Source organism: Saccopteryx leptura, chromosome X, assembly GCF_036850995.1.
Source record: "Saccopteryx leptura isolate mSacLep1 chromosome X, mSacLep1_pri_phased_curated, whole genome shotgun sequence".
In the NCBI taxonomy this organism is placed as follows: domain Eukaryota; kingdom Metazoa; phylum Chordata; class Mammalia; order Chiroptera; family Emballonuridae; genus Saccopteryx; species Saccopteryx leptura.
Genome location: NC_089516.1, coordinates 122,792,663 through 122,864,751, shown reverse-complemented (window position 1 = coordinate 122,864,751; position 72,089 = coordinate 122,792,663).

Sequence of the window (72,089 nt, the reverse complement as noted above, 5' to 3'; positions counted from 1 at the left end):
GAGTGGGAGGGGGTTGGGGGAGGAGAGGGGCACAAAGAAAACCAGTTAGAAGGTGATGAAAGACAATTAAACTTTGGGTGATGCAACATAAGCAAATGGCAAAATAACCTAGAGCTGTTTTCTCTGAACATATGTACCCTGATTTATCAATGTCACCCCATTAAAATTAATAAAAAAGAACCAAACAAAAAATAATATAGTCCTTGATACTTAACTACTCATTCAGTGATAAACAATCATGCTACGACTAAGTTTCTTTTCTTTTGATTGTCATATAAAATATATTAAGATCCTACAACCAAACAAACGTTTACGTATTAGTTATTAAATGTGGTCCTACCTAGCAACAGAGGGAAAAAGGGGATGGAGGGGGGGAGGGATAAAAAGAGGGAATGATGTGTGGAAAGAGACTGTATGAAAAGAAGAAATGCACCCCCATGTTTATGGCAGCATTGTTCACAATAGCGAAGATCTGGAAACAGCCCTAGTTTCCGTCAGAGGACGAGTGGATAAAAAATCTTTGGTACATATATACTATGGAATACTACTCAGCCATAAGAAATGATGACATTGGATCATTTACAATAACATAGATGGACCTTGATAACATTATACGGAGTGAAATAAGTAAATCAGAAAAAATCTAAGAACTATATGAATCCATACATAGATGGGACATAAAAATGAGACTAAGAGACATGAACAAGAATGTGATGGCAACGGGGGTGGGGAGGTGGGGGGAGGGGGGATGGGGGGAGGAAGGAAAGAGGGGTTGGGGGAGGGGAGGGGCACAAAGAAAACCAGATAGAAGGTGACAGAAGACAATTTGACTTTGGGGGAGGGGTATACAGCACAATCAAATGTCAAAATAATCTGGAGATGTTTTCTCTCAACATATGTACCCTGTTTTATCAATGTCACTGCATTAAATTTAATAAATAAATTAAAAAAAGATAATATGCAAAAATCAGTTACATCTATATACTAAAAATAAATAATCTAAAAAAATAGCAGTACATTTAAACAATAGAATGCTACTCAACCTTTTAATAAAAAGGAATCTTTTATATTTCAGCAGTGTGGATGGACCTGGAGAGTATGATGCTAAGTGAAATAAGCTAGTCAGAAAAAGACAAATGCAACATAATTTTACTTATCTGTGAAATCTAATGAACAAAATTAACAAACAAAATATAGAAAAAGTAGTCATAGATACAAAGAACAGAATAACAGCTCTCAGGGGCAGGGGATTATGAAGCTGGATGAAAAACATGAAAGGTTTAAGCAGAAAAAAAATTAATAAAAATAAACAAACACACAATGGCATGGTGATTGCCAGAAGGAAAGGGGATGTGAGTGGAAGACGAGGGTAAAGGGAGAATAAATGAAAATAAAATTAGGCTTGACTTTGGGTGGTGCATGAATGATGCAGTAAACAGATGATGTATTGTATTTCAGAATAAATAAATAAATAAATAAATAAATAAATAAATAAATAAAATAAACAAACATATGTTGTATTTTCCTTTGGGTAAGAAATCTTTCCTGACTTGGAACTTTTTTTTATTAATAATTTTTTATTAATTTTAATGGGTTGACATTAATAAATCAGGGTACATTTGTTCAAAGTAAACATCTCCAGGTTATCTTGTCATTCAATTATGTTTCATACCCGTCACCCAAAGTCGAATTGTCCTCTGTCACCTTCTATTTGGTTTTCTTTGTGCCCCTTCTCTTCCCCTCTCCCTCTCCCTCTCCCTCCTTCGCTTCCCTGCTCTGTAACCACCTCACTCTTGTCCATGTCTCTTAGAACTTTTAAAACTGATGTTCTATACCAGGGGTCCCCAAACTTCTTACATAGGAGGCCAGTTCACTGTCTCTCAGACCGTTGGAGGGCTGGACTATAAAAAAATACTATGACAAATCCCTATGCACACTGCACATATCTTATTTTAAAGTAAAAAAAAAAAAAAAAAAAAAAAAAACGGGAACCAATACAATATTTAAAATAAAGAACAAGTAAATTTAAATCAACAAACTGATCAGTATTTCAATGAGAACTATGCTTCTCTCACTGACCACCAATGAATGAGGTGCTCTTTCTGGAAGTGTGGCAGGGGCCAGATAAATAGCCTCAGGGGGCTGCATGTGGCCCACGGGCCGTAGTTTGGGGACCCTTGCTCTATACCAGTGGTCCCCAACTTTTTTGGGCCACGTACCAGTTTAATGCCAGAAAATATTTTCACAGACTGGCCTTTAGTGTGGGACGGATAAATGTATCACGTGACCGAGACAAGTGTCAAGAGTGAGTCTTAGACAGATGTAACAGAGGGAATCTGGTCTTTTTTAAAAAAAAAAAACAAAAACATCATTCAGACTTAAATATAAATAAAACAAAAATAATGTAAGTTATTTATTCTTTCTCTGCGGACTGGTACCAAATGGCCCAAGGACCAGTACTGGTCTGTGGCCCGGGGGGTTGGAGACCACTGCTCTATACCATTGTTTTGTAGGAAGTTTGTTTTGTTTCACCTTTTACATATTGGTGTGGAAATCCATTTTGAATTTATTTTTGTCCGTGGTGTGTGGTAAGAGTTAAGTTTCACTTTTTACCTCTGGGAATTTAAGTGATTGAACACTTTATTTTCCTATTGCTTTCCAGTGCCACATTACTCATTAGTCATGCATACATATATATGTAGATCTGTATCTGGACTTCATGTTATGTTCCACTTATTTCTTTGCATGAATTCCACACTGTCTTAATTATTGTGGCTTCATGATAGGTACTGGTTATCTGATAGTGTAAATTCCCCAACACTGTTTTTCTTTTTCAAAATGCCTTACTCATTCTTAGCTCCTTGCATTTCCATTTAAGTAATGGAATTATGTTGCTAATTTTTACTAAAGCAGTAATATTTTAATTGAAATTGTAATAAATCTACAGGTAGATCAATTTAGAAACATCAGTAAATTTAAACCATTGAATTTAGCCTGAGCAGGCAGTGGCACAGTAGATAACGCATTAGACTGGAACACAGAGGACCCAGGTTCAAAATCCCGAGGTTTCTGGCTTGAGCACGGGCTCATCCAGCTTGAGTATGGGATCATTGACATGACTCCATGATCACTGGCTTGAGCCCAGAGTTCGCTGGCTTGAAGCCCGAGGTCACTGGCTTGAGCCCCAGGTTGTTGGCTTGAGCAAAGGGTCAGTCAGTCTGCTGTAACCCCACCACCACCAAGGCACATATGAGAAAGCAATCACTGAACAACTAAGATTCTGCAATGAAGAATTGATGTTTCTCATCTCTCTCCCTTCCTGTCTGTCTGTCCTTCTCTCTTACTCTTTCTCGATCTCTGTCAGAACATTAAAAAAAATAAATATTGAATTTAATAGTCTATGAACTCAGTTTCTTTCCCTATTTCAATCTTCTTTAATTTATATTAAGAATTCTTGAGAATTTTTCTGTTTAGAATATATATTTTATTAGATTTATTTCTTGGTATTTGGGTTTTCTTTTTTTGTCATTGCTTTTGTAAATGGTCCCTTTTAAAAATATGTATTCTTATTATACATAGTTGGCACTATATAGAAATACAATTGATCTGTGCATGTGAATATTTTGTTTAGTCATGCTGCTAGTTATTAATTATCATAGTTTTAAAGTTCTTTATATTATCTACATATACAATTCTGTCATATAAAAATATTAAGAGGTTTATTTCTTCTTCTTCAGTCCTTAAAATATTAGTTTTATTCCCATTAATTCTTGTTTCATTGAGCATCTTGAATGCAATCCTGAATTCAAGCACCTCTTAAGGTATTATATTTGCTGTAATTTCTATATAAGTCCTTTGTTGAACTAAAGATGTTCCTTTTTATTACTAGAGGGCTAAGAGTTATTTTTCAAAATCATGAATGGATGCTGCACTTTTTCAAATGTTTCATTAACTTCGATTAAGATTATTTAATATTTTTCTTGATTTGGCTAAAGAATTGAATTTTAGATGGAACATAAAAATGAGACTCAGAGACATGGACAAGAATGTGATGGTAATGGGGGGGTAGGTGGGGGCAAAGAAGGAGAGAGAGGGGGTGGGGGGAGGGGAGGGGCACAAAGAAAACCAGATAGAAGGTGATGGAAGACAATTTGACTTTGGGTGAGGGGTATGCAACATAATCAAATGTCAAAATAATTTGGAGATGTTTTCTCTGAACTTATGTACCCTGATTTATCAATGTCACTGCATTAAAATTAATAAAAATAAGATTAAAAATGAAAAAAATAATTGAATTTTAATTATTTGATTTTGAAAGTTAAATCAACCTTACATTCTTAGAATGAATCAATTTTAGTTTTTATTTCTCTTTATAATTCTATTAATTTTTGTTTTACAAATATTATACTATATTTTAGCTATATACAAATTGAAATTTATTATATTTTTGATAGTATATCCATCAAAATATAGTGTCTTTATTATTAATTATGCATCATACATTGACATATCTTTTTATCATTTTATTTTCAATAATTCTGTCCTTTAACTTTCATTTTTTGTGTGTCCTTATATTTAAGGTACACCTCTGCACACAGCACAAATGGTTGTTAATCAGGTTTTATAATCTGTATATTTTATTGGGGTATATGTAACATATATATTTAGTGAAATTATTTGTCTATTTAGTTTTAAGTACACTTTCTAATGAGCACTTTATTCACATTGATTATCTCCAGCACTTTTTTTCTCCTTTACCTCTCCTTTATTACTTTATTTTAGAATAAATATACCTGTATTTTGAATATTTTCTTTCTCCAACTTGATTAGCATCTTGATTAAATTTTATTATTCTTTTTTTTTTTGCATTTTTCTGAAGCTGGAAACGGGGAGGCAGTCAGACAGACTCCCGCATGCGCCCGACCGTGATCCACCCGGCATGTCCACCAGGGGGCGATGCTCTGCCCATCTGGGGGGTCGCTCTGCCTCGACCAGAGCCACTCTAGCACCTGGGGCAGAGGCCATGGAGCCATCCCCAGCACCGGGGCCATCTTTTGCTCCAATGGAGCTTCAGCTGCGGGAGGGGAAGAGAGAGACAGAGAGAAAGGAGAGGGGGAGGGGTGGAGAAGCAGATGGGCGCCTCTCCTGTGTGCCCTGGACGGGAATCGAACCCGGGACTTCCGCACGCCAGGCCGACACTCTACCACTGAGCCAATCGGCCAGGGCCCTATTTTATTATTCTTTAAATGGTTAAATAAAAATATTAACAGGCATCTTTGATTGATTAAAGATTAAATTTATTATTATTATTCTGATTTATTGAACAAAACGATGCCTTGAAGATATTGTAATTGCATCTATCATTCTACCCTTTGGGTTATTATCATGGCATATTATTTTTTATTTATTTTAAAATTCTATTTAGAAAATTAAATTTAACAGGGTCACATTGATCAATACAAGAACCTAGGTTACAGGTAAACATTTCTATAGTATTTAGTTATTTTGTACACCCATCTCCCTAATTTAAGTCATTTTGGGTACAGTATATTTGTCCCTCTTAACTCTGTTCCCCTCACTCCCTCCACCACATTTCCCTTGTAATGATAACCACTTCACTTTTATCTATGTCCGTGAGTCTCAGTTTTATACCCCACCTAAGTGTGAAATTATATAGTGCTTAGCTCTTTCTGATTTACTTATTTCACTCAGTATAATGTTATCAAGGTCCATCCATGTTGTTGTAAATGATCCAATGTCATCATTTCTTATGGCTGAGTAGTATTCCATTGTGTATATGTGCCACATCTTCTTTATCCAGTCCTCTATCAAGAGACACTTTGCTTGTTTCCATGTCTTGAACACTGTGAATAATCATGCAATGAATATGGGGGTGCTTGTGTATTTATCAATACATACCAATGTTTTTGAGTTTTGGGGGCAGGTACCTAGTAGAGGTATTGCTAGCTCATATGGAAGTTCCCTTCTTGATTTTTTGAGGAACCATCATATTTTGTTCCATACTGATTATACTAATTTGCATTCCCACCAGCAGTGAATGAGGGTTCCTTTTTCTCCACAACCTCTCCAACACTTGTTGTTACTTGTCTTATTGATAATAGCCAAGTTAATACATGAGAAATGTTATCTAATTGTAATTTTCTTTTAAATTTCTTGAATAGTTAGCTACGATGAGCATCTTTTTATATATTTGATGGCCATTTTTATGTCTTATTGGGAGAAGTGTCTGTTCAGGTACTCTCCACATTTTTTAATTGAATTGTTTGTTTGTTTGTTTGTTGCTAAACTTTGTGATTTTTTAAATATATTTTGGATAATAACCCCTTATCAGAGATGTTGTTTGGAAATATTATCTACTATTTAGTTGGCAGTCTATTTGTTTCATTGTTAGTTTCTTTTGCTGTGTAGAAGCTTTTTAGTTTGATATAATCCCATTTACCTTTTTTTTGCCTTTACTTCCCTTGTGTTTGGTGACAAATTCATAAATTATTCTCTACAGCCAAGGTCCTTCAGTTTAGTACCTATGTTTCCTTATATGTAATTTATTGTTTCAGATTTTATTTTTAGGTGTTTTATTCATTATAAATTATTTTTTGTGCAGGAGGACAAATTGAAGTCAGGTTTTATTCTTTTTCATAGGGCTTTCCAATTTTCCCAGAACCGTTTATTAAAAAGGCTTTCTTTTCTCCATTGAGTGTTTTTGCCTCCATTGTCAAAGATTATATGACATCAAATTCAACAACCTAAAAGAAATGGATACATTCCTAGAACTATACAATCTTTCTAAACTGAATCAGGAAGCAGTGGAAAATCAAAATAAGCAGGGTGGAAATAGAAACAACTATCAAAAGCCTCCCCCCAAATAAAAGCCCAGGACCAGATGGCTACACTAAGGAATTCTATCAAACATTCAAAGAAGATTGGTTACAAAGCCTTTCCAAAGTCTTTCAAAAAATAGAAGAAGCAATACTTCTGAATATATTTTATAAGGCCAACATAACCCTGATACTAAAACCAGGCAAAGAGTATTCCCAATAATAGTAATAATAATAATAATAATAATAATAATAATAATAATAAACTACAGACCAATATATCCAATGAATACAGATGCAAAAATCCTAAACAAAGTATTAACAAATTGAATACAACAGCACATTAAAAAAATAATACATTATGATCAAGTGGAATTTATTTTAGGAGTACAAGGATAGTTCAACATATAGAAATCAATCAATGTAATATACCACATCGAGAAAACAAAAAAAATCATATAATCTTATCAACAGATGCAAAATTATCACACTACCTGATTTCAAATTATGCTATAGAGCCCTAATAATCAAAACAGCATGTTATTGACAGAAAAAACAGACATACAGACAAATGAAACAGAATCAATAGCCCAGAAATAAAATCATATATATATATGAACAAGCAATCATTGCATGTTTTAATTCCACATGTTTTAAGCCCCAGAACATATTATTGTTATTATTTTGCACAGTCAATATTCATTTTGATTTGCCAATATATTTTAAATTTCCTTTGCTTTTCACTCTTAATTAAATCTCCATTCTTCTTTTAATTAAGTTTTTTAAAAAATTAGACTTTTTGATTTACATTATAATTGTTATGATAGTATAGAAAATACCCATATACCTTACAAAAATTGTCCATTATTATTAATATCTTACAATAGTATGACACATCTGTTGCAATTAATGAACTAATATTAATATATTATCATTAAATCAATACATTACTCAATTTCCTTCATTTTCTTTTCAGTTTTCTTTTTGTTTTATTGTACCTGGATCTTTTTCTTTGTTTTTTGAGAATATCAACAGTTTTAGATAGTACTAACAAAAATTTTTGTAAATTGTTTTTCATTTGGGATCTGTACTGTATTTCCCCAATGATTAGATTAGTGTAATGGGTGTGGGGGGAAATACCACAGAGGTAAAATGACTTATCTCTGTTTCTATTAACCCTCACCATTTGGCTGAAGTCAAGTTTTTCAGTTGTCTCCAGTATAAAGTTATTCTTTTCTCCCCTTTTCATATTGTTCTTTCTGTCATTGTTTTTGAAGGATATTTTCAATGAGTAAAGAATTTTAATATAGCATTTATTTCCTTTCTACTTTTGAAAATATATTATATATATAAGCTGTAATGTTGTGTTTTTGAACTCTTATGAATTTCTCTTTGTTTATGCTTTTAACATTACCATTATGATATATTTTTAAATATGTTTTTTTCTGTTTATCATACTTGAGTAGCTTAACTCTGTGCTTCTTAAATCTGTGCCTTGATGTGTCTCACCAGTTTTAAAAATATCAACTGTTATTTTTTCAGATATTGCTGTATTTCTCTATGTATAAGATGCACCATTATTTGAAAAATTTGGAGTCTAAAAACTGTGTGTGTCTTATACAGTGGTTGTGGTATTTGAAATGCCATAGATGGAATTGAGAACAAGACAATATATGAAGACAGTGATTCATCATCACACACACATGAAGACAAGCTAATGGATGGGAATTTTGACAGTGATGAAGAGTTGTATGAATTTTATGATGAATAAACTTGAGTTTAATAATTTATATAATATATATTTTTTCACATTTCAGCCCCCAAAATTAAGGTGTGTCTTATACATGGGAGTGTTTTGTACATGTGTCAATATGGTACTTCAGTTTCATTGTACCTATCTCCGTCTGGGACAACTGCCATTTATTTGTTAGATGATTTTACTAGTTAACAATATATTTATTGAAGTCCATTTTGTATTGGTCAACCTTTTGTTTATTTATGATCTGGTCAGATCCACATATTACCCATCTTCCAGTTTATGAATTATTTTCTGTGTTTATGTGTGTGTTGTATAATTTGCTTTTAAACCCATGAATTGAGTTCTTAATTTTTCTAATTGTGTTTTTCAATTTTATAATTTCCATTTTATTTTATAACTTCCAGTTTCCTGCTACAAATTTTCATCTTGTAGTTTAAATCCATAAACCACTTAATTATAATTATTTTTATTTTCTGTTTATCATAATATATTGATATTTTATGAATCTATTTCAATTGTATTATATTAGCTTTTGGATAATTCTTGTCATTTAGTATACATATTTTTAATTAATTAATTTATTTATTGTGTTTACATAGATTCTAGTGTCTTCCAAAAAGCATCCCCTCTCCCCCATATTCCCCTCAACATCTCCCTTACCCCCCTCCCAAAAGCTCCCTCTCCCCTTCCCTTCAGGTTTAATTCCATTCCTCAGTTCACATTGTTCCTTGAATTCCTCAGAAGAGTGAGGTTATGTGATATTTTTCTTTCTCTGCCTGAAAAAAATCAGTATATATTTTTTAATATAACAGTTCACATATGAATAATTCTATTCAAAACTCTTAATGGTGTTACCTTTCTCCAGAGGTAATTTTTTGTGTTTGTTTCTGGCCTGCAGTTAGGCTAGAGGTCTTAAAGTGATTCAAAGGTGGGCTTTAGCCATTTGAGGCATCTTTTGCTTCTGCTCCAACTTTACTATTAAGGCATAAATATTTGAAGATACAAATATAAAACCTGTAACATTCAATATCAGCTATTGGAAAGACCTAATTCCAATTTTTGTTTTTTTAACCTTGTGTGATTACAGAACGTTCTTAGCTTCTCAACCTCAATATAAATTTTCTTTAATAATTGTTCATTGCATTGAGAGGAAGAGCAACTTCAAAGTCCAGTCTTGTCTCTCTAGACTTCTCCTTTCAGATTTTTGCCTTACATATTATCTCTTGATATATCTTTAATGTCTTGAAATAGATTTTTGTTTAATTTTATTCCCCTTTTCTAATGGTTTGAAAGAATAGCATAGTAAAACAACATAGTCAACCATTAATGAAAGTGGTCTGAATTCTTCAACCACATTCTGAGATAATCTAATTCAATGTTTGGCATTGGGATAAACAACCTATGTTTAAAGAAGAGCCACAAACAAGGATAAACTAGTAGGTCCACAGATTGTGATTACACAGAACCTTTGAACAACACTGTTTTAGATATACATATAACATGAAGTACCATGGAAAATAGCGTATGCCCTTTACATTTCTCTTTAGAACAGAGTCTTTGGAAATTTATAAGCAAGCTTCAAAAGTATAGGATTTCATAGTCATCAAAAAGTACTGTGTAAGGTCAAACTTTAGATCAGAAATTTTCTTTTAGCTCTGTGGCAGTTGTCTCTTCACATTGAACCTATTAGACCCTTGAAAATTAGTATTGACATTGTCCCATCTCCTGTTTGGTAATCATAACAATATGAGAGATCACTTTTGTTTGAATTAGAGAAGGTAGCCTAGGAAAATTTTTCTAGGTGAGGTTACATTAGAACTAAGCCATGAAGAATGGAGTTTCTACAGAGATACAGAGAAATAGCATTCCAGAAAGAAGCAACAATATGAACAAAAGGTTTAAAAGTGTAGGATATTTCCTGCTGTGTGGCTCAGCTGTAAAGTGTTGGAATGGTATGTGGAAGTCCTGGGTTGATTCCCAGCTAGGGCATACAGGAGAAGCACCCATCTGCTTCTCCACCCATCCCTTTCTACTTTCTCTCTCTCTCTCTCTCTCTCTCTCTCTCTCTTCCCCTCTTGCTGCCAAGGCTCCATGGGAGCAAAGTTGGCCCGGGTGATAAGGATGGCTTCATGGCCTACACCTCAGGTGCTAGAATATCTCCAACTGCAATGAAACAACACCCCAGATGGGCAGAGCACCGCCCCTTGGTGGGCATGTTGGGTGGATCCTGGTCGGGCACATGCAGGAGTCTGTCTGACTGCCTCCCTACTTCTCACTTCTCTCAATTTTTCACCATTTAATATGATGTTAGCTGTTGGTTTGTCATAAGTGCCCTTTATTATATTGAGATATTTTTCTTCTATACCCATTTTTTTTTTTGAGATCGCAGTCACTGGGAACATGCATAGGTGATGGGCTCCACCTGAAATTGCTGGCACTGAGAGCCCATGTGGGCCAGTGTGAGCATCTTAGTGCATTCCTGGCTCTACAATCACCAGTGTTGGGCATGTGTTGGGGCCAGAGTCTTTAGCTTGAGATTGCTGGTGCTGGGTGCCCACATGGGCCCAAGTGCTTAGTCCGAGATTGCTGGTGCTGGGCACCTACATAGGCTGGTGCAAGGGTTTTTGTGCACTCCCAGCTCTACGATCACCAATGCTGGATGCACATACAGGCCAAACTTCTTAACCTGAGATTGCCAGCATCCACACGGGCCACTGTGAGTGGCTCCACCTAGCATCCCCCGCGCTGGGCATGCTTATAGGCCAGAGTGCTTAGCACGATATTGCTGGCCCTGAGCACCTCCATGGGCTTGTGTGAGCATCCATGTGCATACCCCGCTCTGCCTGAGATTGCAGGTACTGGCCACCCCTGCTGGCTAGTGCAAGCATCTGTGTGCATTGCTGGAGTCTGGGAGCTGAACACACACATGGTTTACCACAAGTTCCCAAACAGCAAGCAGGAAGCCCATGGAGATCAGACCATTGGCTGCCTGTGTCTAGCAGAAAGATGTGATCTGCGATCTGTGCTCTGCCTTGCCTGCTCCCGTTGGTGGCTGTCACTGTCATTGCCTTGCCCAGAACTCTGCTTTGAGTGCTACTGGAGGAAAGACCTGGCTGTAAATAGCTCCTCTTGTTGTGCAAAGAGTGGCTAGGCAGACCCCACAGTCAGTTCTCCAGGCTGCTATCTCTGGTGGGATGGACATGGGAAGAGGCACCTGGAAAACTGAGACTGCCATTGCTAGAGCCATAAAATTGAAAAGCCTTAACAAGCCCTGTCTGTCAATGAGACTGAGGCCCAGCCTACATCATTACCACAGCTGCACCTCAGCAGAACTCTGCCTAAGCACCCCACAGAGGCAAAACTTGTAGTACAACACTCACCGAAAAAGAGAAGGAAATTACCTATCAAAACCAGGAAAACATTACATTTATTAATGTCTGTCAGTTTTTCTTCTTTCCTTTTTCTTTTTTCTCATTTTTCCCTCTTTTTTCTTTTGAACTTCATTATTTATAGTTGTTACATTTTTCATTCTTGTTTTTTTTCTGAGGGTTTCATTTCTGAAACCTTTACTTTTGATTTTGTTTTGGTTTTTCTTTTTTTCTCTTTTTTCTTTTTTTTTCCTTTTTCTCATTTTTCTTGCTTCCTTTTTTTCTCCTTTGTCTTTTTTTCTTTCTATTTTTTTTTGCTCTCATCTGAAAGTCATTTTTCAACAATTTATTAAGTTTTGGGCTCATATATGGCTTTGTGGTATTTTGCTTGTTTTTTTTTTTAAAGGAAAATTTATTTCAAAAGCCTATTTTGCTTGTTTTTTACTTCATGTTTTCTCTTTTTTTATTTTTCCTCAGTTCCTGCTCCTTGTTCTATGTAGTTTTTGTTAAACTTATCATTACAGAATTTTTATTTTTTCACAGTATTTTTAAATATTTTATTTTATTTTTAATTATCATTATCTCTTGTTAGTGTTATTAACAATACCACTCTTAAATACCATTAAGGAAAGAAATAAAATATTATGGGTAAAAATGACAGAGCCATAGCTCAGATAGATGATGAAAAATTTCTTAAAAATCTCAATTACTTGGAAAATATGGAGTTAAATGACAGAATTAAAAATTGAAGTTCTAAAAATAATGAGATACAAGAAAGATCTGAAAGGCAATTTAGTGAGTTCAAAAAACAAGTTAATGAGCAAAAAGAGTACTTCACCAACAAAATTGAAACTATAAGAAGGAAGCAAACAGAGATGAAAAACTCAAGACATGAACTGACATGAGGTAACAAGATTAGCTAACAGAATAGGCCAGATAGAGGACAGAATTAATGACATAGAATAAAGGCAATTAGAGACACTACAGAGAAAAGAACAGAGAGACTCAGAAATTTAAAAAAATGAGAAAGCCCTACAAGAATTGTCCGATTCCATCAGAAAGAGCAATATAAGAATAATGGGTATATCAGAAGAATATGAAAGAGAAAAAGGAATGAAGAAAATATTGAAACAAATAATTGATGAGAACTTCAAAAGACAGTGGAAAGAATTAGAACCTCGAATCCAAAAAGCAAATAGAACACCAAATTACCTTAACCTAACAGATCTATTCCAAGGCATAGGATAATGCAATTATCACAAATCAGTAACAAAGAAAAAAATCTTCAAGCCAGCTAGGGAAAAGAAGAATTCAACATATTTTAAAAAGTCCGCTAGGCTATCATCCGGTTGCTCAGCAGAAATTCTACAAGTTAGAGGAAAGTGGACCCCCATATTTAAAGTACTGAAAAAAAATAACATTCAGACAAGAATACTATAGCCATCAAAGATATCCTTCAAATATGAAGGGCAAATAAAAACAGTCACAGATATAGAGAGACTGAAGGAATTTATCACAAGAAAAACCACACTTCAGGAAATACTAAAAGGTGTTATCTGAACAGATAAAAAGAACAAAACAAAATCACAAGTAAAAGCTCAACAAGATCACAATAAAAACAAGGATAATCTGTGATAACAAAAATAAAAAATGGAAGACAACAAAGATTGGCAGTAGCAAAGGAGGATGCAGTGCAGAACCACTCATTAAATAATGGACTATAATCAATATGATATATATCCTTTTTTATTACCTAATGGTAATCTTCCCTGAAAATACCACTATTGAAACACATAGCTTAAAAAAAAAAGGAAAGAGGAAAGAAGTATGGAATACAACTGAACAAAAACAAATGACAGAAAAATAAAAGAGAGGAACCAAAGAAGAAATAGAGCTTTCAGAAAGTAATATATAATGTGGCCATAGAAAACCCTCAAGCGTCAATAATTACATTAAATGTAAATGGATTGAATTCACTAATAAAAAGGCACAGAGTAGCAGAGTGAATAAAAAAAGAAATTCCAACATATGCTGCCTTCAAGAAGCCCATATAAGCTACAAGGATAAAAACAGATTCAAAGTGAAAGGTTGGAAAATGATTGTCCAAGCCAATAATATCTGAAGAAAAGCAGGTATAGCTGTACTCATATCTAACAATTCTGTATAAAAGACAACAAAGGTATCATAGACAAAGATGGTCATTTTATAATGATAAAGGGGACATTAAATCAGAAAGACATAACACTTCTTCATATATATGCACCAAACCAACGAGCACCAGCATATATAAGACATCTACTAACTACTCTAAAAACAAAAATTGACAAAAATACAATCATACTTGAAGACCTCAATACACCACTGATGGCTCTACATCATTTATCCAAACAGAAAATCAATAAAGAAATACTGGCTTTAAATAAAACAGTAGAAAAATTAAATATGATAAACATCTAAAGAACATTTCATCTTTAAACATCAGAGTATACATTTTTCTCCAGAGTACCTGGAATATTCTCAAAAATTGACCATATGTTGGGTCACAAAACTAACATCAACAAATTCAGAAAGATGTAAATTATGCCAAGCACATTCTCTGACCATAAAGCTTTGAAACTAGAATTCAACTTCAAAAAAGAAGTAAACAAACCCACAAAAATGAGAAAATTAAACAACATACTTCTAAAAAATGATCGGGTTAAAGAAGAAATAAAAGCAAAGATCAAAAGATATACACAGAGAAATAAAAATGACAACACAACATGTCAGAATCCCTGGGATGTAGTTAATGCAGTAAATAGAAGGAAGTTCATATCATTACAGGCTTATAAGAACAAACAAGAGAAAGCACAAATAAACAACTTAATATCACATGTTAAGGAACTAGAAAAAGAAGAAAAAAAGCAACCCAAAACCTGCAGAATAAAGGAAATAATAAAAATTAGAGCAGAAATAAATGAAATACAGAATAGAAAACCCATAGGAAAAATCAGTAAAACAAGGAGCTGGTTCTTTGAAAAGATCAACAAAATTAACAAACTCTTTGCAAGACTCACTAAGGAAAAAAAAAAAAAGAAAGTACTCATATTAACAAACCCTCCCCCCCAAAAATGAGGCAAAATTGTAGACAAGTCCTGCCAGGGGTGAGGACAACAGAGATGTAAAGACCCGACTCCAGGGACCATGTTCAGTGATGCAGATCCGCTTTATTCAGGAAGCAAGCTAGCTTATATACACAAGTTCAGCTTATAAGGTGTTACAGCTCAGGCCCAAGTATCTGGGTCCCAGAGGGGCGCGTCTTCAATCCAGGGATTGAGACCAGAGAGAATCTCCCAGTAAGTACAAAGATCCTTTTCACAAACTTCAACTCACCTACTCTGCAATAGGGCGTGCAGGGCTCTAGCCTGCGGGGCTCGAGAGTGGGGGAGAAGGTTTCCCATTGCAGAGGGTCATTCATCCATCCCTTGGTTGCCAGTTGTAGACAAGTCCTGCCAGGGGTGAGGACGATGGAGATGCAAAGACCTGACTCCGGGGATCAGGTTCAGTGACGCAGATCCGCTTTATTCAGGAAGCAAGCTAGCTTATGTACACAGGTTCAGCCTATAGAGTGTTACAGCTTGTCCTTCATAGCCAATGGCTGAAAAGATCAGGGAGCTGTGTGGTTGGTGCTGAGTCACTTCCTTATAGCAGGCGAGCTCCCTCCTGGGTGTGCCTAGGAGGGTTTCAGGTGCTGGAATGTTCTCACAGCATTGCATCAGCCACAGCTGTTAAGAATGCACTCTGTGCTCCACCCACATGAAATTACCATAGATATCACAGATATACAAATGATTATTGTAAAATACTATGAAAAACTATATGCCACCAAATTTAACAATCTAGAACCGTGATGGCGAACCTTTTTATAAAAACTGCCATCATGGATCTAGAAGAAATGGATAAATTACTGGAACAATACAATTTTCCTAGACTGACTTATGAAAAAGTAGAAAGCCTAAACAGACCCATAAACAAAAAATAAATTGAAGCAATTATCAAAAACTTTCCAAAAAATACAAGTCCAAGGCCAGATGACTATACTAGTGAATTCTATCAAACATTTATAGAATATTTGGTTCCTATCTTTCTCAAAGGCTTCCAAAAAATTGAAGACAAGGCAACACTTCCAAACACATTTTATGTGGCCAACATAACCCTCATACCAAAACCTCGCAAGGAAAATACAAAAATGAAAACTACAGACCAATATCTCTTATGTATACAAATAAAACATATTAAGCAAAACACTAGCAAATCAAATACAACAACACATTTTTAAAAAAATGATCAACTGGGATTCATCCCAGAATCACAAGGATGGTTTAACATACATAAAACAATTAACATAACACACCATATCAACAAAACAAAGAACAAAAACCATATGATTCTATCAATAAATGCAGAAAAGGCATTTGATAAAATACATTATTTTATGTTTAAAACACTAAAAAGATGGGTATAGAAGAAAAATATCTCAACATAATAAAGGCCACTTCTGACAAACCATCAGCTAACGTCATATTAAATGGCAGAAAACTGGAAACTTCTTCTCTAAAATCTAGAGTAACACAAGGATGCCCACTCTCTCCACTCCTATTCAACACGGTGTTGGAACTTCTAGCTGGAGAAATCAAACCAGAGAAAGAAATAAAAGGCATTCATATTGGGGAAAAAAGAAGTAAACATTTCACTTTTTGCATAAGATATCCTGTATATAGAAAACCCCAAAGAATCCACAGAAAGGCTATTAGAAACAATAAATCAGTAAAATAAGGTCACAGGATACAAAATTAATATACAGAAGTCTATTGCTTTCTTATATGCCAACAATAAAACTTCAGAAAATGAACTCAAAAAAATAATCCCTTTTTCAGTTGCAACAAAAAATTTAAAATACCTAAGAATAAACATAACAAAGGATGTAAAGGTCCTTTACAATGAAAATGACAAATCATTATTACAGGAAATCAAAATGTAAACAATGAAATAAAAAATCATTCCTTGTTCTTGAATAGGAGGAATAAATATAGTTAAAATGACCATATTACTTGAAGCAATATACAAATTTAATGCAATTCTCATCAAAATTCCAATGTCATTTTTTAAAGAAATGGAACAAAAAATCATCAGGTTTATATGGAACCATAAAAAACCCTAAATAGCCAAAGTAATCCTAAGAAAAGAAAACGAAGCTGAAAGTATTACAATACCTGATTTCAAATTGTAGTATAAAGCCACAAAAATCAAAACAGCATGGTATTGACAGAAAAATAGACACACAGACCAATTGAACAGAACAGAGAACCTGTAAATAAAACCACATATATATGATCAAATCATCTTTGATAAAGGAGCCAAAAACACACAATGAAGAATAGAAAGCCTCTTTAATAAACTGTGCTGGAAAAATTGGAAAGCGACATGCAAAAGAATGAAACTTGAGTACAGTTTCTCTCCTTGCACAAAAATTAATTCAAAATGGATCAAAGACCAAAATATAAGATCTGAAACAATAAATTAAATAGTAGAAAACATGGTACTAAACTCATGGACCTTGGCCTTAGAGAACATTTTATGAATTTGACTGCAAAGGCAGGGGAAGTAAAAGCAATAATAAATGAGTGAAACTACATTTGACTAGGAAGCTTCTGCAGAGCAAAAGAAACTGACAACAAAACAAACAGACAGCCAACTAAATGAGAGATGAGATTTTGAAACAACAGATCAGATAAGGGTCTAATATCCAAAATATGCAAAGAACTCACAAAACTCAACAACACACAAGCAAACAATCCAGTAAAAAAATGGGAAGAGGACATGAACAGACGCTTCTCTCAAGAATTACAAATGGGCAATAGATACATGAAAAGATGCTCATCCTCACTAGCTATTAGAGAAATGCAAATCAAAACTACAATGAGATACCACCTCACACCTGTTTGATTAGCTATTATCAACAAGACAAGTAATAGCAAGTGTTTGGAAAAGCTGCAGAGAAAAAGGAACCCTCATTCACTGTTGGAAGGAATGTAAAGTAGTACAACCATTATGAAAGAAAGTATGATGGTTCCTCAAAAAATTAAGAATAGAACTACTGTATGACCCAGGAATCCCTCTACTGTATATATACCCCCCAAACTCGATAACATTGGTACGTAAAGACACATGCAGCCTCATGTTTATCAAAGCATTGTTCACGGTGGCCAAGACATGGAAACAACTGAAAAACCCTTTAATACAGGATTGGATGAAGAAAATGTGCTACATATATACTATGAAATATTACTCAGCCATAAGAAATGGTGACATAGGATCATTTACTACAACGTGGATGGACATTGATAACATATACTGAGTGAAATAAGTAAATATGAAAAAACTAAAAACTGTATGATTTCATACATAGGTGGGACACAAAATTGAGACACATGGACATAGATAAGAGTGCAGTGGTTACCAGGGGAAGGGGAAGGGAGAGGTAGGAGAGGGAGAGGGCTGGGTAAGGGGAGGGTCATAACAAAAACCAAATAAAAGGTGACTGAGGATGATTTGACTTTGGGTGATTGGTATACAACATAATCAAATGTCAAAATGATCTGGGGATGTTTTCTCTAAATCTATGTACTCTAGTTGACCAATGTCACCCCATTAAAATTAATGGTCTAAATAAAGTTAAAACAATAGTGTTACATATATACAATGGAATACTACTCAGCCCTACAAAATTATGACATATTGCCATTTACAACATGGACAGACTTTGAGAACATTATACTTAGTGAAATTAGTAAATCAGAAATAGCTAAGAACTATATCATTTCACACCTAGGTAGTGTATAAAAGTGAGACTCATGGACATAGATAAAAGTGAAGTGGTTATCCAAGGGAAGGATATGTGTGGAAGAGGGTGGGGAGAAGGGAGTAAAGAGAGACAACTATATGGTGATAGAAAATTATTTGATTTTGGGTGATGGGTAGACAAAATAATCAATAGTTCACATAGTATAGAAACTTTTACTGAAACCTGTGCACCCTTATTGATTAATGTCACTCTATTAAATTTAATTTTCTAAATAAAATTTTAAAAGAGTAAGTGATTTGTGATATTTGAGAGTACTTAATAAGTTAACAAAAGAAAGATTATTTTAGGGAAAGTAGCTGTTCTTTGCCCACAAGAACATGAATCTTTCAAAGGTATGGTACGTAACTTCAGGAACTTTTTTCCACTATCCTTTTGAAGAAAGTAAGATTTGTGGACTAATTAGTTGTGATATACTTTCCTCTTGAGACTTCAGTAAGAATTTTTCCCTCCCTATGTCTTTTACCTCATATTATTTCTGTTATATTTTTCGAAAAATGTGAATTAGATCATGTTATCCTTTTATTTAAAATCCTCCAATCTTACCATTAGAATTAAATCCAAATCCCTTTTTCTTTGCTTAGGGTTCTATATTATTTTCTAGCCCAGGCTGTTCTCTCATCTTATCTCTTCCCACTTTCTCTTTGTTCCCTATTGTTCAACCACACTGGTTCTTTTTTGTTGTTGTTCTTTTTTTTCTTTTGTTTTTTAATTCCTCTAGAATTTCAAACTAATTTCCTTTAGATGGCTTTTGTATTTGTTGATTTTCCTGCTTGGCATGGCTTTTACAAAGATTCTGATCCCGCCTGGCAGGTTCCTTCTCACCATTACTTCAAAGAACTGTTCCCTTGCCGTACTATATAATTTTCAGTCACCCTCATTCTTGTTATCCTTTATCCTATCTTCCTGCTAAATAAATCTCCTTCATATTGCCCACATAGTCTAAATTTATATTTTTTTCTTGGTTATTTTATTTCATACTAGAACACAAACTTTCTAAGTTCAAGGACACTTTTGTTATATGATGAAGTTCTTGTGCCTTAGAAAATATTAACATATAGTGTCGATTTATATTTGCTAACAAATTAATTCAGTAAGTGCTAGCAAAAGTTTCTCTTAGTCTATTCTTTTTTTTTTTCCTTTTCTTTTTTTTTCATTTTTCTGAAGCTGGAAACAGGGAGAGACAGTCAGACAGACTCCCGCATGCGCCCGACCGGGATCCACCCGGCATGCCCACCATGGGGCCACGCTCTGCCCACCAGGGGGCGATGCTCTGCCCATCCTGGGCATCACCATGTTGCAACCAGAGCCACTCTAGCGCCTGAGGCAGAGGCCACAGAGCCATCCCCAGCGCCCGGGCCATCTTTGCTCCAATGGAGCCTCGGCTGCGGGAGGGGAAGAGAGAGACAGAGAGGAAAGCGTGGCGGAGGGGTGGAGAAGCAAATGGGCGCTTCTCCTGTGTGCCCTGGCCGGGAATCGAACTCGGGTCCTCCGCACGCTAGGCCGACGCTCTACCGCTGAGCCAACCGGCCAGGGCTCTCTTAGTCTATTCTCTTCACATATCTCCACCTGTGAAAATATTCTTGATGTTTTTTCTCTCAGAGAGACAGTTTTCCTAGTCTAAAGCTCCTTAGAGTCTTTTAAAATGAATTATACCCCTGATAGGAGTATTGCCTTAAGATCAAATCAATATTGTATATTCCAGGTCAGATACTGAAAGGGTAGAATTTGGTGTTAGGAATAAGATAAAAGGAGTTGAGAGGAACATTCTGGAGAAAGGGTCTCTTCTACAGAAGATAGACCTAACTGAAGTATCGCAGTAGTCAATTCAGTCATTGGGCACACTGAGAGAATAGAAGGAAGTTTCTACATACAAATTGTGTGGATGTCCAACTTGGTCAAAGGTCAAATCTAGAATTTCTTTATGTTCCAATTTTTAAGCACTTTTTATTTCATATTCGGGCTCAGCATGTGCTCTCCCTTCAGAAATCTGTATTTTCAAATACTTGGAACTTACTTGTCATTTTCTTACATGCCACAACCAGTTGTATTTATTGTTACATTGTCCTGTTGACATTACATAATCTGCTCTGACAGATGTAACTATGGTATCTCAGTGACACATAAATGGGAGAAGACAGAGGGTTGGATTTTCGAGAAATGTGATGGCACATGCATTTGTTGACAGAAACTATGAACAGATGTGGGTCCAAACCTCCATTTATGAGCTGAAGCTTTAGTGGATGGATTTAGGTTTTTAGTGAAGATTGTAGGTTTAGCAAAACAGACTGAGAACATATTGCAAACTAGATGTACCATTGGGACCTGTGAACCAAGCCCTCAAAATGCTTAACAAAATACTGATAATAATAGCTATTATTTACATGGCAATTTACTCTATGCTGGACACAATTTCTAAGTGTTTCACATATGCCAGCTTATTTAATCTTCAAAATGCTGCAAGAAAGAAAAAAACTAGCATCACAGAGGCACAGAAGAAAATGAGATACAGATTGGGTAAGTGAACTACCCAAAGTTACACAACTTAGATCCCATGCTGAAACTCAATTCTGGCTGTCAAATCTGAACTTTTAATAATGTCTATCCTATACTCTATTGGTAACCTGGAAAGAACCATGTTATAGCAATGTTGGTAATAATAATAACAATGATAACAGTCGTTGTTTTGTATTTGATAAAGATTAGGGACTCAGGATGTGTCCAGAATTTAGGGTCCTAGTCCTGTCCAAGGTTAGGGTGTAAGGCAATGATGAGTGTAAGACAAACTCATTGTCACACAGGGGTGTTATACCCAGACTTAATAATACTGCCCTTTAGCCAGTTCCCAACAAGGCAGCAGGGACTTCAATTTTCTGGTCTTAGTCCCATTTGCAAGGTAATTCAGATTCCTCAATACGTTTTTTCTCTGCTCCCACCTGCTGTATATTTGAGTTGCCTACAACTTCTACCACACTGTGAAATGTGCAGGAAAATGCACTTGTTTTATTTCCTTCAGACACAGCAATCTAAGACTCCCTGTTTAAAAAGTGAGACAAGGCAAGGGTAGACCATCCCAGTCACCTGCCAATTGAAATATGGTTTTTATAAATTCATTTGACCCCTTACTCTACCCCAGGTCATCACCTTAGTGACCTGGTAACATCTGAAGGATTATGAAATTTAGAAACCAACTCTTTTCCTTATACCCAACACAGAAATATTGCCCCGTCTATCAGAAGGGAAACTTAGCTATGAGCTCCCTTGGAAGCTGCTCTTTGCATGCCCCCCCTGCTTCTGTTTTTAATGAATTTCCTTTGACATTAGCTGCACTTCACTGCCAGTGAACCCCTTCCTCCCATGAGGCTAAACTGAGATAGGCATGCAGTCTTGATTTTATGAAGTAACAGCAGTGTCTTCTTGCCATCACTGCAATATTAAAGTCAGTGCTTTCACAGGGAAACCATAGTCTTTTAAGCCTTAAAAAAGACATCAAATCTTCTTATGATAGCTTCTGCTACAGAAGTACAAAAGATCTCAGACCTGAACTGTTGATTGCAGAAGAAAAGGAATTGTGAAGAAGGTGATCCCAGGAAAATGGGTGGGAGAAAGGACTTGTTGCCCTTACAGGAAATGCACCACTGTCAACTTTAGTTATTTATAAAGAAATAGCATCTGTTTTCTTGGAGTGTTTGTCTTTCTCTAAAGTCTTCACCCCATGTGGAGTTTTGTTGAGGCCAGTGAGTTTCAAGGGAAGGGAATGTTTGTCTCTGTATGTGTTTGGAGAATAAGAGAGCAGGAGAGCCCTGTGAGGACAAGAGTGTACCAAACTAGGGCAAGAAATATGCATGACTTGAAAAAAATATTTGGTGTTATAACAATTTTAATGGTAAAATGTAAAATTTGATAATTTTTTTAATGGAAAGCAGTAACTCACATAGTAGTTTACCTATATCATTGTTTCTCAAATGGTCAGATAGCAAGCCTTTTTAAGAGGATTTATCACAATAATGGAATATTATGTTTTCTGTTTATAAAAAGAGGTAAGAATTATAAAAAAAATTGAGAAAATCTCTCTTTCAGGCCTTCCTCACTCATGCATTTTCCCTGATGGGTGGTTCTTTGAGTTTATTGGTATCCTGCCAAGACAACTGGAAAGAGTGCCTTGGCTGAAAGCACTTTGCTCTCTTTAAGTGCTGAGCTCAGGTTTTATTCATTCATAAAGACTTTGCTTTTGTTTGTTTGTTTGTTGCTTGTTTGTTCCCTTTGCATTTTTATTTTACCTGTTTCTCTTTTGACCACTGCTGTTTTGTTTACTAATCTGTTCCTATTGAATCCTTTTATCTTACATTTGGTGATTTTAGTTTACGTGTGTGTGTGTGTGTGTGTGTGTGTGTGTGTGTGTGTGTGTGTATTTTTATCTCCATGTCTACCTGTTTGTCTCATGTTTCTTTTGTCTCAGTCTATCAAATCCTTCTTTTTTCTCTCTCCCTCTCCCTCCCTCTCTCTCTCTCTCTCTCTATCTATCTCTTACTTTTGGGGGGGGGATCCTTTTTCTCTGCAAAGTTTCTACCACAGAATTATCATGAGGATTGTCTATATTAAAGTGCATTAAACACTGCAGTCATTATACAAATGTAAGGTGGTGTCATTCCTACCAGTTCTGAAAGTATGGCAAACCACCAATAGTTATTAATAGAATAAAAAGTGATATCAGAGTAACCTTCTTAAAAAGCTCTACAAACCATTATTTTGCCAGTGGGAATATGGGATAGAAACAATCAATCTCAATAACATTAATGAACCTGCATGTTTTAAAAAGTGTATGTGAGGGACCCAGCTCTGTTATAACACATTATTGGCTATTTATTCCTTTTTTCTGCCTGATGTTAGGTAGATTATGCCTAATGTTAACTTTTGCATTTTAGATAGTCAATCTGGATATAGGATGCAGAGAAATTGAGGCACAGTCATTCTAGGAACTCAGTCTTACTACAGGGGCTGGAAGACTGAAGAGGCAGCACATGAAGACAAGGGAAGAAAATAGAAATCCAGACTCTAGCAGTAGGAATAATAAAAACTACCCAAAACAATTATACAAAACTAGTGCAAGGAACAAATCCAGAGCCACCTTCCTTTATCATCAAGTCAACTTGGATAGGACAAAGGCAATTCTATTTTTCTATGTCCTTACAAAAACTCTCTGCTCACATTGTTAAGCTTGTGGCATGTTAATATTAAAATTATTTTTTGCATTGAGTCCTTATTATATGCCAGGCATTATTTCAAATTCTTTACATCAACTTCATTTAATGAATTCCCAGAATAATGGTATAAAAGACAAAAGTACTGTTATTGTCATTCAAAATTTATAAATCTGAAAACAGACTCAGATGGGTTGAATTCTCTTCCCAAAGTCCAACAGTTTCCATGTGGCAGTGGCTAGATTCAAATCCAGGTCTTTCTGACCTCAGACCACATACTCTTCTGCTTTGCCTCAATAACCCCTGCTTTTTCAGATTTATTGTTTTTAGTACATAGGTTTCAATATAGTCTGGGTAAAAAATTGGTTCCTCTCTATACTAAAACACAAAACAAATTGTTTCAGGAATCCATAAATGAGAGTTATTTTCCCATGGTCCTTCCTCAGTCAGAGCATCTTTCTTTCATGTTGAATGGACAACAAGTTATTTCTTTTCTGAGTAACCAGTGTACCAATGTACCCATGTATGTGAGTCAAAGTACTGAGTTTGATGAACTCCATCCTGCCTCTGTGCACTGCATATGTAATAAGTACATAAAGAACAGAAAGCAAAGGATTCAAGGGAGGAACCAGAAAATGTAAATAAATATATTCAATTGTTAAAAATAGCAGCCTTTGGGAGCAAGTGTTGTGGTGATATGTGCAGTGAGTGCAGTTATTTCCTGCTCTTTGACTGTGATCCCACCATCCAACAATGATAGCTGTAGTGTAAGAATCATATCCTTTCTCCATCCCAAATTTCTCATGAAGTTCCTCCAGAAAACCATTTTATGCTTCTATCTATTTATTCATTAGTCTGTACATTACTGAATATGTTCTATGTGCCAACCACTGTACACCAAATGTTGTCTTTGTAATTGCTCATTTGCTATTTAATTACAGGTGGTGAGACTAGAATAAGGCATTAATCTCTACAGAAATAGGTCTTTATAGATATTTAATGTAGTGTATGCAACTTTTGGAAAATTCCTTTGGCTAGTTGGTATGCAAGTTTGGACCACCATTACTTACCCTGTGTTTTCTCCAGTGGGGTGAATGACATCCTCCTTGTCAGATACCTTTGTTGTCCTTGGACCAAAATGATATCACCTTCTCGTTTTTATGAATTTTCTAAATTAAAATTATTTTTTAAATTTTTCTCAAAAAGTGGTTATGAGACTACAGCTTGAAAAGCACCCACAATAATTCTGGTTAAAGTGAAGATTCTCTTAGCCCATCTCAAATTTAAGTAATTGGAATATCTAAAACGTTGGGTCTTGAAATTTGCATTCTTACACACTGATGTTAAAAGACACTTGCTCTGTTTTTCTTCTTTCAGATAAATATCTTAGACCTCTTTGATCTTTTTGTTTTCTATTTCCAGAGCAGTTTAGTGTCACCAGGAGATGTTTGAAGAGATATTTTATGTATGTACAAATTAACTGCTAATCATTTTGAAGAAATACTCTGAAGGCATTAAGGTAATTAAAGCAAATGTGTATCACCCATGCCCTGAAGATAGCAGGGGCAATGTAAAGCCAGTGGCCAGGGACAGGGCCACTATCACAGCAGCCCGGCCCATGCAGATTCGCATTGGATTCGGACAGTCGGTAAAGAAACAACAGAGCCAAGAACTGATGGGCTGTCATCTTTAATCCTAGCTTGCACCCAGCAGGCAAGTAAAACATACACTGGGCTCCAAAACCCACTCACATTCAGTGCTTACAAAGCTACTGACTTATCCGAGTTTCCTAGAATCAAAGGTTTCTAGCTCACCAGACTTATTCACCTCTGTTCCCCATCTCCTTCCTTCTCCAGCATCAAACTGCACAAACTGGCCTCTCACTCAATACTCTGCCATCTTGGCTGCTTCTCCTGGCCACATGGCCTCTTTCTGCTCTCTGCTCTGCTCCTTCTGCTCTCTCATGCTAATCATCCCAGGAACCAAGAGCGCAAGCTCCCGCTCCGTCCCCATTTTATAGTGTAGAAATCCAAACTCTTAATCCAATATACAAAATAGAGAAGTCTCTAATACAAAGTCACTTCTCTGAGGCATGATTGGATTGTACCACCCCACATCAAAAAGGGTGGGAAAGGCTTAATCCCAAAACCAAGCCCCAGGCTACAAGGATTCTCAACACACATTAATATCACCTGGGCGAGGGCCTCACGTGGACAGCACCATCTTTAACAAAGTGAGCATAATACATTTTATCTGCCCAACAGGCAATTATGAAGAAAATCTCTGAACAGTGCCTCTCATATACACAAGATGACCCCATAACTTGATCTGAATGCCAGTCTATCACCTACTCATTAACAGCACATTTCTTATTTCAACCTCAAGTCTACAAGCTTGCCAGTGGGGTGACTTTCTACATCCCAGTTTATCAGTTTCACTGAAATGTGGAGAAACTTTTACTTACAAAATAAGCTTACAGACACCTGGTTCTAAAGGCAGGGCTGGGAAAAGAAAATTGATTTTACTTTTCAAATGCAATGGTTATCGGTTGCCAGTGTACCATTAAAGTGCAGAATAATGTTATCTTAGAGTATACCCTGGCTCCCAAATCATATGCAAAGCATGCCTAAGGAGATGCTAAAAATAATAATCTTATAAGAAAGAGGTTCCAAGGTGTAGGGGTGCTCTGAAGATGTTCAATGCAGTTTGTATACAGGGGGTCCTTGGGTTACAACATAGTTCCATTCCTACGATAGTGATGTAACGTAAATTTTGGTGTAAGTCAAAACACACCCTAGCTTAAGTCACTTACCTATCCTAACACAGTTGTAAAATCATAATCTAGAACATAAAAACACAACTAAGCCACAGAAAAAGGAAAAGGATAGAAATATACTGTACTGTACACTGTACTGTATTAACAGAAAAAAATGACAAAAAATAAATGTAAAAAAATTCTTACCTTTATTTCTTGTAGTTTTCTTGTACACTGGAAGGGGCATTGCAAGTTGGGAGGAGTGACCTGTTGGGAGGAGGAAGCTGGAGAGGCAGGAGAACCTGCAGAAGGTGCTGGAGATACTGGGTCAGATGAATTAGGATTGCCTAGGGAACATGCAGGAGTCTCTAGAGATCATTCTACCTGTACTACATCTCAAGAAACAGGTGGTATAGCGGGTACAAGATCTGTTGCAGGATGCTCTATCTTTGTAAAGAATTGTTCCAGGCTAGTCTGTAAAGTTGATGACTTCTTCTATTCTAAAATCTGCCTGTATAGCATTGCAAGGCATCCACAACAGCTCTGTAGACCTTACTGAATCTGTCATCGCTGGGGTCCTCAGCCTGAAGTTTTGCCATGCCATCCTTTACCATAGAAAAACCTTCTGCCAAACCCTTGGTAGTAAATCTCTTGGGTTCTGGGGTTTCTATCTCTTCTGGTCTCTTTACAATGTCTAATATCACTTCTATCATGATGGCTTTCCTCTTCTGCAAAGTAATACTATCTAAAGACTCTTGATTTTTGAGTAGGAGCCATGCTAAAGGCCAAAGAAATCACCAAACAAAGCAGCACAAATAAAACACTTGCTCTTAGCAGTTCAAAATGGCATAGTTAAGGGTACTGGAGGATGCCAACTTCCTCACTCATAAGCTGTGTTACTGCATATTTTTCCGCTGTGCACAACCAAAATAGTTCACCCACATAATCTAGAAGTATGACACTAATGGCGTAAGCCAAAAGTTCACATCTCAATTTTTTAAGAGTTTTTTTTTTGGAGTGAGCATTGTAAACTTGAGAAGCCATATGTTGAGATTATCATAAACCGAGGACACCCTGTACTTAAAAATCATCACTCACATTCACTTGAAGATTTTGACTTTGAAAATATCTAGTGGTGGATAGAAATACAGAAGTTAGAATATTAAATTTAGAAAAGGAAAAAAAGAAACAACCAGTGGACCCATGTATGGCCAGTAGCCAGGGCTACCATTGCAGCTGCCTGGCCCATGCAGGTTCACATTGGATTTGGGCAGACAGTAAAGAAATGGTGGAGTCGGAGGATGGTGGGCCATCCTATTTATTGGTGTCTCACCAAGACAGGCAAACCACAAAAGAAGACAAGGGAAAAGCAGAAAACCAGCTTTTCCCATGAAGGACAAGGGATCAGGGAAGCCCCTGCAATTGTGATAGCAGGAACTGTGTGAGCAAGCTCCTGGTCTGTCCCACTTTATAGAGTAAAAAACCAAAAACTTTTAATCCAATATACTGTACAAACAAGGAAGTCTCTGATACAAAGTCAGTTATCTGAGGCATAATGGGATTCCTCATAAAAGTGCACCAACCCCTATCATGCAACATTCAAGGGTGTGGGGAAAAGCTTAGTCTTAAAACTAAGCCTTAGGCTATAAGGACTCTGCCTGCTGACAGCCTGTCCCTCACATCTAATGCAAACTATAAGCGAGTAAACATATATGTCATATTTATAAACTTATTTGACCAACAACTCAATGAATCATTTTATCTCAAGTAACCATATTATTTATATTTTGTATCACTCCAGCCCACTGGAAACTACCAGTGTCACGTGGAATAAACCTACTCAAGACACAAATGTCAAGAGGAAGAGAGAGGGAAGCCTGCCAAGGTAGACAAAGAGAGACCTCCTGAATTTCCTTTTCCCTTAGCCTTTATTATCAGAAGCAGAACAGTGGAAACAGCATTATAAGAGAGGGAGATCAGGTGACAAGGGGAAGGATGATTAATGGCTGTTTTGCTGACATGGAAAAAGGGTTAAGATGTTCAGTACATTTTCTTTTGCTAATTAACAAGCATAAAGGAAGGGGCAATTCAGAACCTCTAGGCTAATTTTCTAAAGCCCATTCACATGCATTCTTTTGTGTCTGCACAAAGGTCACTCACTCACATTTTCTTTGTGTTTGCATCCAAGAGACATTCACTCAGGGCTCTTAAGGTAATAAAGTTCCTCAATGCAAGTCACAGGGGGTTTGAAGTTAAGTGGGTGATTCCCTACAATAGTTTAAACTGGGAAGTTTTTTGAGAACAAAAAGGGGTGAAATTATTGAACCCAACACAATAGGCATAAGCTGGTATGTAAGCAAACAGTATTTACATATCATTTAATCTTAGCAGTCAAGCTCTGAAATATACTTTCCTTCTCACTGCAAGAAACTATACCAGTCAATATTTTGGGATGCAGAAACACAAATAGATTTGAGGAAAAGATAATTTTAAAAAAATTCAGTCTTTTTTTCTTGTTGCAAATGATGAGAGAGACTTTAATTTTTTGTTGTTGTTGCTGTTGTTTTTTGTCAATAGGGAACACTGGGTCCTGAACAGGCGGTGGAGCAGTGGATAGAGCATCGGACTGGGATGTGGAGGACCCAGGTTCAAAACTCAAGGTCGCCAACTTGAGCGCAAGGTCATCTGGTTTGAGCAAGGCTCACCAGCTTGAGCCCAGGGTCACTGACTCAAGCAAGGGTTCACTCAGTCTGCTGTGGCCCCCCCACCCCGGTCAAGGCACATATGAGAAATCAATGAACAACAAAGGAACCGCGACAAAGAATTGATGTTTATCATCTCTCTCCCTTCCTGTCTGTCTGTTCCTATCTGTCCCTCTCTCTGACTCTATCTGTCTCTCCCACAAGAAAAAAAATAGTGAACACTGGGAATAAGATGACAAGTGACTAAACGATTTATCCACCATGCCAACAGTGTTTTTCAGCTGATAAAATCCAAGTAAAAAGTTATGACTACTTTTTACTTGAGACTATGTACTGAGCAGTTCAATTACAAAACAAATACATAGAATCTATAGCTGCTATTTTAGGCTTCAGTTTACCTACAGGTTGGGAGATTTGAAACTGAATTAATGTCAAGGAAATCCTTTCCCCTTTAGTGTTGTCGGGCAGATAAGTTATTTTTTGCTCATTTTATTAAAGATGGCCGCTTCTCTCACATGGTGATACAGCTAATTGCCCTTCTTGCTTGGGAAGGGGCTTGGTTATGCTAATGTGCGCTGGGGAAGGGGCTTTCATGCCAAAAGGTTTTAAAAGGAGGAGCTAGGAGGCCATTTTGGAAAGAGTGACCACATTCTTGTAGAGAGGAAGAGCCCATGTTGTAGCAGGGCAAGGAGGCCACGTGGAGGAGGCAGCCAAAATGGCAGAATTGGGAAGGAGAAATCAGTTTGTGCGGGAGAAGGAGATGGGGAACAGAGGTGAATAAGACTGGTGAAGTGGAAGCCTTTGATTCTAAAAAAAACCCAGATGAGTCAGTGGCTTTGGGAGCCCTGAATGGAAAGGGAAGTGTGTTTCCTGCTGTGTGTTTTTACTTGCTTGCCGAGTGTGAGTCTAGAATAAAGGAAAATGGACCACTAGTTTTTGACTCCACAGTTTTTATACAATTGATCCAAATTAAATGCGAACCTACACGTGCCAAGCGGCTGTGATGGTGGCTACGATTACTGGCTTTACAAGTGTTTTTTCTATTTAATTTCACATGCATAATAACACACTCAAAATGTTCTCAAAAGCACAAGAACTCGCCTGACCAGGCGGTGGCGCAGTGGATAGAGCATTGGATTGGAATGCGGAGGACCCAGGTTCGAGACCCCGAGGTTGCCAGCTTCAGCGCAAGCTCACCTGGTTTGAGCAAAGCTCACCAGCTTGGACCCAAGGTCGCTGGCTTGAGTAAGAGCAAGGGGTTAGTTACTCGGTCTGCTGAAGGCCCATGGTCAAGGCACATGTGAGGAAGCAATCAATGAACAACTAAGGTGTTGCAACAAAAAGCTGATGATTGATGCTTCTCATCTCTCTTCGTTCCTGTCTGTCTGTCCCTATCTATCCTTCTCTCTGACTCTCTCTCTCTGTCCCTGTTAAAAAAAAAAGCACAAGAACTCAACCCGGCTAGATAGTTTGGTTGGTTAGAACATCATCCTGAGGCACAGAGGGTGCAGGTTAGATCCTCCAGGTCAGGACACATACAGGAACAGTTTAACTTTCTTGTTTCTCTCTGCCTCCCTCCCTTCCTCTCTTGCTGAATATAATAAATTTAAAAAATTAAAAGCACAAGAGTTTATGCACATATGTTCATGTGCATGTACACAGATGCATACTACATGTATAACAACAGTGACCAACCTTAGCCTGATATGACTATCAGGATCTAGTGACAAAAGAATATTACCCAATGTCAGATTTCATCATGGAGGCATGTCATTCTGTTTCCCTTCTTCTGCAGTGTGCTAGCTGCTTAGTGATGCAATCTATATCCTTAGGAGGACTGTAGGGAAGACTCTGATATAAATCATCTCTTTTATTTAGACCATTTCTCATTTTCCATTGCCTTTTCTACTTTCTTCCCAGTGTACCAGATCTTCAGGTTTCAGCAAACTGACTCACAATTTTTCAGCAAATGAATGCTAGCTTTTCTGTCACATAGAGTATAAGATTGAAGTCGTTATTGTATGCAAAAGCAAAGTTGAAGGACCCCAAATAGAACCGCAGTGCCACACTGTAAAAATCATGAGTAGCTTTTTTTTTTTTTTTATTTCCATGGGTCCCTTGGGGACATTTAAGCTTCTGTGTTACCAATCCATATGAAGGTTGCCCAAGATTTAGCTGCTTTTTGTAAAAAGGATTATTTTCAGAAGTTGTTAGTGAACTTTTAGAAGCTGATGTACAAAAAGTATTTAATATTGATTTCTTGTCTACACTATTGGTCTCAGGGTTTTAAACAACTTCAAGGATATAAACTAAAATTTTACAGACATATTTTACTCTTAAATTACCACTTTTTTCCAATTTCTCTCTAGAAAGTAGCCTATGGTTGCTAGCTGATTGGGATATTGAATTTTCTCATCTTTTTTAATTTTTAATTGAATTTATTGGGGTGACATTGGTTAATAAGATTATATGTTTGAAGTGTACATTTCTATGATACAGGATTTGTATACTGAATTGTGTGCCCACTATCCAAAGTAAAATAATCTTTTGTCACCTATATTTGGTCCCCTTTACATTATACTACTCACCACTGTCTTCCCTTGGGAAACCAATATGCTGTTGTCTGTGTCTATTAGTTTCAGTTTTATATCCTATGTATAAGTAAAATCATATGGTCCTTAGCTTTTTCTAACTTTCTTGTTTCACTTAGTGTAATACTCTTAAGGTGGCAGTGTTTCATATTTTCATAGCTGAGTAGTATTCTTTGGTATATATGCTCCACATTGTCTTTGTCTGATCTTCTATAGAAGGACACTATGGCCTGACCAGGTGGTGGCACAATAAATAGAGCATTGGCCTGGGATGCAGAGGAGCCAGGTTTGAAACACCAAGGTCACCAGCTTGAGTGCAGGCTCATCTGGTTTGACCAATGCTTACCAGCTTGACCTAAGGTCACTGGCTTGAGCAAGGGGTCACTTGGTCTTTTGTAGTCCCCTAGTTAAGGCACATATGAGAAAAAACTCAATTATAACTAAGGTGCTGCAACAAAGAATTGATGCTTCTCATCTCTCTCCCTTCCTTACAGTCTGTCTCTATCTGTCTCTCTCTATCTCCATCACAAAAAAAAAAAAAAAAAGAACACGATGTTTGTTTCCATGTCTTGGCCACTGTGAATAATTCTGCAATGAACATAGGGATGCATATACCTTTGCTAATAAATCTTTTCAAAATTACCAGATAACTATTCGTAAGTTTTGAAGAACATCCATACTGATTTCCCTAGTGGCTATACCATTTTGCATTCCCACCAGCTGTGGATGAATGACGGTTTTATTTTCTCTACAACCTTCCCAACAATTGTTATTTGTGTTGGTGTTAATAGACATTCAAACAGGTGTGAGGTGGTATCTCATTGTAGTTTCTATTTTCATTTCCCTAGTAGCTACTGAAGTTGAGTATCTATTCATATATCAGTTGGTCATTTGTATATCTTCTTGGGAGAAGTGGCTGTTCAGGTACTCTCTTCATCTTTTAATTAGATTGTTTGATGTTGAGTTATATGAGTACATTACATATTTTGGATATTAACTCCTTGTCTATTTATTGGTTTGAGTAATATCAACATTTTAACTATGTTGATTCTTTCAGACTGTGAATATGAAGCATCTTTCAATTTCATTTCATTGTATATTTTTTATACTTTTTAAATAATGCTTTGGAGTTTTTAATGGTTAAGGGCACATTCTTTCTTAAATTAATTTTGGGTATATTATTGTTTTTTATTTCTTCTGAAATTTTATTGTTAGTGTATAGGACTTAAAATTTTGTACATTCATTTTTTACTCTGTAACTTCATTATTTTTGTTTATTGTTTCTAATACTTGTTTTATTGGTGGAGTCTTTAACGTCTTCTATATAAAGAATCATGTCAGCTACAAAAGTGATATTTTTATTTTTTGTTCATAATTTAAATGTCTTTTATTTCTTTTTCTTGCCTTATTACTTTAGCTAGGGCTTCTAGTATTATGTTGAATAAGTGTGGTGAGAGTGGACATCCTTTTCTTGTTTCAGATTTTAGAGGAAAAACTTTCAGTTTTCACCTTTGAATATAATATTAGATGAGGTTTTGTTATATATGGCCTTTATTATGATGAGGTACCTTATTATGTTGAGGTACTTCTACACACATTTTTTGGAGCATTTTAATAATAAATGTATGTTGTATCTTATCAAATTTTCTCTGCATCTATTGATAAAATCATATATTTTTTTATCTTTTGTTTTGTTAATATGGTGTAATACCTTGATTGTTCTTCATATGTTGAACTTTCCTTGTAGTCCTGGTATAACCCCACTTAATTGGATGCATTTTTTAATACATGGTTTTATTTAACTTGCTTGTATTTCAATTAGGATTTTTGCATTTGTACCCCTCAAATATATTGGTTTATACTTTGTATGTGTGCGTGTGTGATATACCTAGCTTTTGTTATCAGTGTTATGTTGACTTCATAAAATGTGTCAGGACACATTGCCTCTTTTTCAGTTGTTTGGAAGAGTTTGAAAAAGAAAGGTATCAAATCTCTGAATGGTAGAATTCACAAATAAATCCATCTGTTCCTTGAGTTTTGTTTTTGGAGGAGGTTTTTTATGGTTATTTTAATTCTCCCACTGTTGATGGGTCTATTTAGATTTTGCAATTCTTCATGTGTCAGTCTTGGAAGTATTATATGTTTCTATAAACTTATACATCTTTTCTAGGTGATTGTATTTGGTGGCATATAATTTTTTGTAGTATTCTAAGGTGATATTTTGTATTTCTTTGATATTTGTGGTAACTTCTCTTTCACTTCTGATTTTGTTTATATAAGTCTTTTCTCTCTCTCCTTTTTTATTGAGCCAAGCCAGGGATTTGACAATTTTATTAATCTTTTCACAAAACCAAATCACTGTTGTATTGCTTTTTGTACAGTCTTTTTTGTTCTATACTTTATTCAATCATATTTTAATATTTAATTATTTCCTTTTTTTTCTGCTAACTTTGAGTGACCTCTCTTGGTTTTTTTTTTCTAGTTCTTTAAAATGTAATGTTAGGTTGTTTTCTTGAGATGTTTATTCTTTCTTGAAATAAGGCTGCAATATAAATTTTGCTCTTATCACTGCATTCCAGAAGGTTTTATTTTTACATTTTAAAAAATATTTTGTTTATTCATTTTAGAGAAGAGATAGAGAGAGAAGCAGTAAAGGAGCAGGAAGCATCAACTCTCATATAGGCCTTGATCAAGCAAGCCCAAGGTTTCAAACCAACAAGCTCAGCATTCCAGGTTGATGCTTTATCCACTGTGGCACCACAAGCCAAGCCATTTCAGAAGTTTTAATATGTCATATTATCATTCTCATTTGTCTCTCAACATTTTTATTTTAAATTTTATTTCATTTTTAATTTAGTCATTTTTTAGAAATATACTGCTCACAAAAAATAGGGGATATTTCAAAGTGTATATGAAGCAATAAAAAAGGAGCATTTGATTTTTTTATTAAACATGAATATCAGGAAAGTAAATGAAAGGTTAAAGAAAGTTGTTCTATTATGCAAATGAGATGCAAATGCAACTTTTATTTCATTGATGATAATGCACTATACAAAAGACTGAAAGTACTGGAGTATCTGCATGTTCGCTAATTCTCTGATTTTTGTGAATAGTGTATGTAGTTTTATTTCCACATATTTGTGGGGTTTTATATTTCATTTTTACAGTACATTTCTAATTTTAAAATATTGTAGTCAGAGAGCATGCTTTGTATGATTTCAATCTTATATTTGTTGAGGCTAGTTTTGTGACACAACATATGGTCTTTACTTGACAGTGTTCCATGTATACTAGAGAAGACTTTGCAATCTGATTTCCCAAGACTGAAAGGCTCTGTAAATGTAAATTATGTCCATTTGATCTAGTGTGTCATTTAAGGCCACTTTAGGTTATTACTGTTGTTTTCTAATTGTTTAATTTTTAATTGAATGATTTTAAAAAGGAAAGGAGAAAGAGAATGAGCAAGAGAGACAAAAAGAGAGACATCAATTTATTTATTTTATTTTTTAAAAAATTTTATTTAGACAATTTACTTTAACAGGGTGATATTGATCAATAAGGTTTCAGGTGAACATTTCTATAGCATTTAAAATGTTTATTATGTTGTATTCCCATCACCCAAAGACAAATAATTTTCATCACCTTATATTTGTTTCTCTTTACACCCTTCCCCCTAACCCTCTCCTTACTCTCCATTCAAACAAGTCCCCTTCCTTCTCCCCCACATTACCCTCCCCCTGGTAACCACTTCACTATTATCCATGGCCATGAGTCTCAGTTTTATATTCCAACTATGTGTGAAATTATATAGTTCTTAGCTCTTTCTTTTTCATTTATTTCACTCAGTGTAATGTTCTCTATCCATGCTGTTGTAAATGTCACTATGTCATTATTTCTTATGGCTAAATATTATTGCATTGTATATATGTACCATATCTTCTTTATTCAATCTTCTATCAAGGAATTCTTTGGTTGTTTCCATGTCTTGGCCACTGTGAATAATGTTGTGATGAACATGGGGATGCAAATGTCTTTACATACCAATGTTTTCAAGGTTTTGGGATAAATACCCAGTAAAGAGATTGCTGGGACTCATGGTAATTCTATTCTAACTTTTTGAGTTATCACCATACTTCCTTTCATAATGGTTGTACTAATTTGCATTCCCACCAGCAGTGAATAAGGGTTCCTTTTTCTCAACAGATTCTCCAACACTTGCTATTATCTGTCTTGTGGATAACAGCCAATCTAACAGGTGTGAGGTGATCTCTCTTTGTAGTTTTGATTTGTACTTCTCAAATAGCTAGTGAAGATGAGCATCTTTTCATATGCCTGTTGGCCATTTGTATATCCTCTTGGCAGAAGATTTTGTTCATGTCTTGTTTCCAGACGGCAATTATTCTTTTACCTATTCATGTATTCATTTGTTGATTCTTGTATGTGTCCTGACCCGGAATAAACGCTACTAACCTAGCATCTTAGTATGATGCTTTAACCAACTGAGCATTACAATCAGTGATACTATTATTCTTATATTGTTCTTTCTAATAGTGTCAGATAATTATAATATAGAGTTCTCTCATTTTTTTTTCTTCCCTCTGTGTCATTTTTAGACTTCTATCTTCAAAACCATTAACTCTTTTCTCCATCTGGTCAGTTCTATTTCTTATGATTCTTAGTTTATTTTTGAGTACTTTTATTTAGTTCTTCATTTCCAAAATTTCTACTTGGTTCCATGTGAAAGTTTTAATCTCTTTAGTAAAGTATTCATTTATTGGACTGATTTGGTTTTAGAATTAATTAAACTACCTGCCTGTGGTTTTTTGCAGCTTGTTGAGTTTTTTCAAAACTACAATCTTGAGTTTTCTGTCTTTTTTGTGTGTGACAGAGACAGAAAGGAAAAAAGAGAGGGAGAGACAGAGACAGAAATACAGGAAGGGAAAGAGATGAGAAGCATCAATTCTTCATTGCAGAACTTTAGTTGTTCATTGATTGCTTTCTTATGTGCCTTGATGGGGGGGTGCTACAGAAGAATGAGTGGCCCCTCACTCAAGCCAGAGACCTTGGGCTTAAGCTGGTGAACTTTGCTTAAATCAGATTATCTCAAGCCAGTGACCTTGGTGTTTTGAACCTGGATCCTCTATGTCACAGTCTAATGCTCTATCTTTATCCACTGTGCCACCACCTGGTCAGGCAAGTTTTCTGTGATTTTAATCTCATATTTCTATGTTTTTCTTGTAATTTTTATTAATTTCTATTTTTTGTGTTTACATGGATTCAAGTGTCAAACTGAATATAACTCCCTCACTCTCACCTTTGTGTTTCCTTCTAAACCCCATTTGCCCCCCTCCCCCTAATTTCCTCCCTCCTTCCCTCTAGGATTTGCTGTCCTGTTATCTATATCTCTGTGTTATGTATATATAATTTCACTAATCCCTTTACCTATTCTGATCCCATCCCCTCATTCCCCTTCCCTCTGACAGCTGTCCCTCTGGTCCCTGTGACCTTGCCTCTGCCTCTATTCCGTTCTTCAGATCAGTTTCTTTACCAAATTTTACATGTATCTGAGATCATATGATATTTTTCTTTCTCTGCCTGGCTTTTTTTTACATAGCATAATAATCTCCAGGTCCATCCATGCTGTCACAAAAGGTAAGATTTCCTTCTTTTAAACAGTCATGTGATATTCCATTGTGTATATGTACCACAGCTTTGTAATCCACTCATCCACTGATTGACAACTGAGCTGTTTCCAGATCCTAGCTATTGTAAACAATGCTGAAATAAACATGGGGGTGCATATCTTCTTTTGAATCAGTGATTTAATATTCTAAGGATACATTTCTAAAATTGGGATAGCTGGGTCAAAAGACAGTTCCATTTCTAGTTTTTAGAGGAAACCTTATACAGTTCTCCACAGTGGCTGCCCAAGACTGCATTCCCACTAGCAGTACAGGAGGGTTCCCTTTTCTCCATACCCTCGCTAGAACTTATTGTGTGTGGTTTTGTTACTGAAGCCATTCTGACAGGTGTGAGGTGTTATCTTATTTTTTTTTCATTTTTTCTTGTATTTTTCTGAAGTCAGAAGTAGAGAGGCAGAGAGACAGACTCCTGACCGGGATCTACCCAGCATGCTCACCAAGGGGTGATGTTCTATCCACTTGGGGTATTGCTCCATTGCAACGGGAGCCATTATAGCACCTAAGGAAGAGGCCATGGAGCCATCTTCAGTGCTTGGGAAAATTTTGCTCCAGTGGAGCCTTGGCTGTGGGAGGGGTAGAGAGAGACAGAGGGAAAGTAGAGGAGGAAAGATGGAGAAGCAAATGGGCCATTCTCCTTTGTGTCCTGGCCGGGAATCAAACCCAGGACTTACACACATGGGGCCAATGCACAACCACTGAGTTAGCCTGCCAGGATGTCATTGTCGTTTTAGTTTGCATTTCTTTGATGATTAGTAATGTTGAAATTTTTTCATATGCCTATTGGCCATTTGTATGTCTTCTTTGGAGAAGTGTCTATTCAGTTATTTTGCCCTTTTCATAATTGAATTGTTTTCCTTCCTGGTGTTGAGTTTCAGAAGTTTTTTATAAATTTTGGTTATGAACCCCTTTTCAGATATATTAACGAATACATTCTCCCATTATGTTGGTTGTCTTCTTATTTTGTTCATGATGTCTTTTGCTGAGCAAAAGGTTTTAGTTTGATATAGTCTCATTTGTTCATACTGTTCTTTATTTCACTTGCCTGTGGTGATAAAATCAGCAAAAATATTGCTACAAGAGATATGAGAGAGTTTACTGCCTATGCTTTCTTCCGAGATGTTTATGGTTCCATGACTTATATTTAAGTCCTTTATCCATTTTCAGTTTGTTTTGGTGAATGGTGTAAGTTTGTGGTCTAGTTTCATTTTTTCATATGTGCTTATCCAATTTTCCCAACACCACATATTAAAGAGACTGTCTTTACTCCATTGTATGCTCCTACCTCCTTTGTCAAATATCAACCATAAAGACATCGGTTTATTTCTGGGTTCTCTGTACTGTTCCATTGATCTGTATGCCTGTTCTTATGCTAGTACTAAGCTGTTTTGAGTACAATGGCCTTGTAGTGTAACTTGATGTCAGGATGTATGATACCTCCCACTTTATACTTCATGTTCAAGATTGCTGAGGCTATTCGTTTTTGGGTTTGTTTGTTTTTTGTTCTATTTTAGAATATTTGTTCTATATCTTTAAAGTATGCCATTGGTATTTAAATAGGAATTGCATTGAATTTATAGATTTCTTGGGTAATATGGACATTTTAATGATGTTTATTCTTTCTATTTATGAACATGGTATATGCTACCACTTGTTTATATTTTACTTGATTTCTTTTATCACTGTTGTATAGTTTTCTTAGTACAAGTCCTTTACCTCCTTGGTTAATTTTACTCCTAGATACTTTATTTGCTTTGTTGCAATGCTGAAGGGGAAAGTTTCCTCAATTTCTCTTTCAGACAATTTATTGTTGGTGTATAAAAATGCCACTCATTTTTGAATATTAATTTTATATCCTGTCACCTTGCAGAATTCATTTATCAGGTCTAGTAGTTTTCTGAATGACACTTTAATTTTTTCTGTGTACAGTATCTTACCATAAAAAAATAATGATAGTTTTATTTCTGTTCCAATTTGGATGCCTTTTTTTTTCTTCTTCTTGTCTGATTGCTGTGGTTAGGACTTCTAGAACTTTGTTGAATAAAAGTGGTGAAAGGGAACATCCCTGCCTTGTTCCTGATCTTAAGGAGATTGTTTATAATTTTTGCACATTTAGTATGATGCTGACCATGGGTTTGTCATAGATGGCCTTTATCATGTTTAGGTCTCTTTCTTGAATTTCCACTTTGCTGAGAATTTTGATCATAAATGAGTGCTGGATTTTATTGAATGCTTTCTTTGCATCTATTGATATTATCATGTGATTTTTCTTCTTCTTTTTGTTTATGTGATGAGTCACATTTATTGATTTGCAAATATTGTACCAGGCTTGCTTCCCCAAAATAAATCCCACTTGATTATGATGTATGATTTTATTCATGATTGCTGAACACACTTTGCTAATATTTTGTTGAGAATCTAAACATTGAAGTTCATCAGGGATATTAGCCTATAGGTTTCTTGTTTGTAGTGTTTTTACCTAGTTTTGCAATGAGGATTATGCATGCCTCATAAAAGGAGCTTGGAAGTCTTTCTTCCTCTTGAATTTTTTGAATTGAGAATGATAGGTGTTAGTTTTTCTTTGAATATTTGGTAAAATTCAACTGTGAAGCCACTTGGCATAAGACTTTTGTTTGCTGGTAGATTTTTGATAACTATTTCAATTTCATTTGTAGTAATTGGACTGTTTAGGTTTTCTGATTCTTCCAGGTTGAGTTTTGGAAGATTATAAGTTTCTAGAAATTCATCGATTTCAATAAGGTTGTCCAATTTTTTGGCATGCAGATCTTCATAGTATTTTCTTATAATCCTTTGTATTTCTGTGGTGTCAGTTGTTACTACTTTACACTTCACTTTCATTTTTAATTTTATTTATTTGAGTCCTCTCTCTTTTTTTCTTGATGAGTCTGATTAAAGGTTCATCAGTCTTGTTTACTTTTTAAAAAAACAAGCTTTTGTTTTCTTTGATCTTCTTACTGTTTTTGTTTGTTTGTTTGTTTGTTTGTTTAGCCTCTATGTCATTTATTTCTGCTCTGGTCTTTGTTATTTTCTCCTTTCTTTCTACTTCCTCTAGGCTTTATTTGTTATTCTCTCTAGTTCTTTTAGATGCAAGGTAAAGTTGTTTATTTGAGCTTTTTCTTGCTTCATAAGTTATGCCTGTAATGCCATAAACTTCCCTCTCAGAACTGCTTTTGCTGAGTCCCATAAATTTTGAGTTGTTTTATGATTATTTTCATTTGTTTCAAGGAAAACTTTTATTTCTTCCTTGTACTCATTGTTAACCCATTTTTTATTTAATAACATGCTATTTAGTCTCCAAGTGTTTGAATATTCTTTAGTTTTTCTATTGTAGTTGATTTCTTGTTTCATGCCATTGTGATCAGAGAAGATACTTGATATGATTTCAATCTTCTGAAATTTATTGAGACTCATTTTATGTCCTAACTTGTGGTCTATCCTAGAAAATGTACCATGAGCACTTGAAAAGAATGTATATTCTGCTGCTTTGGAATGAAATATTCTGAAGATATGTGTTAGATCCAGTTGATCTAGTGTATCATTTAAGGCCACTGTTTCTTTGTTAATATTCTGTCTGAAGGATCTATCCAATGATGTTAGTGAGATATTAGAATCCCCTACTATTATAGTATTGTTATTGATCTCATCCTTTATGTCCATCAAAATCTGCTTTATATAATTAGGTGCTCCTATATTAGGAGCATAGATATTTGCAATGGTTATATTCTCCTGTTGGATTGCTCCTTTTATCATTTAGTGACCTTTTTTATCCTTTACTATAGCCTTTGTTTTAATGTCTATTTTGTCAGATATAAGCATTGCAACCCAACCTTTTTTTTTTTTTTTCATTTTTATTTTCGTGAAATACTTTTTTCCATCTCTTCAGTTTTAATCTATGTGTATCTTTTATTCTGAGGTTGGTCTCTTGTAGACAGCATATGCATGAGTCCTGTTTCTTATCCACATAGCTAACCTATGTCTTCTGATTGTAGTATTTAATCCATTTACATTTAATGTTATTATTGATACATACCTATTTATTGCCATTTTATTCTTTAAATCTACAATCCTTTCTCGGTTTTCTTTTTCCAATGCTGTTTTTACAGCAGGCCCCTTTACATTTCTCGCAGTACTGGTTTGGTTCTGAAGAATTCTTTGAACTTTTTTTGAGAAGCTTTTTATTTCACCTTTAATTGTAAATGATTGCCTTGCTGGATAAAGAAATCTTGTTTGTAGGTTTTTGCTTTGAATCATTTTGAATATTTCTTGCCAATCCTTTCTGTCCTCAAGTATTTCTGGTGAGAAGTCAGATGTCATCCTTATGGGGGCTCCTCTGTAGGTAATTAACTGCTTTTTTCTTGCAGGCTTTAGTATTCTATTTTTGTCTCTTAACTTTGATATTTTAATTATGGTGGGTCTTACTGTTGGCCTTTTTGTGTTCCTCTTTAATGGAACTCTGTGCTTCTTAAATTTGTGTGACTTTTTTCTTCATCAAATTAAGGAAATTTTCTGCTATGATTTCTTCACAGAGGCTCTTTATTCCTTGTTTGTTCTCTTCTCCTTCAGGAACCCTATAATGTGGATGTTGTTTCTCTTCATGTTGTCACACAGCTCTCTTAGAGTTTCCTCTGACTTTTTGATTCACTTTTCCTTTTGCTGCTCTGTTTCCATGCTTTCATTTATCTTGTCCTGTATATCACTGATTCTATCTTCTGCTTCATCCAGCCTGCTACTAATTCCTTCTAGTGTAGTCTTTATTTCTGATTTTGTATTTGTCATTTTTGACTCATTCTTTTTTATGATTTCAATGAATTTTTTGATGCTTGCTATCTCTTTATTTAGGTGCTCATTATATCCATCCATTGTTGCTCTAAGATCCTTGAGCATCCTAAAAATCATTGTTTTAACTCTGCATCTAGTATTTTGGTTACTTCCATCTCATTCAGTCTTTTTCTGGGGATTTCTTTTGTTGATTTATTTGGGTCACATTTCTCTGTCTGCCCATTTTGTCTTTGTATTGGGCAGCACTGTCTGACTTTGAAAAATTTTTTAAAGTTTTATTTATTTTAGATTTTATTTATTCATTTTTATTAGAGAGAGAGAGAGAAAGAGAGGAAACAGATAGAAAGAACAGGGGGACAAGCAGGAAGCAACAACTCCCATATGTGCCTTGAAAAATCAAGCCTAGAGTTTTGAACCGGCAACCCCAATATTCCAGGTTGATGCTTTATCCATTGTGTCACCACAGGTCAGGCCCTGCCTTTGAATTTTTTTTGTGCTCTTTATAAGGAAGATGGGCTTGGTGGTACTGTGCTTCAGGCCACTTCTTTCCTTGTTCTAGGAATGTTTCTTGAGGGTACTATTTTCATTCTTGTTGCATGTGCTTATTAGATGCAGTTGGTCATTTCATGGGTACGTTTATCCCTTCAGGCTGTCTGACTTTAAGGGTCAACCTTGATTATGTATATTATACACTGTTCAATGTCTCCAGTTGGGCATATTTATTCTCAACACTGTCGGGTGCCTGCTGCTAGATTTTACCTTTATGTGTGTTGCTTGTGTAGGTACTTGAATCTAGGGTTGTTGCTGTCTGCCACCTACTACTAGTGGTGTTGGCTGTAGTTCTCCTTGGATTGCTGTCAGCTGTTGTTTGTAACCTGCTGTGGGTTACCAGTCTGCAGCTACTGCACTTTTCACTGTTTGTGTCTGCATCTTTTGTGCCTGGGTGCTGTGGAAGGGGCCAACCTTTGTATATGGATCAACTTCCTCCCTCTTAGACATGAAAACAGCTCAGTAAAAGCCCCAAGCTCTGTAAGATTTGTCTCCACTTTTCTGCTGCTCCTCTTCTTCTTTCAGCTACCTGGTCTTCCCACTGATTCTTCAGTAGAAAGACTATAGTGTGGGGTCAGATTGGTCCCACCCAACCAACCCTTCTACAGGTTGCATGCTTGGTGGGTTAGGGCAGCTAAGGTTGTGAATACAACATTTGTGGGACCCCCTATTTCAGGAGTCTCTTGGTCAGGAGCTCAGTACAGGGAATGTGGCCCTTATTGCAGAGTTTGATCCCTCAGCCACTGCTGAACACAAATTTTATTTCTCCCCACAAGGTGAGCAACAGTTCCAGACCAAGTGTGACCGACACCTCTCTGCAGAAGTTCTTTCAGCTGTTGAGATTCTGGTCTCAGGAAGGAAGATTGAGAGAGTCCTTTCCTAGAGCAGAATGTGTCCCTCCCCAAAGTGGCTAAGCTCTTTGACCAGATCCAACAATAGACTCACAGGGACCCACATTGTAAATGTACATGTTCCAAGCCTCTCTTCCTTCCCCCTGTGGAATTTAACCTAGTATGACAGAATATCCAGTGCCCAAACCAGCTGACTGTGGAGCTCCACCCTATCCAATGCACATGAACCACTGTGCCGGCTGATTACAGAGAGTAAAACTCACCTCAGCTGGACCCACTGTGAGGAGCTTTTCCTTAGGACACCACTCTAGCAAGGATTGTTAGGTCCTAAACCAATTATTTCTGCTGCTGGCCCTTGCATGTGCCAATCCTGGGCCTCCTGAACAGGAACCCAGCACAGACCAGTGGAAGACACTGTCCGTGATTGGCCCTCAGCAACCTTCTAGGAGCTATAAGCTATTCAGAGTTTGTGGCCACTTTTGCTGGGCTCAGGTGTACATGGAAAAACAGCTGGATACCTAGACTGGCTTTTACTCATTTTGAGCTTAGGGAAAGTTATCTCAAATGACCCAGTTTCCCTGAGTCTCGTCTCCTGCAGTTTGTTCGCTGGCTGCTTGTTGGCCTCAACTGCTGAAAAACCTCTTCTAGAGTCTAGAGCCTACAGCAATTCAGTGATTAGGAAGAGTGGTGGGCGTGGCTCTCCCCTGTGTCATTATGTGTTAGTCTGTTCAAACTTTTTTCACAGACCTCAGTAGGATGTGGCCCCAGGAGTCCAGTGGGTGTGGCCGCTGAGATCCAGAGGTGTAGTCTGCCCCTTCTCTGGACAGTTTCAGTTAAGTCTCTCATGAGGTGGAAGCACCAATCAATCATAGACTCGGGAGAGTGAGGGCCGGAGCTCTGGTCTCAACACCAGAATACTGAGTCACTGACATGCCCCCTGTTTCCTGGCCTCTCAGAATGACCTATTGTCATCATTGGGGTAAGAGAGACTCCCAAGGACAAAGCAGCTGCTTTTCCAACCTTTCATTTTGAATCTACTTTTGTTCTTGCAGGTTAGATGTGTCTCATGAAAGCATGATTTGGTTGGCATTTGCTTTTTGATCTAATCTGCTATTCTGTGCCATATTGGTGAGTTCAGTCCATATATTTAATGTATTTGTTGCAACTTGAGGATTTCTTATATTCACTTTATGTTTTGCTTTCTTGTGGCTCTGTTTCTCAATTGGTTCTTTTTTAAATTTATTTATTTTATTTTTTTTATTTCTGTCAGTTGTTTTCTGTTTGGTGGTATTCCATACTTCTTTCCTTATTTCTTTATTTTTAAGTATTGTGTTTCAGTAGTGGCTTTTTTGTGGGTACTAATAGTATTCTTTTTTTCTTGTCTTGAGGGCATGTGAGTGTGATATTATTAAGAAATCAAGCACAAAACAACAACAAAAATAAAAATTAATTTAAATTTTGTGGCTCTAGCAATGGCAGTCTCAGTTCTCCAGGAACCTCTCCCCAGGTCCATGTTACCAGAGCTAGCAGCCTGGAATCCAATAAAAAAATATATTGGAAGAGTACATGAACAGACACATGTCCCAAAAAGAAATACAAATGGCCAATAGATATATGAAAAGATGCTCATCTTCATTAGCTATTAGAGAAACGCAAATGAGATACTGTGTCACACATGTTAGATTAGCTATTACCAACAACACAGGTAATAACAAGTGTTGGAGAGGCTGTGGAGAAAAAGGAATCCTCATTCACTGTTGATGGTAATGTAGAGTTGTTCAACCACTATGGAAGAAAGTATGGTGGTTCCTCAAAAAATTAAGAATAGAACTATCATATGACCCAGCAATCCCTCTACTGGGTATGTACCCACAGAACTCAAAAACATTGTTACATAAAGATGCATGCAGCCCCATGTTCATTGCAACATTGTTCACGTTTTCAAGACATGGAAATAACCAAAATGCTCTTCACTAGAGGATTGGGTAGAGAAGGTGTGGTACATATATACTGTGGAATACTACTCGGCCATAAGAAATGATGAGATAGTATCATTTACAACATGGATTGACCTGGATAACATTACACTGAGTGAAATAAGTAAATTAGAAAAAAACTAAAAACTGTATGATTCCATGCATAGGTGGGGACACAAAACTGAGACTTGTGGACATAGATAAGAGTGTAGAGGATACCAGGGGAAGGGACTAGAGGGAGGGGGTGGGGGGAGAGAAGATGCATAAAGATAAACAAATATAAGGTGAAGGAGGACAATTTGACTTTGGGTGATGGGTATATAACATAATTGAATGTCAAAATGTGGAGATGTTTTCTCTAATACTCTCTATGTACTCTAGTTGACCAATGTCACCCAGTTATAAATGTCTAAATAAAATAAAATAATAAAAAATAAATAAATTTTAAAATAAAATGAAAAATCAAAGAGGAAATGTATAAAAATCAAATAAAGAATAATTAAAAGCAAGCAAAACAACAGATACTAAAGAATAACATAAAATTAATAGAAATTTTTTCCTATCGATTTTTTTATTTTTTTTCAATAGTTGGTGCTGAATTATACATTTTAACTCAGTAAAATGCCATGCTGAACTCTTTAAAGTGGAGGTGGGGCTGCAGTCACAGTGATGGGTGGGACTTGTAAGGGTTTTACTGCTTTAGCAATGGAGGTCTCAGGTCTTTGGACGCTCCTCCTTGTGTCCTGATGGAGCAAAGGATCAGATACAGAGCACCTCTGTTCTTCAGCTGTGGGGTCTGTTTCTACCACTTTCCATACTTACAAGAGGGTGCAGGCAATATGTGGAAGGCTGGGGGGACCACATTTTGTATTTTTGTGTCTCTGTTTGAGTGTGGGCTGCGGGCTTACCTTGGGAACACCGGTGGTGACCCCATACTCTGCCAGTTTGGTTCAGTATCACACCAATTTCTCCACAATCTCTTCACTACCCTTGGCAGAAGAAGACCAGTTCAATCCAAATTTCTCTCCTCTCTCTAGTGCTAGAAGATGAAAGCCCAGAAAATCTTGTCCTCTCCCCTCTCTGGAGCCCAACTGCGAGTGCATCTTTTCTTCTGTCTGTTTGTTTTTTTACCCTTTCCATCTTTAGTTTATTGGGTGTGCAGATCTTTCATGAACATCTGTGAGCCCAGCTGGGGTTTCTTTTCTGAGGTTTAGGTGGTTAGTTTGTTGAAATCTTAAGGGAAAAGATCAAGGGTATCTCTCACATGGCCACTACTCTGAAGTCATCATCCTGCATAGTTCCTTATACATAGTACATACTCAGTAAAAGTTTATTAATTAAATTTTAGCTTAATGTAGCAAACTGATTTTAACTAATTATTTTCTGTTCATAGATACAGAGAGTTTTAATTGTAAGTATATGTATAATCATAAGAATTTCAGTAATAGAATTTGAGAAGGATAGAAAAGGAAATAAGAATATCATACAAATTTTCTGGTTTGAGTCTGGACCTGAATAGTTTAATGATGGATTTAAAACCTTTCATGAAATGTTTTGTGGCAAGAAGAGGTCACCCATCTCTATAGTAGTGATTTTCCCATTTTCAGTATTAGAGTTATTAAAGCCAGAAGCTATGCCTGGTATGTAGGGGTGTGTGTGTCTTTGCTTATTAAAAATATTACTAAAGTACACTTTTTATGTTACCTTGCACTACAATATCTATCATCTTTATTAAAATTCACAACCAGGAGTTCATGTTTTTCATTTTTTTATTTGGTTTTAGATTACTTTCAAAGATGAGTAAAATTTCTCTGTCTCTTCTGAAATTTTGTATTTTTTCTTTACTTTTAGGCATAAGGTAGATGTTTATTTTATTGGAGGGAAGGAAAGATTTCTGAATCAGATTTCCCAATCACTGTAAGGAAAATATGTGGAGATCCTTTAATTTTTCAACTAGGGCTAAAAGCCTGAACATGTTTTATATCATTCAGTTCTTGAATCACCATCTCATTATAATCTCGAAAGTTGTTATTAGAATCAAAGGCAGGTTTTGTCCATGTATATGAGCAGATATGACATGTGTCACTTCAGCATGGTCTTGTTTAGTTGCTGGCACTCAACTCTCCAAACTTCTTTTGCATTGCTGACCAGATGGTGCAGACATATGTTCATATGGAAGTATAATAATTAAGCATCATATGGAAAACAGCTAAAGCTAACTGGAGAGTTACATGAACCTATAGCTCATTTTGCATAAGTGAAATATAAATAAACTTTTGTTGTTTGAAGCAACTGAGAGTTAAAGATTATATGTTATTTCAGCATAGAGTATCCTATCCCACTATAAGGACCAAAGAAATATTGTTTTTGCTTTGGTTTCATGGGTATCACTTTCAGCCAAAGAAACATGAGTTATTTCCTTCTTTTGTCTTCTTTGTTCACTTATCTAATCTTTAAATGCTAAATTATGAATGGTAAACACAATGCTATCTTTTTTTTTTTGTATTTTTCTGAAGTGAGAAAGGAGGAGGCAGAGAGACAGACCCTAGCATGTGCCCAACTAGCATCCACCTGGCATGTCCACTAGAGGGCAATGCTCTGCCCATCTGGGGTGTTGCTCCATTGCAACAGAAGCCATTCTAGCACCTGAGGCAGAGGCCATAGAGCCATTCTCAATGGCTGGGCCAACTTTGCTCCAATCGAGCCTTGGTTGCAGGAGGGAAAGAGAGAGACAGAGAGAAAGGAGAAGGGTAGGGTGCAGAAGCAGATAGGCACTTCTCCTGTGTGCCCCAGCCATGAATCAAACCCATGACCAACACAAGCTGGGATGATGCTCTACCACTGAACCAACCTGCCAGGACCTCCAATGTCATCTTCTTCATAAATTAATTACATCCTTAATTAAATGGAAACATTTCCTTGTTGAGCTATGATTCTGAAATGAGGTAGAAGGACACATTTCTTTGAACTCATTCCTTTCAAGTCTGGTACAGAGATACGTTCAAGAAATATTTACTAAATTTGATGTTTTATGAAAAAAAAATTATTCTAAAGACTCTATACCAGTTTGAAGGTACTATACCAGTTTGATTGTTGGAAAAATTACAGTATCAGTGATATTTGTAACACTGCAGCCTCTCCTCTCATCTCCATTCCCTAAATCATCCTCTCCCTCCCTGCCTTCATTTTCTACCAGTCACCAAATATTCATATTTGTATCAGTGGTGAGATTCAAATAATTTAACAACCAGTTTTCAGCCATAATGATCATTTTAAGTATAAAAAAAGATGTACTGAAAGGTAGTTTATTTCAAGCATTTAATACTTAAGTAAGAACAATGAAAGAGGTCCACAAAACTAGATTATGTTATAATAGTTTTAAAATATTAATTAAAAATATTAATACCTAAAAAATACAGTAACACTTATTTTTTTTAAATACTTTAATTTTTTTATTTTATTTATTCATTTTTAGAGAGGAGAGAGAGAGAAAGGAGGAGCTGGAAGCATCAACTCCCATATGTGCCTTGACCAGGCAAGCCCAGGGTTTTGAACCGGCAACCTCAGTGTTTCCAGGTTGACGCCTTATCCACTGAGCCACCACAGATCAGGCCCAGTAACACTTATTTAAGGTATTTCCATATTGCTTCTTGATTGGTATCCTCACTTGCAATTTTATTCTCTTTTGTCCAAGCATCATCAGCTGTGTGATTTATCCTTAATCATCTTTTTTTTTTTCAGAAACAGAGAGAGAGAGTTGGAGAGAGGGATAGATAGGGACAGACAGCAGACAGGAATGAAAAGAGATGAGAAGCATCAGTTTTTCAATGTGACACCTTAGTTGTTCATTGATTGCTTTCTCATATGTGCCTTGACCGTGGGGCTACAGCAGACCAAGTCACCCCTTGCTCTAGCCAGAGACCTTGGGTCCAAACTGGTGAGTCTTGCTCAAACCCGATAAGCCTGCACTCAAGCTGGCAATCTCGGGGTCTTGAACCTGGGTCTTCCGCATCCCAGTCTGACACTCTATCCACTGTGCCACCACCAGGTCAGGCCCTTAACCATCTTTTAACTGTAAGTGTAGGATCCTATTACTTTAGAGGTAGGCTGATTAGACTAATAGTCATTGTGTTTGATATTTTAGAAACAGGTAACTTCTCCTCTCTACACATATTATGTTTATCTTTGAGAAATCCCTTTTGCTTCTGCTGAACTTAGAGCAATTGGTTATTTGGCACTTTTTCTCTTTATATTATATGTTTGTTTATGGAGGTAACAATATGAGGGAATTAAAATATAGTGTTTCATCAAAGGTATAATGAGTTTTATGAAATAAATATTACAAGCATAGTTTCATCAATTATTTTTTATCTATAGATTGAATGAACATTACTATGGATGCTTAGAATACACTGTTGTGCAGATGAATGTTAAAAAAGAGTAAAGAATGTAAATTTGTCATTTCCACATTGGGTGTCTGCTCCGGTGCCCACCTTAGAGAGAACCCTGATTACAAGTGCCATTTTAACAACCAGTTTGCTGAACTCAACAAAAAAAATAGGTATTGGTTCTGCTGAACTGTGTGAACTGGCTGAATCCCACCACTGACTTGTATACTGTCCAAAGTTCCTTCTGGTCAACAAAGTAAGTTGAAAAATTATATAACAATAAGGGATAAATGAGTTTACATGTTACCTTTCTTAGAGAGAGTTGCATTCTATTAAGGTAGAGCAGGGGTTATCAAAATGTGGTGCCTGACTGGTACAGATAGTATCAGCAGTATCTAATAACTGGTTAGAAATCAAAGTTTTGGTGATCTAACATAGACCTATTAAATTAAAAATTTTGTAAATATATCCCAATTATCCTTTTCAATTTATTTTTAGTAAATCAATCTGTATTTTAACTAGCAGGCAATAACATGATACTGATATAATAAATTTTGAACTTAATGAAGATATTAGAATTATTTACTGTAGAACTTTATGCACCACAATCTATGAATGTTATTGGTAATAAATTTGTGTTTGAGGACTTCTCAATCCCCCTCACAATACCATAACTATATAGATAGGTAGGTACTTAACTATGTGACCTGCTAGCTTAGTTAGATTCCAAATAAGTTGAAACCTAGTAGACATAATTTTGGGACTTCTAGAAAAAAAATGAAGATTTAGATACACTGCTTGTCATATTCTCTGACATTTTGCCATTAGAGATTCATTTCATACATTCCTATGAAAATGTTAATAGTGTTAAACGCTATTAAATGAGTATACTTTCTACCAGTGTCAACCAATGTTCTGCTGAGAACAAGATCCTATAGAACTGCCCACAGTGGGACATTTGGAAATGGGAGATAGGTAAAAGACAGAAATTACTAAATGCAGAATGCTGTTCTGATCTCTGTATACTAGACCTAGTGATGGTGCCTTTTCTTACTCACTGTGAGTCTGAAAGCCCAATGCAAAGTCCTGATTTGGTTATATTTTCTATACGTCTTATTTGCCAGTGTTTTTTAATTAAACTTTATAGTACATTTGTAACCCTTTAATAGATTCAGAATACAGAAATATAAAGGAATGTTTATATTCCAATAACAAAAAGGCATTAATTCTAGAGAATAGGGAGGGACTATCATATAGGTTTTCTAGAAATGGACAAAAAAATCATTTGAAATTGAATTACCATATCCTGTCCTGAGCAATCCCCAACCCACCTGCTTCACTCAGCCCACAGATCATCAATAGAAGAAAAATTAAAGTTAAGAAGAAATGTACAGCTCTAGGGACTAAATGTAGCTAACATGCCCCTTATCTTACAGTTAAATTATTTCAGTTGACAAGCACTATTATTTTGACAGTACAGGCACACAGTATACAATTAAACAAAACAATCCTATATGTGTTTGTATCACTCTCAAAAACTTCAAAATGTATTATTCACAATTATACTTTCAAACAACTTTCAGCAATATTTTCATTGCTAAATATAAGTAAAACATTTATTTTGGTTATTTGAGATTGTTCATTAGAGAAAGGCCCCATGAAGACTTTGAACTGTGTCATTTAAAGGGTCTAATGCCAAAAATGCCTTTGTAATTCTAAGCATAACACATCAGCAATATCCAAGCACAGGAATATGCATATAACAACAATTTGATTACTAGTTTATTTTGATAAGTGTGGGAAAATTCAAGACAGTTCTAGATTTGTTTTTAGTCTTGCATGAGGGAAAGCTAAAACAATTAACACTTGATGTAAGATAGTAAAGCTTGTATAGAAGCTCTTTTCCAAAACACAGACTAAATAAGAAACATCATTAACTCAAATGTTAAGCATTTCATTTTGTAAAAATAAACTACTTGACTTTGCTAAGAGCCTTGACTTCTTTGGCCCTCTGCTTCTGGAAGTGCTAGGTGATGGTAATGACATAGCCTTACCAGGCAGTGGTGCAGTGGATAGAGCATCAGACTGGGATACAGAAGACACAGGTTCAAGACTCCGAGGTTGCCATCTTGAGTGCAGGCTCATCCAGTTGAGCATGGGCTTACCAGCTTGAGTGCAGGATCACTGGCTTGAGTGTGAGATCATAGACATGACCCTGTGGTCACTGGCTTGAGCCCAGAGGTCGCTGGCTCAAAGCCCAAGTTCGATGGCTTGAGCAAGGGCTCACTCCCTCTGCTGTAGCTCCCTGGTCAAGGCACATATGAGAAAGCAATCAATGAACTAAGGTGCCACAATGAAGAATTGATGCTTCTCATTGCTCTCCCTTCTTGTCTGTCTGTTCCTATTGTTACTCTCTCTGGCTCTGTCTCTGTCAAAAATAAAAAGGACTTAAAAGGTAAGGCATTTGTCTTCTGGCCAGAAGCTGGTCAAATATTGGAATAAATCAACCCAGTAACAGTAGTTTTGCTATCACAAACCTATCTTTGGCATTGTCAGTTTTAGAGCTCTGTCACCTCAAAACATACAAAGTCACTTTTGTTTTGAGGAAGATGAGCCAAGGTGGCTGTTTTAGAAAGGCTTGCTTTAAATATTTATCCACAAATATTTTCTGTGGCTGACCATATATAAGGACCAAATTCCTCCAAGAGACATGAATTTTATTCTCAGTAATCAGTGCTTTTGCTTAAGTCCATAGTCTAGCTTTGGGGTCCTAGGAAGCTTACATTCTTCACCCTCAATAACATTTAAGTTCCTGGTCTCTGTTGCCCATTGAATGCAGACATTTTTTTTTTCTCACTGACTTCTGTGTATGCAAAAAAGCCTTCAGTGGGTGACTCTAGTAAGCCACTTAACAGTATATGTGCTCTTTAAGTCTATATGTAAAAAAGCCCTAGGTCTTGGAATAAGATACTAGACTCCTGTTTTCTATGCCCTATGAGTGTCCTTAAGGGTCTCATACTGCCAAATGTGCAGACCAACATATAATATACCTTCAGTGACAGCCACTGGCTTACTCACCCATATTGACACATGAAATCCCCAGAAACATTTTCTGGTATCCATGAGGCCATTCTCTGACTTTGTCATCACCTAGGAAATAACAAGATGGTGATAAAGGTTAGGCTTGTCATAGTTCAGCTAGACAAGTTAAAGCTTGCAACCCAGGGCCAATAGCAATGCACACAGTGATGAAAAAATATATGAGAAAATCGTGAAATCCCTAATGTTGAACATGCAGTATAATTGTCCCCTAGCTCTTGCTATGCTGAGTGTCCTTTGTTCCTTGCTTTAACATAAATATGTGTCACCCATTTAAAGGAAGCACTAGTGCTTGCAACTCTAATTGTACTCCTTATTCTCCTGAACACCTTTCAGAAGGAAAAACAAACAAAAACAAATTCAGGGGCTGTGTTAATATGGCCACATTAAAGTAAAAAACCAACTAGCCATTGTTGCTTTTAAAGCATACTTATTTCAACATCAAGTCTAATATTTCTGACTTGAGAAAGCTGGTCATGGTGCCCCATTAAACCAAACAAATGGTAAATGAAGTTCCTGTCATGCATTGAACATTTTATAGATTTATTTATTTGTTATCAGACGAAGTGAACATGGCATAAAATTAGGATTCATGAGAGCTGGTGGCCTCTACTTCTGCTTGGCATGCTTAAGTCAGCCAGAAACTCAAGAGGAAATTGTCTGAGACTTGCACTGGAGATGGGACTAATTGTAATTAATGTTATCCAGTTCACAATTAGAACCTGGTTATGCCACATGGTAAGTTCTCTTGTATTACTGAATATATATGTGTGTTTGTGTGTGAAACTTTTTTAGCTTTAAAAAGCAAAACAAATAAAAAGAAACAGCAGTTTCTGCTAGACCTATTATTCTCAGTGTCACATGAGCAAACAACCATAGATGATAAAAGCCTGCTGGTAATTGAACCTATAAAATAATCACACTCTGAAGTTGGTTCAAAACCATATGAAGAGCTAAGATCCATGGGGGAAAAGAAGTTCTCCACTTTCTGTTTTTGAAAAATGCATCCAGTTCTTTCTCAATCATCCTGGGAATTAATTATACATGGTAACAGGGAAGTTTCTAGCTCCATGCATCCAATCTTTTTTTTTTAATTGAAGGTGATATGACCAAATTGTGTCACTCTGCTCTTCTAATATTTTCTCCATCCCCAAAATATGGTGATTTGTTAAATACCTTCCCATAAGTTACCTCCACACCTCCCCTGCAGTACTATGATAAACGCATTTTAAAATAGGTGTTAACAACAAATTATGACATTTTAATTTTTTATGTTTGTTTAGAAATTAAATTTAATGGGGTGACATTGATCAATAAGAGTACATAGGTTTCAGGTAAACATTTCTATAGCAGGTGAACTCAGTATGAGGTTGTGTGCCCATCACTCAATGTCATTTCCCATCACCATAATTGTCCCTCTTTACTCCCTCTCCCAAACTCCCTCCACCTCTATTACCAGGAATTTTTCAATTTTTGATTGGATTTTCTTGTCTTAACAGAGAGAACTAAAATTTAGAGATTTCAAATGAATGCAGTAAGGACTTGGATTATTTTTTTAAATAAATCATTTAAATTTCTTTACTTAAAACCAATATTCAAGAAAGATAAACCCAAACTGCATCCTCTTATACTGACCAACATAACTAAGTACAAATGAAGTCAATGGTGTACCCCATTAGCATGCTGCATTGTATGTCAATAAAACAAGCCCTCCCCCACCCAGAGCCCTGGCCCCCTTGCAAACATAGATAAATGATTGTGCACTGCATGATGATACCATTAAGAACTTTGGTTTATGCAGTCGGCTGCCAGAAAGGTTGCACTCAAACCCCACAGCCCCGGCACCCAAAGTCAAGTCAGTGGCGGTGGCTCATGGGGTCAGCCGTGCTCCTTCCACAACACCAGGTGAATACTGTGGTCAGGCATGCTGGTGGCAAAGACCAAGCCTGTGTCATTGTGCCCATCCAGTCCATTCAGCCAGGAAGCTTCTCCTGCCAGGAAGCTTGAGCCTCTCTTTGATTTCCTATATTCTGGCAGGGGCCAGCAGCTAATCAGGCTCTCAGTCTGCAAGTCCATGATATATAAGTAGCAATTTTCAAACAGCAGGGCAAAGACATCTCCAAAACCAAGCAAGGCCAAGTTTACTATCTCGGGAGTCTTGATGACTCTGAGAATATCATAACTAGTGAAGTCCCATTGGATTAGCAGTATTCTGGAACAGAAGATTTTTAACTATCTTCTCCACCTACTCAAGAGTCAACCATTTAGGAGCTTTCCTAGGCACCTCAGTATCACCCCATATTTCTGCAGGCCCCAAACCCCGTCAAGCAGAAAAGGAATGAAAGTTAACCCAGAGCTTAACTATGCAGGTTTCACAACCCATAGCCTTGAAATTTAGAGTGAAGAAAGTGTTAATTTAAAAATTTTGTATAGCCTAGTACTTCCCACACATACTTTCTTTCTTGCTATTTAAACAGAGACTTGACATTTCTAATTAGCAAGTTTTACATCCAGGCAAGCAGAATTTACCCCCAGCTGGGAAAACATGGCTTAGTAAGAGTTTGACATCAGCCCTCATTGATCTGAAGATTATCTCCTGTTTGAGACTGAAGAGCCTCTGGGAGACTAGGGAGGGAAAACAAATGTGGGAAAGTGTTGAAATGCTTTCTTTGACTTCAAGGTTAGATAGATAAAGGCTGGCACACAGAGATTTGAAAGCAGAAATTGTTTTCTATCTTCCCCTTACTGCATCCTTTCTCCTCCAGTTTTCCTTGTCAATATTTCAGAATCTGAACTTGTTAATCACAATCATTGGAAAGATTTTCACAGTATTTAATCTTCATTGACAAAATGGCTTATTGCTTTGTGATTTTCAGAGATTTGGTGTGGCTATTATAAGATTTTTGAGTTAGATATGGAGAGCACTCAAGAAAGTAAGATACTTCAATTTCTCTCCAGGAGTTTCTTTTTATTTCTATTTTATTTCTTATACACCTTTTAAATGTAAGTCATTCTTTATTCAAAGGCTGTACAAAAACAAGCCAGGGCTGAATTTGGCCTGCTGCCTGGCTCTCACTCATTAATGTCAATGAAAAAATCAACCAAATATCAAGGTCACATTCATTAATTATAGTCATAGATAGCCTATGGATCCAAGAGTTCAGTAAAAATTATCAAAAGCATTCGGTAAGAATCAACTGGCTCTATGGAATTTATAATAATAATAAGTATTGTATACTTAATATTTGTAAATGTGAACAACATAGCCTTTATATCAGCAACAAGTGTAATAAATTCATAAACACACACACACAAAAAAAATTTCTCTCCAGGAGCAAGTGATTTAGGGGTCCTACCAATAACATTGTCATTGGGAAGTTTACCTTAAAATTGAGAACTATATGAAGGTTCTATTTATCATATTTGACTTGATTTCTTCTGTTGATATCTTTGACATACCAGGATTTCCCATTATATCATGTCTTCCCTCTGTGGCATAAAAACTTTATATCATGTCCTTTATGTGTATGCTGAGTTCTGTGACTTGACTCACCTTCCCTACAGGATACATAATTGCAGGATGTCACTTCCTTATACTGGAATGTCTTCTTTACTAAAAAGAAACCTTTGGTCCCCAAACTTCTTAGCTCAGGAGTGTGGGGGCATCTTATGGAAGTGCAGTTCATGTTCGTAATTCCAGACCTATCTAGAGGCCACTCTACTTTGTCTTGGTAACCACCATGTTGTTTTCCTTATCATGCTATTACTGTGGACTGTAATGTGACATAATGCTTAATTTTTGTTGAGCTTCACTGTGTGTTCTTAGTGGGCTATAATCCTTTAAGTGCTAAAAGTTTTAAGCTGTTTGACTCTTATTACTTAGAGTTGTCCTAGGAATTCTTGTCAGGGACACCACACTCAGGTTTATACTTGATTCCCAAGAGAGATTGACAGTGTCTTGAGACAGGGCTTATAAGGGTTAGATTTCCTTTTGCTTGAGATGAGTTCATATATGGCCATAGGAATTGTGGTACAGTATTTCTGTGGTTAGTGCAGGGTTGATGCTAGACATGACCCTTTTCCCGCCCCAGTCCCTGACACTGGTTATAGATCTTGGCTGCGCACTATGGAAGAGGGGTTAATAAAACTGCAGCTGAATGCCCTGGCTGGTTGGCTCAGTGGTAGAGCATCGGCCTGGCGTGCGGGAGTCCCGGGTTCAATTCCCGGCCAGGGCACACAGGAGAAGCGCCCATCTGCTTCTCCACCCCTCCCCCTCTCCTTCCTCTCTGTCTCTCTCTTCCCCTCCCGTGGTCAAGGCTCCATTGGAGCCTTGAGGCGCTGAGGATGGCTCTGTGGCCTCTGCCTCAGGCACTAGAATGGCTCTGATTGCAGCAGAGTGACGCCCCAGATGGGCAGAGCATCACCCCTGGTGGGCATGCTGGGTGGATCCCGGTCAGGCGCATGCGGGAGTCTGTCTGACTGCCTCCCCGTTTCCAACTTCAGAAAAATACAACCCTCCCCCCCCAAAAAACCCCAAAAAAACCCTGCAGCTGAGGTTTTACTAAGAACAAATTAACTGAGTCACCATATATTATCAAGGAAGAGCATGTATATTTCTCCACTAGCCCCTGATTGTCCGCCTGCTTGCTTGCTTACTGGAAGACAAAGAGTTTCACTTGACCAATTGTGCAGGGTTTATCTATAAAAACTGCAGCCCCCATTAGTGGGGTACAAATCTTTCACTGACCTACTTCTTCCAGTGCTGCCCCTTTATGTAAGTAATAATGGATAGATCAGCTTCATCTGGTCCTCCTTGTTATTTCTTTGAAATTCCACAACACCAGATCAATTTTCTGTGTCTGGACTTTCTGTGTTACAGTCATCTCCTTCTAAAAAATTACTTTAACTTTTATATAGGGGCTGTGACAAGATTACCATCTTCAAATCTCTAATAAACTCTAGGATCTTTATGCAAATTGACATAGTGACTTATCGTACTAGAAAAATATACAAATTCAACCATCACAAGGCTTAAACTGATAAACATGTTAATAGAAGAGGACCTTGTTACTGCAGAGTGTCTTATAAGTAAATTTTCAGAGATAATGACCTTGCCTCTCAGTCATAACTTTAAAATGGCTAAGATAGTGGAGATTTTTATACAAAAGAGAATAAAACTGAAGGGCCTGAGAAGGCTTTAGGAGTTCCATGAACCAATTTAAGTAGCTAGCCACCTGTTCTTTCTATAGATAAGACTACCTTGAACCTTGAAGGAAAGAACCTGAGGATGAATTATGTAAGAGAAGTGCAGATTGGGTGCATCAAGAAAGGAGCCGCTGTTACTTCATGAAAGGTGCAGTCAGGCAATATCAGAATTTGAGGCAGACTACAGGTCAGTATTAGGTGAAAAAAGCCAGTGTCGGCACAGTCATGAGAAGAGTTGAGCAAGTTCTGCATAGGAAGCTAGTTATAAAAGAACAAGCTAAATTCATGGCAAGGTCATAGCCTTAGAAAATATTTGGCTATTAGGTGATCTTCAGAAATTAGAAGGACAGAGAAAAGGGGATGGTATGGTGTTAGCTAAATAGTGAGGAGCCAGGAATCAGAGCTATGCAAACAAGTGAATCAGAAGATGACATGATTTAAAGACATGATTTAATTCATTTTCATGAATCAAAGTGCTGGGTCAGCCAATGAGCTTTGATATATTTTTTATAAAGGGAGAGCCCATATTCTAAGTCTAGGTATTGAGGTAGAAATAACTGAAAGCTGCTGACTTGAATAAGGAGTAAAAACTGAAGTGACAGGCAGTTTTTGATCATGAGTTACTTATTTTTTTCTCCCTTTGAAAAAAGAAAATATCCCTTTCTTCAGTGTTTTGTACATAGTGGGAATTTGGTTAATGTTGAATTAATACTGATTATTTTATGCCTATTATAAGGACATTAAGAATAAATGTATCTGCTTTTATCTTACCAGGCAGTGATGCAGTAGATAGAGTGTGGACCTGGGATGCTAAGCACCCAGGTTTAAAACCCCAAGGTTACCAACTTGAGAGCAGGCTCATCTGGCTTGAGTGTGGGCTCATCAACTTAAGTGTGGAGTCACCAATTTGAGCACAGGATCATAGACATAACCCAATGGTTTCTGGCTTGAGCCCGAAGGTCACTACTTTGAAGCCCAAAGTCTCTGGCTTAAGCTCAAGTTCACTGGCTCAGCTAGAGATGCCTGGTCAAGGCACATATGAGAAAGCAACCAATGAACAACTAAAAATGCCACAACAATTCAATACTCCTCATCTCTCTCTTGTCTTTCTTTCTTTCTGTCTGTCTCTCTCTCACTAAAAAAAGGGTCTGCTTTTATTACAGTAGTTATTTTCTTTTAATAACAACTCATGAGAGCAAGGACTATGTCTATTCAGTACCCCAACTGCCTAGCATAGTGGTAGGCTCACATTAGGTACTAGATGAATATCTGTTAAATGGATGAATGTAAATATGTATAAGGGTCTTAACTAAAACACATGGGCTGAGGCCTACGTTGACAGCTGTTTAAGAGGATTATACCATGTTTTTGATATTTTCTGGTGTTCTGAAAATGTGGTGGCATAGAAGGATCACACAAGGTTCTCTAACTTGTAAAATAAATGATGGAAATGGTACACATTTAATCTCCATGGGAGAAAAGACCTTCTCTCTTGAACAGAGTGCATAGTTGCACTATCTCTAAATCCTATAGCATTCAGTAACTTTTGATGATGGAAGAGAAGATGCTGTGGTGATGTCAAGTAGAATTAAAATATGATTCAATTTATTTAAGTTTGATTTGCACAGGACACCTCAGGAATATGGTACTACTATAAAACATTACATATATGTGGACACAGCATTATGGATTATATTTGAAAGGAATGGAAACCACTTTATAGTGATAACTATATATTCACAATTCACTTTGCTGATAAGCAGCATAAATTACCATTTGAAAGAAACAAGGGATATGGATTCAATTTGGGCTTAAGTTTTCAGTCTAAGATATGCATATGCTTTCCTGTTCAGCATAGCAAGCAAACTGTTGTACACTATTTTTTTTTCCTCTGTTGAACTGAAGATAAGAAGAGCCATGACAAGGAGCAAAACTGTGTAGTCAGCCGTTGTTTTTTTTTTCCCCTAGAAGCTTCAGCCTTCAAATATTGTTCATTTTGCCTCTTGAAGTACTCTTTAAGTTCTCAGTACCATGTTTCTTTCTACATTCTTCCTTTAATTAACTAGGAAATACTTCACTCACTTATTTTTGATGCATTCTTGTGGTGATGATTTTTCTGCCAGGTATTGTTGGTACTTCAATTCAATGACTACTGAGCATCTATTGCAGACAATGTACCAATTGGGCTAGATGTGGTGAATATAAAGGCTAATGGGTTATGGTCCAATCCTCAAGAAATTAACTACTTCATATATACCTTATTTCTCCATGCATAAGACACACCCTTTTTCAAAACTTTTGGGGACTAAACACTGGGTGCATCTTATACTACTGTTGTAGAATTTTTTACTTGCATTTCCCACTTTCTCAAGCTTGTTTTTGTGCTCATTGTTATAGATTTTCTTAGTTGAATTTCCTACGTTTTTGCTCTTGTTGTCTTTGCCCTCATGGTTTTGCATTTGTTACTGGTACATTACTGTAGGTTATGTTTTGCTGTGCTCTGCCCAGAAATGGCTGAGAAAAGATTTTTGTACAGTGCTCAATTTAAGTTAAAAGTGATCCAGTTTGTAAAAGTGAATGGAATTTGTGCTGCTGAATGTAAATTTGTTTCTTTTCCAACTGAGAAATTAATCCAAGACTGGCTATGGAAAGAAGAAACCTCACTGAATACGTCATGGCAGAAGAAGGCCATGAGAAGCAAGTTGGCAAAATGGCCTGATTTAGGTAGGGAATTGAAGATGTGGATTGAAGAGCAAAGGGGAATTGGAATTCCTGTGTCCACAAAGATAGTTCAGCATGAGGCAAGAAAAATTGCTGATGAAAAAGAAGTTACTGATTTCAAAAGAGGACACAATTGATGTTTCAGGTTCATGAAACAGAATGGACTGAGCTTGTGCACAAACACCAGACTTGCCCAAAAGATGCCTGAAAGCTATGAGCAGAAGGTCCTTGAATTTCATCATTTTGTCATTCAATGTCGGAAGACACATCAGTTTGAGTTGGGACAGATGGCAAATATGGATAAAGTTCCCCTTCAATTTGATGTCCCAAGTAACAGAACTGTTGATAAAAAGGGGGTGAAAACTGTAATTGTGAAGACAAGTAAACATAAAAAGAGCCATTATACACTTGTTCTAGCTTGTTGTGCTGATGAAACCAAGCTGCCTCCTATGCTGATTTTCAAATGCAAAACAATGCCAAAATAAGACATTCCTCAAGAAGTGATTGTCCATGTTCATGACAAGAGTTGCATGGATCAGGATGGGATAAAGATCTAGTTTGAGAAAGTCTGGAGAAGGAGACCAGGTGAGCTGTTATGCAAACCTGCCCTATTGGTACTTGATCAGTTCAGGTATACAAAAGAAAAAACACAAAGAAGATTGCTGCAGAACAAAAAACAAAACCTGCCATTATACCTGGAGGCTTGACATCTCAGCTCCAAACACTTGATGTCAGCATTAACAAATCCTTCCAAACCTGCCATGAGAGATAAATGGAACCACTGGATGAAGTCTTCTGTTGACAATTTAACATCAGCAGGAAGAGTGAAGAAACCAACTATAGGAGAAGTTTGCACCTGGGTCAAAAGATCCTGGTATAATATCAATATTGAGATTGTTGTCAAATCATTTAATAAGTGTGGCATTTCAAATAGATAGAACTGAGGATGAGGCAATATATGAAGACAGTGATTCATCATCAGACACAGATGAGCACAAGCTAATGGATGGGAGTTTTGAAAGTGATAAGGAGTTGTATGAATTTTATGATGAATAAAAATTGAGTTCAATAATTTTATGTAACACATTTTTTTCCCAAATATTGGGCCCCCAAAATAAGGTGAGTCTTATAAATGGGGGAAATATGGTAAGTTAAGAGATATAAGAGGCTTTAGGGTAATTTATAGACAAAACTGTAAATATGCTATAAACAAAATTCAAACAAATATAATGAGAGTATATGAAAAGTGAGTTATTCTTGCCAGATATTATTAGGGCTTGAAAGTTTATTACCCAACAGAGAGAGATGTGGATAAGGGCATTGTAAGCTTAAGGGAAAGCATGGAAAAAGTTCACTAAAATAAAAATGCTGAACAAGTTCCAAGAACAGTGAAGAATTTCATGTGTTTAGAATATAGAGTGCATAACTCCTCCCCCCCCCAAAAAAAAAAAACATGTTATTGGAGATGATACCAACAAATTGACTAGTAGGAAGACTAGTTTAATAGATTTTATTCTTTATGGATTAACAATCCATAAATTGTTTTTGAAGAGGAAATGTCTAATTTAGGAAGGTAAGTCTGATGAGACTACGAAAGTTGGGTTAAAGTGGGGAAGTCTGAAGGATGTGAAACAGTAAAGAAGCTGCTATGATTGTTTAGGTGATGTTTGATGATGCCCTGAACCAGTTTACTGGCAGAGAAAATAGAAAATTGTGATAGCTAAAAAAGACAAGAGGAATAAAATCTATAGAATTTTAGTAAAAAGAATTGATACATAAAGGGGAGGAAAGCTTTACAGGTGATTCTGATATATCAATCTTGATTACCTGGTAGAAATGTAATTGATAAATAAAAGGTGGGATCACTGGGACAGTTACTTGGAAGAGATAGGTGATGCAATCAGATCTAGACCAATGAGCTTAGTAGTTACTTGTATATTCAGATGGAGGTTTTCAGGAGGCATCTGGAAATGCATGCAGCATAATCCTCAATAGAAGATTTAGAGTGAAAAATATAGATTTGGAAGATATCATGATAGGCACAACCAATTTCTCTACAGTTCTGGTGGCGTCACTAAAAGTGGGGGTTTATTGTGAGAAATGAAGACGGAAGACATTTCCACATAGAAATTCTATATTCATGAAATAGGAGGAGAATAAAGAGCTTGTGAAGGATATTAGAACACGAGTAATCAAAGAAATGTTACAGTGAGATAAATACATACTCATTATCTCATCTGTTCTTGAGTTCAGGAGGTTTGTTGTATTTATTATTCTGCTTCAGCATAGTAATTGCTTAATAAATAGCTGTCAAATGAATAAATATCACAAAAGAAAGTGGTGAAAACTGCTTTTCACATGGGATAAATGCTGACAACTGTGCTGACAACTGAAGTTTAATAGTATTGCACCTGGGAATGGCACTGGACATAATGATAAAGAGGTCATTTATTGGTAATTTGGTCAGAACAGTGTCTGTGGAGAAGTGAGGGCAGAAATCAGATTAGAGTAATTTAAGTAATGTATTGAAATCAGACTTGAAGAAGCAAACTGAGTCTAAACTATGTTTTAAACACCTATGGGACATTTTTGTCTTGTTTTTGTTTTGTTTTATTTTGTTTTTAATGGAAAGGGTTTTTCACAGCATATTTTATGCATTTAATAAATATCCATTTGTTGTGTACTATTTCCAGAAAGTTTGCTGGATTCTATAATGCTTAATTAAAGTAAGATTTGAATAGATGTACAGGTCAAAAAGAAAGAATCAATTGTAAAGAAAAGAGGCTGATAATGTAAGAGGCAGAAAGATTGAACTCACAGAGTAAGGTATTAGAGGATGCCAGAAGAGCTCAAAGACAGCAGAGAGTCAGATTAGTCTTCAAAGAGGTGAATACTTCTTCCTTTAAAAAAAGAAGTAATACTTAAAGGAAAGAGAGGTAAAAATGTAAGGAACTTTTAAAATTAGATTGCTAAGAGCTGAATAATTCTTATGAAATGTTATTTTCCCCTAAAAAAGCAGATAGAGGAGGACATATGTAGAAATAGAAGGCTTGGGATCTTGGGAAAAGTACAATATTGCTTTAGTATAGGTACCTTAAAAAATTTCCCAAGTAGGCTGGACTGGGAAAAATAAAAGCATTATCAATAAGCTCTGATAGTCCAACTGAAGTTGGATAGTAAGAGTTCATGTAAAAGAGCTTATCATGATATTTGCATAACTTTCCCACTCCAGGAAAAAGAAAAAAGTAAATAAACATTTTAATAATATTAATAAACAAATTGATTAGAAGTTTGGTGGAAACACATATATGAGAGTTAAAGGATTGAAGGTTTTGAGGGTAGTTGTAAAGCCAGTAGCCACAGCCACCATCACAGCCGCCTGGCCCATGCAGGTTCGCATTGGATGTGGACAGACGGTAATGAAACAACAGAGCCAATAACTGGTGGGCCATTACCTTTTAATCCTAGCTTGCACCTGTTGGGCAAGTAAAAACACACACTGGGCTCCAAAACCCACTCATTCAATGCTCACAAAGCTACTGACTTATCCGAGTTTCCTAGAATCAAAGGTTTATACTTCACCAGCCTTATTCACCTCTGTTCCCCATCTCCTTCTCTCTGCACAAACTCTACACAAACTGGGTTCTCGCTCAGCACTCCGCCATCTTGGCTGCTTCTCCTCACCTCCACGTGGCCTCTCTCTGCTCTTTTACAGCATGGGCTCCTCCTAGAACGTAATCACTCTTCTCCCAGAACAATGTGATCTCTCTTTCTTTTAAAACCATTTGGCGCAAAAGCCCTCCCCCAACACATATTAACATAACCACACCCATCCCAAACAATCACCTGGGTGATGGGCTTTCACATGGGCAGCGCCATCTTTAACAAAGTGAGCATAATATATTTTATCTACCCAAAAGTAGTGGTATAAGAAAACATGATTGTATATATTATTTCAATTTGTTGAGCAACTTGTAAGTCAAACTAATTGTGATAAATGCATTTTCTGCATATGCCAATTATAGCCTCCAGTTTACAGATAATGAAACCTAGGCCCAGAAAAGGTGCCTAAAATTTCTCATATAGTTTGAAGAGGAGCTGGGATTCAAATCCCTCTCTGATTGTCTCCAAATACCATAACATTAAACCTTTAGTAGTAGAATAAATTAAGTTTCTTCTTTACTATTAAGAGGATATTGATCTGCAGTAGGGTAAGGAATTAAGGGTAATTAAGAGCTATAAGGGTTTTTTCTTTATGTCCAAAAGAATTAAATACCCCTACCTTTGCTATCCTTAAAGTTAGCTCCTTTATACTTAGGTACCTGTGTCAAAAAATAAATCAATTCTTATGAATCTCCTTTCCTTCCACTTGCTAGGGTGTTATTTTTTTAGATTGCTTTAATTTTGAAGTTACAATGACCTGGGTTTGAATCTTGCTACATACTAATTGTGAAACCTTGAGTAAATTATGTAACCTCTCAAGGCCTTATCTCCTGTGTAGTGGAGTTAATAACTACCTTACAGGATTAAGCCAGATGATATCTATCAACCCCCTAGCAGTATGATATGAGATTAGTAAAAGGCCTTATCATACAAAACTTTCTGTCATCATTATTATTACTTTTTGTGCTTTATTAACACTGGCCTTATCCTCTGTCATTGTTCTGTCGAAATATTCTTAGATATTGGAGACTATTCTTTCCTGAACTGTGATCTTATTTATTTCCAGTCCCTTAGGCCTACACAGCAGTTCAAATTCTGATGGTCCAGAGTATCAGGTGCTTCAGATCATTCTGCATCAAGTTTATTTTACTAGGGCTTTGAGGTTTGAGGCTTGGACAACAGAAAAGCGAGACACTTTGGCTATTTGTGAGTAAAGCACAGGGAAATAGTTGTAGATAAAGGCAAGGAAGAACTGTTGCTTCCAGGTCAATTCACATTTAGGGTCTATATTATGAGACCTGTTTTGCCTTTAGTTTGTGTACTAAGGATAATGATTAAATAGGGTGTGTACCTATCTACACTGATGTTAAAGAGCTAAAATTACAATGAAAATTTAATGAAGGCATTGTCACCACTCTTCTTTTTAGTTCTTTCAGGATCTGGCTATTTCCTCATTTCTCAAACTTATTCCTGCTTCTTAATTTATACTCCAGTAGTGATCAGCTGCTTGCCTTTTCCTTATTCACATTCCAAAGTGTTTGTGCTGCCACTATACCTTTGTTCCTAAAATCTGTTTGTACCTACTGCACTCCTATTTTCCTAATGCACTCCTAGTTCTCCATTAAGAATCAAGTTATGGGCCCTGGCTAGTTGGCTCAGTGGTAGAGCGTCGGACTGGTGTGCAGAAGTCCCGGGTTCGATTCCTGACCAGGGCACACAGGAGAGGCGCCCATCTGCTTCTCCACCCCTCCCCCTCTCCTTCCTCTCTGCCTCTCTCTTCCCCTCCCGCAGCCAAGGCTCCATTGGAGCAAAGATGGCCTGGGCGCTGGGGATTGCTCTGTGGCCTCTGCCCCAGGTGCTAGAGTGGCTCTGGTCGTGACAGAGCGACGCCCCAGATGGGCAGAGCGTCGCCCCCTGGGTGTGCCGGGTGGATCCCGGTCAGGCGCATACAGGAGTCTGTCTGACTGCTTCCCTGTTTCCGGCTTCAGAAAAATACAAAAAAAAAAAAAAAGAATCAAGTTATGTACTCCCTCCATGCGAGATTTAGATGCCTTTTACTCCCCATTCCCTAGAGCAGATTGGGTTTTCCAACATATTGTGCATGTTTGCACCATAGTACTTCTAAAATAATTTTATTTTTAAGTATTTATTAATTTATTTTTTGTTTTCATTGGCTTTTCTCTTTTTTTCCTATTTTGTTTTATTGCTCTACCCCACCAACCAGTCTTCTAACACCCCACCCCCTGACAGCTATAGGCCTGCTCTCTATTTATGACTGTATCTCTACTTTGCTTATTAGTTTATTTTGTTCATTATATTCTACATATGAGTGAAATCATATGGTTTTTGACTTTCTCTAACTGGGTTATTTCACTTAGCACACTGCTCTTCAGGTCCATACAAGCTGTCACAGAGGAAAAGATTTCCTTCTTTTTTACAGCTGAGTGGTATTCCGTTGTGTACATGTATTAGAGCTTTTTTATCCACTCATCCACTGATGGACACTTAGACTGCTTATAAAACTTAGCTATTGTAAGCAACACTGCAATAAACATAGGAGTGCATATATTCTTTCAAATTAGTGTTTCAGTTTCTTCAGATAAATTCCCAGAAATAGAATTTCTGGGTCATAAGTTAGCTTCATTTTTAATTTTTCTGGTAAATCCAGTGGCAGGATTCAGCTGATTCGCACTGGTTCGGCAGAACTGATACCTAATTTTTTGTTGAGTTAGGTGGACTGGTTGTTAAAATGACTCTTTAATCAGGATTATCTCAAAGGTGAGCACCTGGGCATTTGCCCAATTTGAAAATCACAAATTTACATTTCTTACTCTTTTTTAACATTCATCTGCACAACACTGTATTCTAAGCACCTGTAGTAATATTCATTCTGTCCATAGGTGAAAAAAATTGCAAGTGAGGATGCCAATCAAGAAGCAATATGGAAATATCTTAAATAATAGTTTTATTGTTTTTTTTAGTTATTACTTAACACTTTTATTAATATTTTAAAATTTTCTTATAATCTAGTTTTGTGTACCTCTTTTATTGTTCTTATTTAAATATTAAATGCATAAAATAATATACCACCTTTCAGTGTATCATTTTTTTTATACTTAAAACAGTCATTAGGGAAGAACACTGGTTGCTAAATTATTTGAATGACACCACTGGGTAAGTCCATACTGCTTTCTACTGTGGCTGAATCATTCTGCATTCCCACCAACAGTGAATGAGAGTTCCCTTTCCTCCACATACTCCCCAATACTTGTTGTTTCTTGATTTATTGATGATAGCCACTTAAGTCATTTTATCAATTTCTCTTCTTCTGGACTTTGAGGTCCTGGTGTCTTATTTATCTTTCTATGCTTAACATTTAACATGCCATTTAGCACAAACTAATCTTTGGTAATTTCATGTTTAAAAACATATGAGTTTGCATGTTGTATACTCGTAATCATGTTAGTGATTTAATGTACATTGAATACATTTTGTGAGTTTTATTGGATTGTAGTTCTAATTTCTCCATATTTTTGCTCAGTCTTCATAGTTTGTTGCTGATATAGCATGGCTGTCCTTTCAAAACTTAAACACATTACTGGGATCACTGCTTACAAGGCACACATTTTTCTTTATAGTTCTTTGTTCTTTAACCTCGGGATTTCAGAATTGCTACAAATGATCTAGTTTGAAACAAAATTCCAAAGAATTCACCTTCCTGTATAACAAGTTATACATATACTGTATGAATTTTCACTAGACCTATTTCACTGTATAAGTAAAAACTGATTTACCTGGCTTGCTATTGCCAATAACAGTTCATTAAGTGCCTCCTTTCTACAATCACTATTTAAAGAGAACTGATGTTCATAACATGTGCCCTGAGATCCCATGACTTCACAAAGTAACTTCTGAATCATCAAAAGAAAGTTCAAGGTCTATTCTTTCTTTGAAAGTTGTTTCATGCAGAATAGTAATTATCAAGTAGAAGCTTAGATTAACCATATCCCTTGACCATATCAGAAAACAGATCTCTTTAAACAGGTCTGATGACAGTAATTAGATTACTGTATAGAATTTAGATAGAATGCTTAGTATTATTTTTCTCTTTGAAAGTGAGGAACCTAGATACAGTTTTCATTTCTTTCAGAGACACTTAGTTTAAGGATCAATTAAATTATACTAAAATCACACTTCTGGCCTTTCAGAGAAGGGAAGGATGTTAAGTGTAATACCACTAAGTAAAGCAAGCATCATTTTGTCTGGTCAACATTGAAAAATCTTACAGTTTTCACTTAAGTGATAATGATATTTCTCTTCTTGTAGTTAAGGTTAACCATCTTTTACTTTAATTAGCTATAGAGTTTTGAATTGATGCCTTTCAATATATACTTTTCCTCAGTTCTGTGACCAGCTTTATAATATATCATATCTTGGAGAGAAATGAACACTTCTTAATTAAATGAACATGACTCCATATAACAAGCTAATGCCATTTTGGGGGATATTGATTAAATCTTTCTGCAAAATATGCTTATACATGTTAAATATAATGTGAAATGTCACAGTATGTCCTTTGGCTCAGGTGTGTCCAGTTCTTTCCATGGCATTGGAGACCAAGAGATAATGGAAACCAAGCAGCAGCTAGGTGCCCCACCTCTGGGATATCAGTTTTTAGAGAATTGATTATGGACTGGTTTACACTACACATATTTACTGAAGTGTCTATAGTATAAGTAGACAGTGTTAAACAGATTTATTTCCCCTGGGAAATTGGAATCGGGACAAGAGATGCCAGATGCCAACTACTCTTGTTTGGACACTTGAACTGGGAATATCATATGAGATTGAGGCTGTAGTGACCTTGTTTAAATTATATGTACATGGAACTCAGAAAACCAAGAGGAATAAGAGAGAGAGAGAGAGGAGAGTTTGTGTAATGGACTAAATGTTTCTGTTTCCCCAAAATTTCTATTTTGAAGTTCTGACATCCAGTGTTATAAAATTTTAAAGTGAAATGGAGCCTTTGGGAGATTATTAGATTTAAGTGAGGTCATGAAGGTGGACTGACTCCCGTGATATTAGTATTATTATAAGAAGATGAAAAGACCAGAGCTGAACACCATATGAGGACACAATGGGAAGCAGACATTTGTGAGTGAGGAAAAAGACCCTCTCTGGTAACCACATTTGCTAGTGCTTTGATCTTGGACTTCCCTGACTACAGAACTGTGAGAAATAATTGATACTTAAGCCACCCAGTCTATGATATTTTACTAAAAAAGCCCAAGGAAGAGAGATAGAAAGATTAAGACAAAATACCATTTGGCCTCCCCAAAACAGAATTAGTCCTTGTTCTGATCAGTTTTTCAGGTTCTGGTTTCTGCCTATGTTCCTTAATGTAGGGTCTGAGACATAATCCTATATTCTTCAATTTATTCTGTCACATTTTTTCTTTTTGCCTTGGCAAGTTTAATTGACATTTTGTTACTTGCTTCATCATGAATTCTAATTAGGATAGGTACTTGACTTCTTAATTTATATGGAAAAAACAAAGTAGTATTTTTAAATACAATTTTTAAAACTAGATAGATATTTTATAAAAAATATGCTTAGTGTTTACAAAGATGACATAAATAACCAACATTTCTGCATGAACCATATTTTAAAATAAAATAAATGTTTGATTTGCTTTTTAAATTGACATTATTAAAATTATGCTAATTTTTTACATTTTTTAAAGTCTTTTTTTTTCTTGTTTTTTATTTTTCTGAAGCTGGAAACAGGGAGGCAGTTAGACAGACTCCCACATGCGCCCGATCGGGATCCACCCAGCACACCCACCAGGGGGCGATGCTCTGCCCATCCAGGGCGTCGCTCTGTTGTGACTAGAGCCACTCTAGCGCCTGGGGCAGAGGCCATGGAGCCATCCTCAGTGCCCAGGCCATCTTTTACTCCAATGGAGCCTCGGCTGCAGGAGGGGAAGAGAGAGACAGAGAGGAAGGAGAGGGGGAGGGGTAGAGAAGCAGATGGGCGCCTCTCCTGTGTGCCCTGGCCGGAATCGAATTGGGGACTTCTGCATGCCAGGCCAACACTCTACCACTGAGCCAACGAGCCAGGGCTGATTTTTTACATTTTGAGGGTCAGTGCATCTGTAAATGCCATAGGACAGTATTTTAAATACATACATACATACATACACACACATAAACATACATTACCTCATTTTCATCCTCAGTGAAAATATTTAAAGGTCATGTTGCTTTCATGATTTTAGCACATTGTTGCTACAGGCTCTTGATCTTTAATTAAAAGGTCAGCTCTCCCATCTTTCTCTAATGACTTATGATTATTTCCATTACCAATGAACTTAACTTGCATTATTTAATAAAGCTGGGTTCAAATAATTATTTAATATGTAGTGGTCTAGAAAGACTCATTAATTCTGAAGGCCCAGTTGAACTTAAAATATTCTGTCTTATTGAAATACACCCTCTATTAAATAGAATTGTTAACAATATTAAAGAATATTTTGATCAGCAACTTTCCTCTCTATTTTGGCATCCTGAAATCCACACAATCTTGAATTTCTTGGTTCTTGGAACCAAAGCTGAAGACAGTTTTGGATCTGGTGCCTAACCCATTACCTTAAAGCAGCCTTTCACCTCCCAAGTGTTTCCCAAGAACCTCATGCTTTCAGATCCCTCATGGCTGTGGATGTGTTGTCTTTTCTAAGTTCTTCCCCCCTCTTAGGTCTCAATATTTACAACTTGCTACCCCATATCCTCATTTAAAATTGTACTGGCTGAAATCTTATGCTATAAAGGTTCTATTTTATCTGCTGTGATCCTGTGGTAAATCATTTCTCATGATGGTGTTTACAATTACAAATGATTTGACAGATTTTCTACCCTGGTGCAACTTAAATTAAAATTGAAACTGGAACTCCTTCTCATTGATGTGTGATGACAACCTATAGAAATAAATAATAATGAAAATTGGGTGATTTGGTATATAAGGTAGGC